The following is a 56,412-nucleotide window of genomic DNA, read 5'->3' on the forward strand; positions in this document are numbered from 1 at the left end:
TGTGCCAACTTGATGCGTTTTAGCTGCCTGGCGCTCCGCTCGTTGTTGTGAGCGTCGCTCCTCCGCCCTCCGTTGTTGTTGGAGGGCGACTGCCTCCAACTGTCCAGTAGCAGCGTCCTTCACGAGCCTCACGACCGCCACTGGGATTACAGTATAGCTAGCAATCATCGATTTTGGTTTGGCCATGTTTGTTTGTTGTAGTACAGAGTTGGACTGATGGCCTTAATCTAAGTTGTCTTGTGGTTGTTGTTGTTTGACTTGCATCCCACTGGGATTTGTGCACACAGCGTTGGTGTACGGTGCTTTTTCTGCAATATTTTGCTGTCTTTTCTTGGATTTTCTGTTTGCACTCAGTCACATATTCACTTTATAAGATGTTTTTTGTTCATGCTTTTGTTTTTGGTTTGTTGCGGTTGCACCCGATTCAAGAGCCGAATGGCTCACAGGGCTACACCTAATAAATTAACTTGAAACTTGATTATACATAGCGATCGTTGCTCCGTTACTGGCGGACTAATGCCCGTTTTCAGGCCAGATGTGGAGTCATCCTTGTACCCCAACAGAGACAGCTGCCGCTGGGGGTGCTCTTTCAAATGCGTTTCAGATGACACGTTATAGAAAAAGTCGCAATAATTAGCCATCATTGTTACCGTGATCAATTCACCCAATCTCGTCAGCTGTCGGAAGGAGAGGCCAAGGGATTTTTTGTGATGCTGGCCCAGCATCACAGGATAAGGCAGCACTAGCAGGTGGCCTCGTCTCCCCATCTGTTTCAATCTGTACGGGGATCGAGCGTTGCGTGGGGCCATTCAGACCCAATAAGGTGGTACTTTTTTTTTTGGGGGGGTAGACAACTTTATACGTTACGATTTCGCGACAGAACTTTGTCGAACGCCGTGAGAATTCGTTATCATTGAACTTTGGTGAACTAAAACCATCTGCAATTCACACCATTTGAACCTCATTTGCCAGTAAAAAATATGATAATTGGTTTTTTACCCTTCTATCTGGCAACAAAACTGACACCTTTTTTACAAGGAGTCATGTTTGCATAGACCACAATACCTGCAGCCATAATGCAAACAAAAAACATAACTCTGATAATATTGTTTGCATTATGGCTGCAGGTATTGTGGTCTATGCAAACATGACTCCTTGTAAAAAAGGTGTCAGTTTTGTTGCCAGATAGAAGGGTAAAAAACCAATTATCATCTGCAATTCGTTGTACGCATGGCCTGTAGGGTCGCCCGTATGCTTCTGATCCTCATCATCAGGCACGATATATCCACCGCTGGATGAAGGCAATGCCCGTTAGCGAGCACCTATTAAGGCCGTCACGTGGGTGGTGTGGCCAGCTCCACTGCCAGCCGTCTTTGCCGTTCCAGATGTGATGTCGCACCCACAACAGACACGAACATTTAAGGCTTAGGGGGGAAGCCCAGAACGGGGACCGATTTAGAAAATAACCCGCTAATGTTGGTCGTCTGGTGGAGCGCTAACCACTCCGCAAAACACAACAAAAACTCTCAATGACTCAAGAAAACATCTAAAGATCACACACACACAGGGCAAGGCTCGTTGTTCGCGAGCACCTATCAAAGAGCCCCGCCACGTGTGTTTGGATCTGAGCAGAAGCATTCCCAGCCACCTTCGTCTCCCTCCCCCCCTCCCTCCCCCCCAAGTTCCAACACCGCGACTCATCCATCACTCACCTTGACGATGGACCTCACGGTGTCTCTTCCCAGCACCATCTCAGCGCCGTCCCAGACTCCCTGCGCCGCCTGTCTGAACACGTTGGGTCTCTCCTGCTCGCCCCAGTCATCGTGCCTGGCCGCGTGGGCGACGGTCACCACCGCCACCACCACCACCAGCAGCAGTAGACATAGCACGGCCGCAGATCGAGACATCTTTCACTTCACCCGAGCTCTTCCCGCTTGACACACACTGCTTGGGGCAAGTGCTGGGGGGGTGGTGACCAGCACCACGCCTGGCCGCCTTTGTCTCCCTCGTGGCGAGGTTTACATCAAAGTGGCTCTCACACAGCGCGTCTCAGCAGCAGCAGCAGAAGAAGCAGCAGCAGCAGTAGCTAATTTCACGGAAGCAGTCGACACCCACCGTCACCGTCGTCACCGGACGCACAGAAAACTACCGACTCGGACAGCAGCGACTTCCTGCTCGAGCGCGCACCCTGCAGGGCAAGGCGAGAGGGCACGTGGAGATTTCATTCATTATTCATTCATTAATTCTTCATTCATTCATTCATCATTCATTCATCGACACGAGAGCATCAATAAGCCCGCGTCGTTGAGCTCATCGTGTGTGTCCAGCTCGCCTCTGGAGGAGAGAGCTGTTACAGCTCGGTCGGCCTTTCCTGGTTAGAAACTAAAAGCTAAAATAGTCGGGAGAGTTCGGGTGAGGTGAGACGTGGGAGAGTGAGTGAGTGCGTGAGTGAGTGGGTGGATGAGTGGGTCAGTGTGTGAGTGTGTGAGTGTGTGAATGCGTGTGTGAATGCGTGCGTGTGTGAGTGTGTGAGTGCGTGTGTGAGTGAGTGGATGAGTGGGTGAGTGCGTGAGTCAGTGAGTGTGTGCATGAGTGAGTGTGTGAGTGAGTGTGTGAGCGTGCGTGAGTGAGTGAGTGTGTGAGTGAGTGTGTGAGTGAGTTAGTGTGTGCGTGTGTGAGTGCGTGTGGGAGTGAGTGTGTGAGTGGGTGAGTGAGTGAGTGTGTGAGTGAGTGTGTGTGTGTGTGAGTGTGTGAGTGCGTGAGTGAGTGTGTAAGTGTGTGAGTGAGTGAGTGTGCGATTCAGTGAGTGGAGTGAGTGTGTGGAGTGCGTGAGTGAGTGTGTGAGTGTGTGTGAGTGTGTGAGTGCGTGAGTGAGTGTGTGAGTGAGTGTGTGAGTGCGTGAGTGTGTGCGTGAGTGTGTGAGTGAGTGTGTGAGTGTGTGAGTGAGTACGTGAGTGTGTGTGAGTGAGTGTGTGTGTGAGTGAGTGAGTTAGTGCGTGAGTGTGAATGAGTGTGTGAGTGAGTGGGTGAGTGTGTGAGTCAGTGAGTGTGTGCATGAGTGAGTGTGTGAGTGAGTGTGTGAGCGTGCGTGAGTGAGTGAGTGTGTGAGTGAGTGTGTGAGTGAGTTAGTGTGTGCGTGTGTGTGTGTGAGTGGGTGAGTGAGTGAGTGAGTGTGTGAGTGAGTGTGTGTGTGAGTGTGTGAGTGCGTGAGTGAGTGTGTAAGTGTGTGAGTGAGTGAGTGTGCGATTCAGTGAGTGGAGTGAGTGTGTGAGTGAGTGTGTGAGTGTGTGTGAGTGTGTGAGTGCGTGAGTGAGTGTGTGAGTGAGTGTGTGAGTGCGTGAGTGTGTGCGTGAGTGTGTGAGTGAGTGTGTGAGTGTGTGAGTGAGTACGTGAGTGTGAGTGTGTGAGTGAGTGTGTGTGTGAGTGAGTGAGTTAGTGCGTGAGTGTGAGTGAGTGTGTGAGTGAGTGGGTGAGTGTGTGAGTGAGTGAGTGTGTGAGTGAGTGAGTGTGTGAGTGCATGAGTTAGTGCGTGTGTGAGTGAGAGAGTGTGTGAGTAAGTGTGTGAGTGCGCGTGTGAGTGCGTGATTGAGTGCGTGTGTGAGTGAGTGCGTGAGTGAGTGTAGCGGTTAGCGCGCTGCGCTATGAACCTGGCGTCCCGGGTTCCATTCCCGCTCACGGCCAACATCAGTGACGATTACCTGAACCGGTCCTGGGCCTTCCCTAGTTCGACTCAGCCTCAAATGAGTACCTGGTGCGGTGTGTAAACATCGCCACTGGGGAGACAAAGGCGGTCGGGCGTGGTGCTGTCCACCCACCTCCTCGTGTACCGTTCCGGCCTTCACAGGTGCTCGCTAACAGCACTTGCCCCAACAGCCTGTTACAGGCTACACGGGGCAATCTCTGTCTGGTGTGATCCCAATGAAGTCATTTTCCAGCATCGGGGTGTCTGTGCGCTCCCGGAGAACGCGGATGAAGCCCGTGGCTAAGCAGGGGGCAGGGCAGAACAAGCTCCCACACAGGGAGAAGGCGCCCCGGGTCGGGAATCGAACCCAGCAGAGCGTAAACCGCTGCAACCACCCCCATCATCGACGCATACTTGAGGTTAATTCTTCTGCTCGTCTTTGTTATGAAGGAATCATTGCCCGAAACGTCGCCTACCACGCACTCTCCTACCTCTCCCCTCTCATCTCACTCTACTCCCCCCACGCACTCTCCTACCTCTCCCCTCTCACCCTACCATCTCCCACACACTCTCCTACCTCTCCCCTCTCATCTCACTCCCCCCCCACGCACTCTCCTGCCTCTCCCCTCTCATCTCACTCTACTCCCCTTCACGCACTCTCCTACCTCTCCCCTCTCATCTCACTCTACTCCCCTTCACGCACTCTCCTACCTCTCCCCTCTCATCTCACTCTACTCCCCTCCACGCACTCTCCTGCCTCTCCCCTCTCATCTCACTCTACTCCCCCGACGCACTCTCCTACCTCTCATCCAACCATCTCCCACCCACTCTCCTACCTCTCCCCTCTCATCTGACGCTACTCCACGCACTCACCTACCTCTCGTCTCACTCTACTCCACGATATATGTTTATGTTTTACTTTATAATGATAGTAAATCACTCTCCTGTGGTTTGGTGGGTGTCGTCAGTGGAGTGTAGTACGAGAAATCGAACGGCAGATGGCGTCAATGACCAATTCACTCCGCAGTTTCCCTTTAAAGTTTTTGTTTTACAGGACTGTTAAATATTTTACTCTTTGTGGAAGCAAGTATTGTAAAGAGTCGTAGTGTCTATTTATTTATTGTGTTGCTCTTATTCTCAGTAACGACGCTTGTTACTATTACGCGTTATGTAGCGGAGAGTTTTATGTCAAACTAGGACCACTTTTTATTACAGAAGAGGGGGCTTTACCGTTCAACATCTGGCAGTTCATTGGATCCAGCAAGCCTGACTGCTGATGAGATCCTGAATGCTGAAACCGGTCTCGAGGTTGCCTTTATTAAGCCCAAAATTGCTGAAACAAAAATCCACCCCAAGGCGAACGTGTGGCACATGGGATGTGAATAAAATACCTTTATTTGTATATGTGGAGGGACACATTTGGGAAGGAGGGTGTACAGTCTTGTCTTATTTATTGCTTTGCTAAAAGGATAATGGGTGAGCGATGAGCGTGTTTTGTGAGCGGTGCCAGGTGTTAGTTCGGCGAGTAATGTGGGTCGGGTTAGCTTCGAGTGAATTGTGTTCAGTGACAGGTGACGACCAGGTGAGCGCTGAGTGAATTGTGTTCAGTGATAGGTAAACACCAGGTGAGCGTTGAGTGAATTGTGTTCAGTGATAGGTGAATACCAGGTGAGCGGTGAGTGAATTGTGTTCAGTGATAGGTAAACACCAGGTGAGCGGTGAGTGAATTGTGTTCGGGACAGGTGAAGACGAGGTGAGTGTTGAGTGAATTGTGTTCGGTGACAGGTAAAGACCAGGTGAGTGTTGAGTGAATTGTGTTTGGTGATAGGTAAACACCAGGTGAGCGTTGAGTGAATTGTGTTAGATGATAGGTGAAGACCAGGTGAGTGTTGAGTGAATTGTGTTTGGTGATAGGTAAACACCAGGTGAGCGTTGAGTGTATTGTGTTCGGTGATAGGTGAAGACCAGGTGAGCGTTGAGTGAATTGTGTTCAGTGACAGGTAAAGACCAGGTGAGTGTTGAGTGAATTGTGTTCAGTGATAGGTGAATACCAGGTGAGTGTTGAGTGAATTGTGTTTGGTGATAGGTAAACACCAGGTGAGCGTTGAGTGAATTGTGTGTGGTGATAGGTGAAGACCAGGTGAGCGTTGAGTGAATAGTGTTTGGTGATAGGTGAAGACCAGGTGAGTGTTGAGTGAATTGTGATCAGTGATAGATGAAGACCAGGTGAGCGTTGAGTGAATTGTGTTCAGTGATAGGTAAAGACCAGGTGAGCATTGAGTGAATTGTGTTCAGTGATAGGTAAAGACCAGGTGAGCGTTGAGTGAATTGTGTTCAGTGACAGGTAAAGACCAGGTGAGTGTTGAGTGAATTGTGTTCAGTGATAGGTGAATACCAGGTGAGTGTTGAGTGAATTGTGTTTGGTGATAGGTAAACACCAGGTAAGCGTTGAGTGAATTGTGTTAGGTGATAGGTGAAGACCAGGTGAGTGTTGAGTGAATTGTGATCAGTGATAGATGAAGACCAGGTGAGCGTTGAGTGAATTGTGTTCAGTGATAGGTGAAGACCAGGTGAGCGTTGAGTGAATTGTGTTCAGTGACAGGTAAAGACCAGGTGAGCGTTGAGTGAATTGTGTTCGGTGATAGGTAAAGACCAGGTGAGTGTTGACTGCTCTGGTGACTGTGGCCAATTGGGGGGTGGGGTGGTAACGGAGGAGGGATCAAAGCTGACGGAACAGGGGGGCTGGCCGATGTTGAATATTCACCCCGCCCATACCACGGGCTTCCTTCTAGCTGTTTTTTTTACGAGGATTATAAAACCGCATTTCGTCTATAAAGGTGTGTACTGTACTGCATTGCGTGGTTTATTCTGGGATTGTATTAAACGCATCGAACATGCTGACCGGTTATGCCTTCCACACGTGATGGTGCGTATCATCTGGTACTCACCTTGCTGCAATGTCGTCTTGCTGCACGTTCTCTAAACGTTACAATGACGTACAATGCGATGACTTGCTCCGGTCTTTCTGCTTCCAAAAAAATCGATCTTAATACTTCACGTCTCGTGCTATTTGCATCATGCAAAATCATTGCAACCTACTGCAAAAGTCAGTGAGGCTTTCGTGGCTAAACAAACGTAAGCACAATGTAAACGTAACTTCCCCGAATCTTCTTCTTATCCGGGTCGTGCATCAAGCAAAATTACATACTGCAAAATGCATGAGACTCAGCGAGGCTATTGCGGCTAAACAAACGTAATAAATGTTTAAACATAACTTCCCCGTGACGTCTTCTCATCCGGGTGAATATACCATTATCTAAATTAAAAAATAACGCCAAATAACTGCACGTGGGTAAGGAAGGAAAGTAAGACAGCGGCCAGTGCTACTTCTGCTGATGCGTAGTAGGAGTAGTAGGAGTGGTTAGACAACCTCTGCTGTCAAGGCGTGCAGTGCCAAATGTTGTGACACTGCGAATCATGGCGATGTTGACACCTTCCCCACGCGATGACCCCTCCGACGTGGGAGATCGATTCCGTCTCAGCGGCGTCACGATCTCTGTCGTTCTACCACCGCTGGAGTTGTTTTTGTTTTGTGTGTCTATCTCGCGAATTAAATTTCGTCACGAGATCGGTAAGAGAGAGAGAGAAAACAAAACCGAAACTTCGGCGCGGTTCGCGACCGCGTCCCAAAATTCAATGAACTGGCAAAGCCACTCGTGGGGGAGGGAGGGAGATCAGGATGAGGATGCCTCACCGCTGCTTCTCGACAGTCGAGGAGGAACAGAGACGAGACGACGCACTGACGACGGCTGCCCGGCAGCGCCGGATTAAGCTAGTGCAGGGCCTGTAGCATATGTTATAAAGGGGCCCAAAATTTTTAAAATATATATACATATTAAAACACAATTTGTTTTACTTGCATAATAAAGTAATTGTATTTTTTCATTTGACATGAAGCCAGATAATACGACAAATCGCTAACCTTAAACAGCCAGTCGTTCATGAAAGTTGAAGGCGGTATAGTACTACAGTAATTGAGAAAGTGCAGAATCACTGAACCGGAATTGATAGCTTGAAAGCATTTAACGCGGGGCCCTTGATAGTGCGGGGCCCGTAGCACGTGCAGCTACTACATGTGTAGTAGCTACTACATGTGTAGTAGCTACATGTGTAGTAGCTACACGTGTAGTAGCTACATATGTAGTAGCTACTACATGTGTAGCTACTTGTGCTACGAGGATAATCCGGCACTGATGCCCGGTGCTGATGAGCGGGTGTCGCTGTGCGCACAGCGCGAGCGTGCTGCTTGAAGGGGAGGGCGGAGAGTGGGGGGTGTACAGGGGGGGGGGGGGCTGAGGAGGCGGGGTGGGGGGGGCAGGCAAAATATCAGGGGAGGGGCTGGGGGGGCACGACAACATTCAGTGAGAAAATAAACTTCGAGCGCATGTTAAACGTCGCGGTGGCTAAGAGATGTTAACTACCTCGCCTGGTGTACAGGGGGTCGTGGGTTCGATCCCAACCCTGACGCCTGCTGCTGTATATTTGGAGTTTGCGTGTCTCTCTCTCATCATCATCACGGTGGCTAGGAGATGTTAACTACCTCGCGTGGTTTGGAGGAGTTCGTGGGTTCGATCCCGACCCTGACGCCTGCCGCAGTTTATTTGGAGTTTGCGTGTCTCTCTCTCATCATCACGGTGGCTAAGAGATGATAACGACCTCGCCTGGTGTACAGGGGGCCGTGGGTTCGATCCCAACCCTGACGCCTGCTGCTGTATATTTGGAGTTTACGTGTCTCTCTCTCATCATCATCACGGTGGCTAGGGGAAGTTAATTACCTCGCCTGGTATGCAGGAGGTCGTGGGTTCGATCCCGACCCTGACGCCTGCTGCAGTATATTTGGAGTTTGCGTGTTTCTCTCTCATCATCATCACGGTGGCTAAGAGATGATAACGACCTCGCCTGGTGTACAGGGGGCCGTGGGTTCGATCCCAACCCTGACGCCTGCTGCTGTATATTTGGAGTTTACGTGTCTCTCTCTCATCATCATCACGGTGGCTAGGGGAAGTTAATTACCTCGCCTGGTATGCAGGAGGTCGTGGGTTCGATCCCGACCCTGACGCCTGCTGCAGTATATTTGGAGTTTGCGTGTCTCTCTCTCATCATCACGGTGGCTAAGAGATGATAACGACCTCGCCTGGTGTACAGGGGGCCGTGGGTTCGATCCTAACCCTGACGCCTGCTGCTGTATATTTGGAGTCTGCGTGTTTTTCTTCCCGTGGTCGCATTGAGTTTGTTTCTCCGAGTCCTTTCTTTTCCTTCTACATTTAGAAACATGCGTTCAGACAATTTGTCTGCAACACATTTCCACATGGCGAGTCTCCTCCTTGAGTTATCATTGGTGGCCAGGTCTCTTCTGAAAAACAGAGCTGTTATAGCCCAGTTGGCCTTATCTGGTGAATGAAGAAAAACTCTCTGACGCAGGGGCGGTTTCTTCATTAGGGCGATTGGGCGACGCACCACCAATGTTTCGCGAGCCGTTACTGTGCCTCTGGATATAGTCCAATCAGCGTCATGCTACGTTCTGTGGAGTACCGCCTCTTTTTGGGCGATTTCCCTCCAGCTGAGAATCGCCCCGAGTGGTCCCATAGACTTACATTCAAAGATGTTTTTTTTCGAACGGGGGCGCTGCAATGCATTATCTATGGCTTCCGGGAGGGCTCGCCCTAACGTGCTTACGTCATCATACGTAAGCACGTTTCATCCAACAATATTATTTGTCGCCCACTAGTGGAATCTTTAATAAAATAAACTGAGTGGATTGTAATAATAGTGAGTATAGAAACAAACAAGATGTATTGTAAGAGTCACTTTATTTTGCATTAATATTAAAGAAGTGAAGTTGCCTTTACATGCTTAAGCTGTTAATTTATCCATTGCATGGGTGGACCTTATCCTTATCAATCATCCAGACATTTGCCCCGCCTGAGAGATTTTGCAGGAGCCGCCACTGCTCTGACGTTGTCTTTCATACGTCGTGCGATCTTCTCTGGCCCATCACCACCAACCCACGTGCATGAAAAGAAGGCGGCCTAAAGAAGGAGATGGAAGACATCGCGGCTGGTGTGAAATATCGTGTACACGAGGAATGATAGCGGCGGCCTCTCGTGGTGGCATACCTCGCACGGACTGGTGACATACAACACGCAGGAAAGGATTCACGTCAATTCTTACGCAGGCAATTTTCGAAACGCGTACAGCAGCAGTCGTCACTTGATTAACACCGCGTCGCGACTCGCGTCGCCTGAACCCCACCACGACCACCACCACCACCGCCTACCCTGTACATCGCTTTGATTTCACGTCGTTTCGATATACGTCGTCGCGCCTTTCAGGAACGCATCCCCGACGTATACCGCCGGGGTATCACTGTACCACACGTTTTTTTTATTGAGCAATAAAAAGTAACAGAACCAACTTCACCCACAACTCTGACTTTGGCTCGTGAGCCGCGTGCTCTATGCACGCTGTGTGACGTCACACACCGTGCACAGAGCACGCTGTGTGACGTCACACAGTGCACAGAACACGAGGTGTGACGTCACACAGTGCACAGAGCACGCGGTGTGACGACACACAGCGCACAGAGCACGCGGTGTGACGTCACAGTATACAGAGCACGTGGTGTGACGTCACACAGCGCACAGAGCACGCGGTGTGACGTCACAGTGCACAGAGCACGCTGTGATGCGACCTTGCAGCGTTATGTTGTGTAAAGGCGGGGGAGGGGGGGGATACAAAGACGTAGGAGGGAATGAGGCGGGGGGGGGGACAAGATACAATCAATGTTCAACAAACTCGAAGCAAATGTTAAACACCAAACAGAATGGGGAGCAGCAACTTCAGCAGCAGCTGCAGTTCTCTCCGAGTGTGTCTCTAACGCATTGTTCTCTAGCCTCCACCCCCTACCCAAGAGGAGAGGCATCACCACCTGCCCGGGCAGGTCTCCTAATTTCGGCAGCGTCAAATACCCTCCCCTGCCCCCCCCGTCTGCTCGCCGAAGAGTGTCTGTGTCGTGTCTGTGTCGTCCAGGGATGCTCCCAGCCGTGGACGCGTTTCGTCGGCGGATCGTTTCCAAGCGGCGGCGGTGGGCCTCGAGTCGCGTGAAAAGATGTAGATTGGTGAAACTTTAGTGCAGAAGCTGGGTTCGTGGACCCGTCTGTGCGGACTTTGACGGTGTTGATCCCCTGTATGCAGAGATTTGGGGGGGGTGGTGGAGGGGGGGGGTTTCCGGGCATCGCTGTTATATTCTCCACGAAGTGAAACGGCTAATTAATGTTTATATGTATGTAATTGGGCGAAGATTCACGTGCAGCAGGAGCCTTCTAAAAAAAAGTATTTAGAGAAGATTTTTATGAACATGTCAATTGCGGATGTAAATAGTTCAGTATTTGTATTACTGCCGAGCTTATTGGTCTGAATGTGCCTTTCATGTGTGCCTTGTAAAATGAGATGCTTATGCATTTAGTCGACGCTTTATTAATCCCAATTATCATTATTATGATCACCAGTGGTGCGTTAACCACTGGGCCATCCCTATGTAAACATAACTGGATGGTAAGGCATACATCGATTATATATGTGAAAATTAGTTACTAGCAATTACAAACTGATGAAGCTAGTTGTGATTACTGGCGAAATGTCGTACTCAGATTGTAAATGTTGTGGCTTGGCTCTCCAACACACCGGTTAGTGCTGTACTAGTACACTACACTATACACATATACACTACTATACACTACACTATACACTACACTATACACTACACTACTATACACTACACTATACACTACACTATACACTACACTATACACTACATACTAGTGCTGTACTAGTGACGAATTGGCCACGTTCTGTTCACGTGACAGCCCTTACTAGTTGGCTGTGTCGGGTGGTGGCGGGTTCAACGACACATTTATATATTAACGCGATCTAACCTAAATAAAAAAAACTTGTATTGTGGATGATATTGGTATAACACTACATGTTAATCTGATCAATGGAAATACACCGTCTTTACGTTTTTACGACTCGTATTGAGAAACACCGCGAGTGTCTTCTGTCGCATCCGGCTTCACCCAAGGGCTTCATTTCAGCCGGAGCTGTCCGGGGCTGAACGCCGGAAAATACCCCCCTCCCCCTGTCCACAACCTCCCGGGAATTCTTGGCTGGCCTTCGCGTCCCGGATAAAATAAAAAAAAATAACCAAATAAATACGACTTTAAATTTATATCGCGTCACTCACTCTCACAGCCACTCGTATTAAGCCCTCGTGGTTTCCATCGTTGATGTGAACACCCGCCTCTGCATGGGCCACAATGGGCGTATAGTAGTGGGGAGCGGTGGTGCAGCGGTTAGCGCTACGCTGCGCTAGAGACCTGGCAAATCCGGGTTCGATTCCCGCTCACGGCCAACACCAGTGACGATTATCTGAACCGGTGCCGGGCCTCCCCTAGGTCGAATCAGCCTCAAATGAGTACCCCGGTGCGGTGTGTAAACATCGCCACTGGGGAGACAAAGGCGGCCGGGCGTGGTGCTGGCCCTAACACCCGCCTCGTGTTCCGTCCCGGCCTTCATAGTTGCTCGCTAACAGCACTTGCCCCTACAGTCTGTTACAGGCTATACGGGGGATCTTTGTTTTTGTCTGTGTATAGTAACCACCAGCACATGTGTTGTGTGGGTGCTTACAGAGCCACGATGCAGCATCCCGTGCAGACGCGTGCGGTGTTGTGTGGAGCAAAGTGCGCGCACATCAATGGGTCCACGCGTACGGATGTCCGACTCTCACACAGACACACAGCGGCAAACGCCCGCCGGTGTAGCCTTGGCAATGCCTTTCCACAGGTAAGCGCTGTTAGCGAGCACCTGTGAAGGCCGGCACGGCACTCGAGGGGGGTGTTAGGGCCAGCAACCACGCCCGGCCGCCTTTGTCTCCCGAGTGGCGATGTTTACGCGCCGCACAATGTACGGTGCTCATTTGAGGCTGAGTCCACCTAGGGGAGGTCCAGGACCGGTTCAGATAATCGTTGCTGGTGTTGGCCGTGAGCGGGAATCACAAGCGCTCCCCCCACACACATGCACACACACACAGCGTCACACATGCACACTCACACACACAGCGTCACACATGCACACTCACACACACAGCGTGACACATGCACACACACACAGCGTCACACATGCACCCTCACACACACAGCGTGACACATGCACACTCACACACACAGCGTGACACATGCACACACACACAGCGTCACACATGCACACTCACACACACAGCGTCACACATGCACACTCACACACACAGCGTGACACATGCACACACACACAGCGTCACACATGCACCCTCACACACACAGCGTGACACATGCACACTCACACACACAGCGTGACACACTCACACACACAGCGTGACACATGCACACTCACACACAGCGTGACACATGCACACACACACAGCGTCACACATGCACCCTCACACACACAGCGTGACACATGCACACTCACACACACAGCGTGACACACTCACACACACAGCGTGACACATGCACACTCACACACAGCGTGACACATGCACACACACGCACAGCGTGACACATGCACACACACACAGCGTGACACATGCACACACACACAGCGTGACACATGCACACACACACACAGCGTGACACATGCACACACACACACAGCGTGACACATGCACACACACACAGCGTGACACACGCACACACAGCGTGACACATGCACACTCACACACACAGCGTGACACACACACACACACAGCGTGACACACACACACACAGCGTGACACATGCACACTCACACACACAGCGTGACACATGCACACTCACACACACAGCGTGACACATGCACACTCACACACAGCGTGACACATGCACACTCACACACACAGCGTGACACATGCACACACACACACAGCGTGACACACTCACACACACAGCGTGACACATGCACACTCACACACAGCGTGACACATGCACACACACGCACAGCGTGACACATGCACACACACACAGCGTGACACATGCACACACACACAGCGTGACACATGCACACACACACACAGCGTGACACATGCACACACACACACAGCGTGACACATGCACACACACACAGCGTGACACACGCACACACAGCGTGACACATGCACACTCACACACACAGCGTGACACACACACACACACAGCGTGACACACACACACACACAGCGTGACACACACACACACACAGCGTGACACACACACACACAGCGTGACACATGCACACTCACACACACAGCGTGACACATGCACACACACACACAGCGTGACACATGCACACACACACAGCGTGACACATGCACACTCGCACACACAGCGTGACACATGCACACTCACACACAGCGTGACACATGCACACACACACACAGCGTGACACATGCACACACACACACACAGCGTGACACATGCACACACACACAGCGTGACACATGCACACTCACACACAGCGTGACACATGCACACACACACACACAGCGTGACACATGCACACACACACAGCGTGACACATGCACACTCACACACAGCGTGACACATGCACACACACACACAGCGTGACACATGCACACTCACACACAGCGTGACACATGCACACACACACACAGCGTGACACATGCACACACACACAGCGTGACACATGCACACTCACACACAGCGTGACACATGCACACACACACACAGCGTGACACATGCACACTCACACACAGCGTGACACATGCACACACACACACAGCGTGACACATGCACACACACACAGCGTGACACATGCACACTCACACACAGCGTGACACATGCACACTCACACACAGCGTGACACATGCACACACACACAGCGTGACACATGCACACTCACACACAGCGTGACACATGCACACACACACACAGCGTGACACATGCACACTCACACACAGCGTGACACATGCACACACACACACAGCGTGACACATGCACACACACACAGCGTGACACATGCACACACACACACAGCGTGACACATGCACACTCACACACAGCGTGACACATGCACACACACACAGCGTGACACATGCACACACACACAGCGTGACACATGCACACACACACACAGCGTGACACATGCACACTCACACACAGCGTGACACATGCACACACACACAGCGTGACACATGCACACACACACAGCGTGACACATGCACACTCACACACAGCGTGACACATGCACACACACACACAGCGTGACACATGCACACACACACAGCGTGACACATGCACACACACACACAGCGTGACACATGCACACACACACACAGCGTCACACATGCAAACACACACAGCGTGACACACACACACTCACACACACAGCGTGACACATGCACCCTCACACACAGCGTGACACATGCACACTCACACAGCGTGACACACGCACACACACACACAGCGTGACACATGCACACACACACAGCGTGACACATGCACACACACACAGCGTGACACATGCACACACACACAGCGTGACACACACACACTCACACACACAGCGTGACACATGCACACACACACACAGCGTGACACATGCACACACACACAGCGTGACACATGCACACACACACAGCGTGACACACGCACACACACACACACAGCGTGACACATGCACACACACACAGCGTGACACACTCACACACACACACAGCGTCACACATGCAAACACACACAGCGTGACACATGCACACACACACAGCGTGACACACTCACACACACACACAGCGTCACACACGCACACACACACAGCGTGACACACGCACACACACACAGCGTGACACACGCACACACACACAGCGTGACACACTCACACACACAGCGTGACACACGCACACACACACAGCGTGACACACGCACACACACACAGCGTGACACATGCACACACACAGCGTGACACACGCACACACACACAGCGTGACACACGCACACACACACAGCGTGACACACGCACACACACACACAGCGTCACACACGCACACACACACAGCGTGACACACGCACACACACACAGCGTGACACACGCACACACACACAGCGTGACACACTCACACACACAGCGTGACACACGCACACACACACAGCGTGACACACGCACACACACACAGCGTGACACACTCACACACACAGCGTGACACACGCACACACACACAGCGTGACACACGCACACACACACAGCGTGACACATGCACACACACAGCGTGACACATGCACACACACACAGCGTGACACACGCACACACACACAGCGTGACACATGCACACACACACAGCGTGACACACTCACACACACACAGCGTGACACACGCACACACACACAGCGTGACACATGCACACACACACAGCGTGACACATGCACACACACAGCGTGACACACACACACAGCGTGACACACACACACAGCGTGACACACACACACAGCGTGACACACACACACACACAGCGTGACACACACACACAGCGTGACACACACACACAGCGTGACACACGCACACACACACACACAGCGTGACACATGCACACACACACAGCGTGACACACGCACACACACACACACAGCGTGACACATGCACACACACACAGCGTGACACACGCACACACACACACACAGCGTGACACATGCACACACACACAGCGTGACACACGCACACACACACACACAGCGTGACACATGCACACACACACAGCGTGACACATGCACACACACACAGCGTGACACACGCACACACACACACACAGCGTGACACATGCACACACACACAGCGTGACACACGCACACACACACACACAGCGTGACACATGCACACACACACAGCGTGACACATGCACACACACACAGCGTGACACATGCACACACACACAGCGTGACACATGCACACACACACACAGCGTGACACACACACACACACACAGCGTGACACATGCACACACACACAGCGTGACACATGCACACACACACAGCGTGACACACACACACACACACAGCGTGACACATGCACACACACACAGCGTGACACATGCACACACACACAGCGTGACACACACACACACACACAGCGTGACACATGCACACTCACACAGCGTGACACACGCACACACACACAGCGTGACACACACACACACACACAGCGTGACACACACACACACACACAGCGTGACACACACACACAGCGTGACACATGCACACAGCGTGACACACACACACACACAGCGTGACACATGCACGCACACACACACACAGCGTCTCACACACACACACAGCGTGACACACTCACAGACAGCGTGACACATGCACGCACGGCTAAGAGAGAGAATAGAGCGAGAGAGAGAGTAGCACCAACACTCACACAATGCTGGGCAGCACGCGGGCGTGGCGGACCCACGCAAGGCGCCTTTCGCTCCCTTATCTCGCCCGTGCATCCTTTTCCGTGGGCAGCCTGGCCCAGTCCAACAGCACCACCAGCAGCACCACCACCACTAACGCCGCAGAGAGAGAGAGAGCGCGCGTGCGAGCGACGTTATAATAGAACGAGCGAGAAGGCGCAAAGGGAGAGAGAGAGCGCGAGATGCGACGAGGCGACACGACCAGAGAGGGCGAGAGCGATAGAGAGAAGGGGGGGGGTGGGGGGGGTGGCAGATCGGTGGCGTCGTTTTGTATTCGTGGAGCGAGCGAGCGAGCGGTGTCGGTAGGCAAAACCCCCGGACAGGCGCGGCGCGCGCGCGCGAGACGATGAGAATCGCTGGACAAAGAGCTTCGCGTTAAAGGAGAGGGGGTGGGAGTGTAAGGGGGGGGGGGTCAGCTGCAGCGCTATCAGTGGGGGGGGGGGCTAGAGTCGCTGTCAGTGCGGCACGCGGCAGCGTCATCCGTGTCACGCGCGTGGTGTCGTACGGCACCCGCGAGCTATCGCCTCTTGCTCGTCTCACGTTCTTCTTCCTCTGCTTCTGCTTCCCCGCCGTGAGAGAGGGACTACGTCTTCATAATTAGCCGGCGTCTCTGCGAAGTGGTATAGGCATCATCGCCACTACCACCGCCACCGCCGCTGCTGCTGCTACCGCTCCATCAGCACTCCTCACACACCGTGCCCCACCAAACCTCACGGTGCATCTCATCGCATCGGCTCAACCTTCAACTGCACGGTCGCGTCGTGGTCGTGGTGGATGGTGGTGGTGGTGGTTGTTGTTGTTGGTGGTGGTGGTTCGAGGGGTCATCTCCATTCCGCGGCTTAGACGCATCATCGGCGTCGCTGCTCCACTCCGGCTCGCCAAATGGACAAATCACTTCGCACGTTTGCAACTTTCCAACGCGGCCGCCGAAGTGGCACGTAAAATATACCGACGGTGCGATCTTCCGACTCCACGGTGGAAACCCCGTACGGACGATAGGACAATCGTTGCTGGAGTCGGCTGGAGCTGTGGTGGAATTCACGGCTTTTGCAACGATGACACCTTGATCTCAATCAAGTCGAGAAGAGGAGGTGGGTGTGTGGGTGGGTGAGTTTGGTGGGCAGGAGCGGTCCCAAACATCGAGGCGCGCGTCTCGTCTCTGGTCAAACCTCTGGTCCCGTGACACCGACCGACCGCCACCATGGGCTGCATCCAGAGCCTCATCTGCAAGCCGCGGCGCCTCCGCCGAGAAAACATCGTGGTGGAGGAGTTCTCGGCCACGATCGACTCCACGCCGACAGTAGTTGAGGAGTCGTCGCCCATCGTGCTGCGCTACAAGACGCCCTACTTCCGTGCGTCGGCTCGACTCGTCGTACCCCCGATCCCGCCGGGACAGACGTGGGTCGTGGGCTTCGTGCAGGCGTGCGACCACATGGAGTTCCACAACGTCTACGGAGAGCTGGGAATGTACGTCGCGAATTCACTTAGCGCGCGTGCAATTAACGCGATCCTGGGATGTGGAAGGGTGGGCTGGGGAGTGAGATCCATCATCGTGCGTGCCCCATTCTTCCCCGCACACCCACACACCCATCCCCTCACCCCCCCTCCTCTCCTCCCCCCCAAAGGTATGTTGCTGAGGTTCAATCGTTCACCGATGGACAGTCGCCTACTTATCACTCTCACATCGCGCTTACCATCACTCTCTCTTCGATCGCCATTACCGTGGTTACTGTTCCCGTGAACGTAATCATTGCTCGAGTCACTCGCTTACCGGCGGACAATCGCCTCCTTATCACTCTACTATCGCTATTAGCCTGGCGACTGTTCACCATACACAGTGAATATTATTTTGATTCCACCACCAATGTTCAGGGATCAGTCGACCAGACTTTTTTCGTCTCATCCACCACGCCGTGTTCAACCACCACACAGCAGGTCACAACAACTCACTCACTCACTCACCCAATCACTCACCCACACTCTCACTCACTCACTCACTCACCCACACTCACTCACTCACCAAATCACTCACCCACACTCTCACTCACTCAATCACTCACCCACACACTCACTCACCCACACTCTCACTCACCCACACTCTCACTCACTCAATCACTCACGCACACTCTCACTCACTCACCCAATCACTCGCCCACACTCTCACTCTCTCACGCACCTAATCACTCACCCACACTCTCACTCACTCACCCAATCACTCACCCACACTCTCACTCTCTCACTCACACACTCACTCACTCACCACACTGCTTCTCTCTCGGTTTCTTCCCGCACACTGCTCCTCTTTGAAATCCCCTCCGCACATAATCGTCTCTATCCTCCCCCCACCGAGTTCTTATAGAAGAATAATAACCTAGCGCAATTCAAGAAGCGCATTTAATCTCTCTCTCTCTCTGCTATTACAACTTCAACAGTGCTGATTGTTACTGGCCGATTGTCGTTGTGGACCTTTGGGCAGTGTGCCCAGCGACCGTGATTCATATTTTTGTTTTGTTCAGTGACAATATTCACCGTGACTCGTGCGCTCTTGGTCCACCCGCAATGGTCAAATGCCCACCCGGATGTGTGGGTGCGTGTTGTGAGATAAATCCCATTGACAATTTAGGCGATACCAGCGTTCGCGATAGTAACACATGTACTGTGGCGAGATGTTAACTACCTCGCCTGGTGTACAGGAGGTCGTGAGTTCGATCCAGACCCTGACGCCTGCTATATATTTGGAGTTTGCGTGTCTATCTCTCGTCATCATCACGGTGGCTATGAGATGTTAACTACCTCGCCTGGTGTACAGAAGGTCGTGAGTTTGATCCCCGACCCTGACGCCTGCTGTTTATTTGAAGTTTGCGTGTCTCTCTCTCTCTCATCATCATCGCGGTGGCTAGGAGATGGTAACTATCTCGATTGATATACAGGAGGTGGTGGGTTCGATCCCGACCCTGACGCCTGCTGTTTAATTTGGAGTTTGCGTGTCTCTCTCTCATCATCATCATCACGGTAGCTATGAGATGTTAACTCCCTCGCCTGGTGTACACAGGAGGTCATGAGTTGGATCCCGACCCTGACGCCTGCTACTGGTCGCGTGGCTTTGTCTCCGGGTCCTTCGGTTTTTCCCCTCCACATTTAGAATCGTCGTCACGCGCTTAGAGGATTTGGCTGCTTTACATTTCCACGTGATAAGCCACTTCGTTGAGCTATCAGTGAGCCTTAGCTGGTAAAATAAAAATAAAATGTTTTTACTTTATAAGTGGTGTGAGCAAGCCGTTGCGGGGGCTGAACATGTATCCTTAATACTGAGCACTTTACTTGTTTAGGAGATGGTGCGGTGGAAATTATCGGGTTTTACTTTGCAAAATGAGAGATCATTCTCACTCAGGCCTCCCGTGACAAAGAGAGCCCGTGGTCTCACTGGGTTGCCAGCTGGTCAATGTGGTGCATGGTATCATGAAGGAAGAGAAACATGATTCTAGATTTGAAGTTTGTTGTGACTGCAAGGATTCATACTCTTTGGTTCTTTCGGTAAAGTCACGTAGGTAAAAAAATAAATGAAAACAACTCAATTAAATCACAAGTAAGAGAAGCATGGTCAGCATGTTCAACTATTATTTTCTGTTGTTGTTGTTATTTTTATTCCGATTGTTTACCCAGCAAAGCCTCACCGAGTCTCAAGACACTTATCAAGGAGATTCCTGCCTAGTTTGCATAGTATGGGGGTGGGCGATTGATCGCTGTGCATAATTCCCATTTTAGTGATTGGCAGGAATGTTTGTGTAAGCACGGGGATATATGACCAATAGCAGTTACATTACACGGGTCGTTGTTTTTTGTTAGCTATGCGACGACACCAGCGCATCCCAAAGGTAACCTATGCTGAAAATGGAGAGAGAGAAACACATCAACTCCAAGGAGAAAGCCAACCGAGTCGGGGATCGAACCCAGTCCCTTCTGTCTGTGAGGCACCAGTGTCACCACTGCACCGTCAACCCTGTCGCCCTCTGTGTATATAGACGGACTTTCACTGTTGTGTAACCCAACGCTCGAGTCTTCATACACACGCCCACTTGACTTCAGGCCACACTATTGAAGCTACACGATCTATTCCGTGCGAGTAATCAGAAGCGGAATTAGCTTGCTACCCACCAGCTTTAACGGCACTCTGCCCGCTCGAGGTGAATTACTCGATACAATGAAGATTAGGGTTTGTATGTATTTGTAAGCGGTTACCACGAAACTTAAATCAATGAATGACGTTTTGCTGACTCGGTCATGTAGGTGACGACGATCCAGCTCCAAGCCATATATTTTGGGGGCTAAAATTAGAACGCTTTTCGTTTTAGAATGTATCTTAGTTATAAGCGTGGCGTTAGCCATATTCGCGTCAATTAGTTTGCTTCGTAGACATGCTAGGACATCACTAGAATGTTGCATTGGTCACTCAATTCATGGTTGTCCGTAAGTAGTGAATGTGAAATACGAAAACATTGTCATACCTCAATAATTTACCCACAGAAGTCTGAGCAAGTGCTGAAGACACTTTTGTTTCCACTACGAATGCCATGTTTGAGATATCGGGCCAATTCCTTTTTGAGATGTTTATTCATAGCATCATCGTGTGGGTGAATTATGGCAGCAATATAATTATTATTTTAAATACCACACCAACAAGCGACGTGACGTCTTGGTCAAATCACTCCCTCATGGACCAAATATTGTGGAAAAGGCCTTCATCCAGCAGTGGACTAACATAAAGCTGTACATTGTAAAAGGCGAGGCATCTTGACAATTCCATATCAAGTAGCCAGCAGCACAGAGTTAAGGAACGGATATCTTTAAATTGCCAAGAACAAAAAAAAGGTCTTTCCGCTTGAAAAATATGACTCGGGGCCACGGTGGCTATGAGATGTTAACTACCTCGCCTGGTATACGGGTGGTCGTGGGTTCAATTCCGACTGACGCTGGTGTATTTGGAGTTTGCGTGTTCTCCACGTGGTCGCGTAGATTTTTCTCCGCGTCCTCAGGGTTTTCTCTTCCACGTTTAGAATCGACACGTATTTAGAGTGTTTGGCTGCTATAAAATTCCACGTGATGAGCCACTTCGTTGAGCTATGAATTGCAGCCAGGTCGCTTCTGAAAAAGAGCTGTACAGCTCAGTGGTTCTTACCTGGTAAAACAAATAAATGAAATCGTTTTAATTCGTTTATATGAAGCAGGGTTTCTGACTCGCGTTTTCGGAGCACCTGGATTACACTTCAAGCGACGAGCTTTTGACTTAGACGACAATAAACGCGCAGGTGGACTTCTTGTTCGATGACAGCATCGCCGTTTTCTCAAAACTCCACTTCACAGGAGTGGTGGCGCTGGACATGAAGCGGACTTGAGCAAAAGCTTGGGGCTCCAAGCGGTCATCTTAAAAGCCGAGAAATAATATTCTTGGTTCTTTACCGAAAGAAACAAAAATATGACTCCCTGCAGTCACGAAAGCTTTAAATCGAAATTTAGCCGAGTAATTATTTACAATCCACTGTGAGTCCCTCGCTGGGTGACGGCCTCTCCGCACAGTGCCGATTATGGGGGCTCGTTTGGCCATACTTCACCACTCCGCGAGCTGGTGAATTGTGTGGGGGTGGATCGGGGTGAGTGGGGCGGTGCTCGAAAGAAGCACTTGCCCCAAAAGTCTGTTAAAGGCTGCACGGGGGATCTTTGTCTTTATGGCGGTGGTGGGGTGGGGGGAAGTGCACAGGAGTCGATTTAGATCATATATCACTCACACATCAACAAAAAAGTGCACACATGTTCTTTACAAGTGCAATTCTGTTGACACCGAGCGCCACGTTTTGGGTGCGTCTTGCAACCAGAGAATACGGCAACATTTAGATTGCCACATAGGCTAATTCAGCTGCGATAGACGCTTGCATCACCTTTGCATATACAGTACTTGGCTGTGTTGGTAGAGAAGAGGCGGACACGCTCCGGCATGCTCGCGAGAGCGCACAGCGCAAAACCGTACGGCGCGTTAAAGAACGCACATCGCTAATGCAGATCAATCAATAGGGCAGAGAGGGATCAATGCTGCTTGGCAGCTGATCCACCAACGAGGCTTGACCTCCACTCTCGATTGACCGATCAGATTTGCCGGAACGTTGTCGCGCCGGGGCAAAAGGCGATGATGCATTTCAGCACCGCGGAAAGTTACCCCCGAAGTAGTCGCTACCCCTTTGAATCTAAGCTACATGCACTCTGGTATCACAAGTGCCACGTGGGCTATAATTAATCATTCTAGATTTGAAGCTTTCGTGACTGTAAGGATTCATACTCTTAGTTTTTTCGGTAAAGTCACGTAGGTAAAAAATGAAATTAAAATTAATTTAAAAAATGAAATTAAAATACATTTTAAAAAATTATTATTTTATTTTTTATTAATTTTTATTTCATTTTATAATTAATAATACAAATATTGTTCGGCACTTTGTCAATCCACCCCTGGATGAAGACCTCCCCTCCCCCCCGCCCCAAACGCCGTATCGTCCATGGGAGTTGTTGGACCATACTTCACCAAGCGGGTTGATGAAGGAGGGGGGGGGACCCCTTGACGGATAAAGATTTCACCCGCTACTGGTGCGTCACCGTGGTCAGGAATCGAACTCAGGTGAACACCGCTCCCCCATCCCCGAGTATAAACAACAACGCGATCCATGTGTCCCACCCACGTCGTTGGTGTCTCCTTTGTATTGTCTCGTTGTCTCCAGCCTGTGTTGCACGTGCGTCTGCTCTGTCAGTGCAAACACAACACGACAACATCATTCGAATGTGATGTTTCTTAATTCTTCGATCAATAATCATCAATTCTTACGCACAGGATTCCGTTTTGCTGTATCGTGTCAGAATCTTTTTAAGCAATGTGAACATAATAATTGGCATGCTTGGCCAACTCCTTCAATGAGCGGTTGGCTTCACGTGCAAGGAAATTGGAGACACCGGAGGGATGCCCACGCATGCGAAGGGGGGTAATAACTCGTACTGAATGTGCCGCGCAGTTAGATTCAATTAATCATAATCAACGTTTTTTGGTTTAGATCGCGTTATTTATAAATGTGTCGTAACCCTCCACCACCCGACACGGCAAATTAGTCAAAAGTGTCACGTTGACAAAAGACAAATAGTTCACTGCTTTAGCCCACCGGTGTGTTGAAGCGTGAAACCACAACATTTACAATTGGTGGAGGGTTACGACACATTTATAAATAACGCGATCTAAACCCAAAAACGTTGATTATGAATAATATTGGTTGCGAAAGCCTACGTGTTAAAGATGCAATTATTTGCTGTCCTGCCATATCCTGGACTACCTCGCAGTCGCACTGCTTTAGAAATCCTGGCAAAACCCCGAGTGGTCACCCAATCCAAGCACGACCCGCGCTCAAAAGGCCGCTTTAGCTTTCGAGGTCTGACATGCGTGTTATTTTAAAGGGGATGCTAACCATGGTGTTATTGCGTGATTTGAAGCTTTCGTGACTGCAGGAATCCATACTCTTTGGTTCTTTCGGTAAAGTCACGTAGGTAGAAAAATAGAATAAAAAATAAATCACGAAGAACTTTCTGGTGCAGCAGCAGTTCTACTGCTGGATTATTATATTATTTCTGTCTGAAGACGATCGCTTGTGTTGCGATCGAAACGTCGTGATTTATGTTTTTTATTTTATCTTTCTACCTACGTGACTTTACCGAAAGAACACAAAGAGCGTGGTGTCATTTGTTCGTACGTCGGACTTCCAAATCCGAAAGGGTCGGGGTGTTCGATATCGCGTTTATTTTTTTAAAATACTCTTGCGTATCTGTCCATCCTAGGTAGAATACCCTCCTGAGGGGCTCGCTAGATCTGCCCTCTGCTCTAGCGGAGGCCCTTCACAATAACATTTGCCTGGCATTATTATTTTATGAACAACAGCAAAAACAACCCCCCCACACACACGAACGCGGCGTCTATAGCTCCGGCCGGTGTGAAGCGAACGAAACTCTTATAATTAGGCCTAATTTTAGCACGTGTGGCGGCGTGGTGGTGCAACTGAACACGTCTAGAGCAGCCAGCCAGATGATGACAGAGCCAGGCTGAGCAATTATGACAGTCGGAGGCTTGAGCGATTCACTGGAGGAGGAGGAGAGAGAAAGAGAGAGAGAGGCGGGCTCGCTGCGGAGGTTGGCACGCGTGGGGTACAGCCACTCCTGCGGACAAGGGCACTGTACTCGGAATGCCCGATGCCACGTGCGTGGGTGATGCGCGTGGTGAGGTGCGCGGGTGATGTGCGTGGATGATGTGCGTGGTTGAGGTGTGTGGGTGTTGTGCGTGGATGATTCGAGTGGGAGAGGTGCGCGGGTGATGTGCGTGGGTGATGTTCGTGGGTGATGTGCGTGGTTGAGGTGTGTGGGTGTTGTGCGTGGATGATGCGAGTGGGAGAGGTGCGCGGGTGATGTGCGTGGGTGATGTGCGTGGATGATGTGCGTGGTTGAGGTGTGTGGGTGTTGTGCGTGGATGATTCGAGTGGGAGAGGTGCGCGGGTGATGTGCGTGGGTGATGTTCGTGGGTGATGTGCGTGGTTGAGGTGTGTGGGTGTTGTGCGTGGATGATGCGAGTGGGAGAGGTGCGCGGGTGATGTGCGTGGGTGATGTGCGTGGATGATGTGCGTGGTTGAGGTGTGTGGGTGTTGTGCGTGGGTGATGTGCGTGGATGATGTGCGTGGTTGAGGTGTGTGGGTGTTGTGCGTGGATGATGCGAGTGGGAGAGGTGCGCGGGTGATGTGCGTGGGTGATGTGCGTGGATGATGTGTGTGGGTGTTGTGCGTGGGTGATGTGCGCGGGTGATGTGCGTGGGTGAGTTCGATTCCCGCTCACGGCCAACATCAGCGACGAATATCTGACTCATCCCTTAAATTAATGTCTAGTGCGGCGTGTAAGCGTCAGCACTGGGGGAGACAAAGGCGGCCGGGCGTGGTGATTGCCACCCACCCCCTCGTGTGTCCTTCCGTCTTTAGTAACATCACTTACCCCAACAGTCTGTTCATTCTTTACGGGGGATCTTTGTCTTCGTGATAATATAATTCAATCACCTATAATGTAACAATCATTCGTTAATCCGTTGCTAGATTAAAGCCTCACCCATGCTGCGTCGGTCATGGGGTGGTTGATTTAACAATACTCAACCAACGCTGACCAGTTCGGGTTAGAGCAAGGCTTGAGGAGGCCGTCATCAATAAGTGTATTGATCGGGCTGTAAATAATTGATTCCTTTTTTTTGCTGGAGTGACCAGCTGGTTGATGAAGGCGTGGGGTCGGACGCGACTCGGTTGGAGACGCGGGGCCCAAACCCCCGGTTCAAATATGAATATCGCCACTGATTTTAACCACGGACTACGTATCATATTTATCGTCATATATAGCGCGCTAACCGCTGCGCCACCGCTCCGCACCGGGGGGGGGGGGGGGGCTTTCATTTTTAATGCTGTCGGTGTTTGTTCGCAAGGACTTTAACATATCACAGGCAGCAGAATTTGTCGCATCGATTCCGCGGCTAGCAAGGTCACCTCGTCTATCGATCCTGGCCCTAATGGGAAACTACCCGGGCGATTTCGCTTATGCGTTATGCATCTGCGATCGCATGAGCGGCGTATAAATGCCCCCCCCCCCGCAATAGCCCGGTGCCGGCCGCACATGATCATCATGCCGTGAGTACGTCTCGTCAGACGCACGCCCTCGCGCGCCAGCAAACAAAGACATTGGGGTCTGTGGTGGTGGGGGGGTGTCAGGACTGGTTCTACTATATAAGCTCGCTAACCAATGCGCTCACAGACAGAACATCACTAATTCACGAAATGCTGCCAATGGATAACTTCAGCCAACACCGCTCCCACCACGCCATATCAGCGCTGAGGTTTTGCAGATCGGATTAGATACCGATTTAAGGCTGAGTCGACACAATAGAACCAATTATTTTTGCCGTGGCCTGGGTTCGAACTTGGGTCGGCGGCTTCGGAATGCAGTGCGCTAACGACTGCGCCAACGCTCCCTGGCTGCTTCTGCTGCTGCTACTGACTTTGCGTTTATTTAACACGCAAGAAGTTACGAACGCGGTGGTCACCTGAGTTCGATCCCCAGCCACGGCCTAGCGTCAGTGGCGAGTAACAACCGAGACAGTTTCGCGGGCCCTCTGCCGTTCGCCAAACCCGCTTCGACCAGCGTGGTGAAGTTTGGTCTTCGAGCGAACAACCCCAATGACCGACACGGCAGGGGCGGTGGTGGAGGAAGGGGGCGGAGGTGCCCTTCATCCAGCAGTGGATTGACCGAGGGGCTGCAGTTGAACGGCTTAAATGCGCAACGCAATTGCCCGGAACGAAAGCGATATTGAAGACGAACTCTCGCGATGTGAGCCTACGGGTGGGTGAATGAATGGAGGAATGCAACTTGCTGTGCACGGCACTGTGAGCGGCGCGAGCAGGCGTAGAGATCACAAATAACTGCGATGACTGCGAAACGAATTAAAAGTCAGGCAGCGTCCTGACCCAAATATGCACTTCGCGTTAACTCTGCATTCTCACCTTCACAGTGTGGTGGTCGTACCAAGAGAGTGCTTGATTGCATTTCTCTTTAGCCTTCTGACAAGCAGCAGATATATTCTGTTGCACAAGCACCAGCTAATATACTTCGAACGGCAAATCCCTTTGGCCCACGATGGCCTTATCATAGAGAGTCTCAGGGACTTTCGGCACGAGGGTCCTGTATCAAGATGTGTGCCCAATTCCCTTTGTAAGTTTTTCCGATGCTTTTTTTGTGGGCGGGGGGGGGGGTGGGCGGCAGGGTTCGTTCGTCTTGTTCGGCCACGATGTCCGACGTTTCGTTTATTCCAGCACGTGAAGTTCAAGTTCATTTATTAGGTGTAGCCCTGTGAGCCATTCGGCTCTTGAATCGGGTGCAACCGCAACAAACAAAAAACATGAACAAAAAGCATCTTAAAGTGACTTTGTGACTAAGTGCAAACAGAAAATCCAAGAAAAAACAGCAAAATATTGCAGAAAAAGCACCGTACACCAACACTGTGTGCAAAAATCCCAGTGGGATGAAAGTCAAACAACAACAACCACAAGACAACTTAGATTAAGGCCATCAGTCTAACTCTGTACTACAACAAACAAACATGGCCAAACCAAAAAACTTTTCGAAAATCACCAAAATAAAGCCATAAAAGCAATGAAACAGTGGTCATAGGAACTGTGACCGAATTTTTACAATCAACGACGTAAACAACATGTACTACCAAACTCTGCAGCCATAATCCTGGTGTTGACTCAGACCGTCATCCCTCTGGGGCCAATAACATGATAGCGCTTCGTGTGGGAAGTCAACAGTGGGTTGTCGTCTGGAGTAACTCAACCCCGCCATAGGAATGTGGAGATTTCATCCCTGGCTGAGCTCTGTAAACAGGAGTTATGAGCACCAATGCCTCAATGTTCCTTGAAAGCAGTGAATAACTTTGATTTTCATCCCAGGAACCAATCCATTGAGAATACAAGTATATTTTACAAGGGAGACCTGCAATGCTTGCTTGTATTGGAGGCTGATACAACCCGTGCCTTCATCTGCATGATTGGTGGGGTGGACGCTTTCACAAATACGTGGCATTTTGAAACTATAGCACATTAAAGAACGGAGGGGTACTGAATGTTGGCCAGTTAATTCAACTCTCTGCTTACCATTTCCTGGAAATCACTTGCGGTGCATGCCAGTAGAAAAACAAATACCCATCGATATTTTACTCGGAATATTTCAAAGCAAATAAATTCACGGAAACGTGGAAAAAGAACACACGGCCGTTGGTAAATGTTGAATAAATACTGCTTAGGGTTCAACCCCGACCATTATTGCCACCATAACTACAGCATAAGCATTTAATGAACTATCATCAACATCGATCAAGATCAACCCACTGCTGGATGAAGACCTCCCCAATCCAACTCCCGCATCTCACTAGCTAACATACTAAAACAGATAAAAAAATAAATATATATACAGTGTACTGTACAGTAAAAGGTGGTGACGTTGCGGGCAATGGACCTTCTTCAGAACAGAGAGGGGGATGATGGGATATTGCCCAAAATTGTCGCCTGTCTATATTTTCATTTGAAGACCACAGTCTTATTGACGACTGCATTCAGTTGTGTTATTTGTGCTTGTCGCACCACTGCCAACGCAGTATCACAAGATTATTTTAAAAATATATATATTATAAATAAGGGACAAATTACTGCAGCGAACCAACAGAGACGCACGGTAGCTATATATGACTTTTGATAGTGAAAACGTTGGGAATTTTGATATTTGTATTTTATCGCAACTGCCCTTTAATGACATTTTTTTTTATCAGGAAACAGTCCGTTTGCGATCACAGTTCCTGTTTAAGAAGGTCTCAGGATATGCATTAGTGTAAACTAAGGGTTAAATATTTTTTCTTGGTTCTTTCGGTAAAGTCACGTAGAATGGAAATAATAAATGAATGTCTCCTCGACAGACCTGTTCTCCACCTGAGGACGGCTGCTTGCGTTGTGGCCGAAACGTCGTGAGAATTATTTTATTATGTTTTATTTGTATTATTTTATCATTTCCATTCTACGTGACTTTACCGAAAGAACCAAGAAGATGAATCCCTGCAGTCACGAAAGCTTTAAATCGAAAGGTTAAATCTTTGTTGAGATTTCCCTGTGTGTGCGTGTGTGCGTTCAATCCCCGCTCACGGCCAACACCAGTGACGATATCGGAACCGGTCCTGGGGCTCTCCTAGGTCGACTCAGCCTCGAACGAGTACCTGTTGCGGTGTGTTAAAGCATTGCCACTAGGGAGACAAACGCGGTCGGGCGTCGTTCTGTCTTCATAATCCCTCACGTACCGCGCCTTCATCGGTGTTCGCTAACAGCAACGCGCCCCAAGAGTCTGTCAAGACAATACGCAGGATCTTTATCTCTCTATGATTGTGGATACATCGATGTATGCTGTAGCCTATGAAGCCTATACGACCAAATCACGTGGAATGCGCCCGATCTCGATAGATCTCGGACGCTAGGCAGAATTGAGCCCTGCACGAGGCTTGGATGGACGTCCACCGTGAGGATAACAGGTGTTATAGGCTGCAGCGGAGGACAATCAATTGTACTGTATACCGCGCTTCAAGGCATCCCTTCTCACCTCCGCTAATCCCGCACTGACGAGCAATGGCAAAGTTTGGTGAAATACATCCACGCGACCCACAACAGAAGCCCCCGTCCAGCGGCGGATCTACAAAGGGCTACACGCGTACATTGAGTCGATGGAAATAGGCCCACTGCGTTATTAACGTAATGGTCGGGCGTGCCGTGGTCTCTACGTGGAGATTAAGGACTTTATTTATATTATAATTGGTTGTTTACCCTTTTATCTGGCAACAAAACTGACACCTTTTTTTAAAAAGAGTCATGTTTGCATGGACCACAATACCTGCAGTCGGAATGCAAACAAAAAGCACAACTCTGATAATGTATGCACTGTCCTTGAAGTTGATTGGTCCACACCCGAGACAGCTTTCCTTAGAGCCTAGTCTCACATGGTGTTGGACCAGATGACGCCAAAAGAGGTATCACGTAATCTTGTAATTTACTATCGTGAACGAACCCCATTTCGTTTTTTTGCATGGCGCTGATGAATGCAATGCAGTCTGTGCGGCTTGGTTGGGCTGGACGCCTCTGATCGAGTTTATCACGGCCTAAACGGCACATGTTGAATTTGAGCTGACTTTTGAAACTCCCAACTCGTGGCTTGATAATGCTACAGCCGATTTCTGTCGAGTGAGGGTAGAACACTCTGGAATGCTGGCAGGTGTAGGCTATCTCAACCTATCATCAAGCTTTCTTCATGATCATGATCATCACTTTGTCATGGCCTATCCACTGCTGAACGAAGACCTCACCCCACAATTAATTTCGCTCCTGTTCATGAATGTTTTTTTTTTCAAACCAAATTTCTGCGGTGGTCGTTCTCTCCTTTGGCTGCCGTTACATCCCCAGTCTCGTCCATTGGTCCTGCCCAGGCCTCACTCATTTTCATTCAGAGTCAGCCATTTCACAAGTAGTACTAATTGCATATCTGCATTTCCCATAAATATGCTAAATTCCTCTTGACATGCAAATTCTTTTGTCAAGGCGCTCTTCCCCCCTACATCCCAGCTTAAATAGCCGCTCCAAGCCTGGGGTGTGTCATTCAGACTCTGTCTTCTCGACAGACCTGCGTTGTGGCCGAAACGTCGTGAGAATTATTTTATTATGTTTTATTTTTATTATTTTATTATTTCCATTCTACGTGACTTTACCGAAAGAACCAAGATGATGAGTCAGCGTGATGCTTCGAGCACGGTCGGCTACGTACGCTGCTGAAGAAGTTCAACATGCACAGTGTGTTTGTTTTCAAAAATGCGCGTGTTCCTCTTTCTGACTCGATATAATTCCGAGCACGCATCTCTCCATGCTTCATTGTGCGCTTTTACTTACCCAATGCGAGTCTATATACAACATCTCTTGTGCTCATCTTCTTGGTTCTTTCGGTAAAGTCACGTAGAAGGGAAGTAATAAAATAATAAAAATAAAACATAATAAAATTATTTTATTACTTCCCTTCTACGTGACTTTACCGAAAGAACCAAGAAGATGAATCCCTGCAGTCACGAAAGCTTTAAATCGAAATCTCTTGTGCTGTCTCTTCGCGAAAGTTTGGTGGCAGCCTGAGATATCCATCAGCTCACGTCCTCCGAAGCGTCTGCCCGGAGGTCACTCCGTTGCTTGAAGGTTGATACTGATAATAATTTAAAATCCTTGGTTAACCCACTGCTGGGGTGAAAGCCTATCCACATCGTGCCAGTCATAGGGGCTTTCTTCGCCATACTTCACCACGCCGGCCAGTGCGTGTTGGAGAAGTTGAGTGTCCCGGGATAGGTTCAGACATCACTCAGCAGCTGACGTTCGCTGTGACCTGAGATTACACCCGGAACGCTGGCTTCATACGCACGGCGCGCTAACCACCTACGCCACCGCTGCATCCTTCCTTGATGTTATCAGTCGATCCCCTTCTTCATCACCCTCCTCCTTCTACGCTGACCAATATATCATTGGTTGGCTACACGGTTAGAACAGTTCCCAATGGTTTGGTCAACGGTCGTTCGTCATAATCACGGTTTCTCGCGAACAATACAACGGTGGATCTTCGGTGATACTGGAATTTATAAAGCAATCGGAGAGCAGCTGCCCAGAAGGTAAGCGCGCTGCGCCGTGAACCGGGCGACCTGGGTGCCATTCCACGGCTGACATCGGTGCCCGGCGAAGCCTAAACCGCTACGGGGGCCCTCTGCAACTTATCCAGCCGGCGCTGACGAGCACGGCGAAGAATGGTCAAAGGATCCTCTCGCTGACAGAGCGATGGGAGGCATTCTCCCAGCCACTGTCAGTTGCGAACAAATCATCATCGAGCAATACCGAAGCACGGTGATACGTTTCCCCCAAGGACTAAATTTTGCTTAAGAAACAGGTGAAATGTTTCGAATGGAAACTTGCAAAATGCCACTGCCTCACTTGCACCATTCACGTTTTTTACCACATAATCATCACCATCATCACGATCCATCTGGGCAGACACCCCGTAGGTTTGTTTCCACTTTCCTCTCTTGTCCTGTGCCAACATGCTCAAGCAGTGACACATCTTTCTAGCACAAATCTCTTGCGTCGTTAAGCCATTCTCCATTGTCGACTCAGTCTCAAATGAGCACCTGGTGATGTGTGTGTAAACATCGCCACTGGGGAGACAAAGGCGGCCGGGCGAGGTGTTGGCCACCCTCCCACCCCGGCATGCCGTGCCGGCACCCTTCATAGGTGCTCGCAAACAGCACTTGCACCAACAGTTGCTTTAAGGCTATGACGGGGATCTCTGCCACTGCCCTGTCCGGCAGCGCAGCAAATCGCTCTGGCTCGGTCACAACTTCTGTCACGTCCGGCTGAAGCAGGTCCTGCAGCAGTGCTGGAGGCAGGGAGGGAGAGAGGAGGTGGTTTTAGCCACCACCACTATCACCTTTACATTCTTATCGCGTAAAAAGGTGCAACTATTTGTCATCAGTAGCCATCAACCTTTCCGTATAGACTGTACGTGAAGTTGATTTCCTGCCCCGGCTAGGGTCAGCAAGCGGCGAGTGACGCCTGATACGGTCCTGGGTAACCGCTCTCCCCCCACACCTCCCCCGCCCCTACCGCCCTTCACCAATCCCCAATGACCAGCGTGGTTAGGTTTGGTCACATAACCTCACACGACCCCGGTATCAGATCTGAAACCAGTGCCGGATTATCCTCGGAGCAAAAGTAGCTGCATGTGCAGTAGCTACGGGCCCGGCAATTTCAAGGGCCCCGCGCTAAATGCTTTCAAGCTATCAATTCCGTTTGAGTGATTCTGCACTTGCTCTATTACTATAGTACTATAACGCCTTCAACTTTTACGAACGACTGGGTGTTTAAGTTTAGCGATTTGTCGTATTATCTGGCTGTATAGCAAAAGGAAAAATAAAATTATTTTACTATGCAAGTAAAAAATGTGGGTTTTAATATTCTTATTTAATTTATTTAATTTACCAAAGAGTAATTCCTGCAGTCACGAAAGCTTCGAATCTAGTTTTAATATTCTCTTTATTTTGGGACCCTTTATAACATATGCTACAGCCCCGCACTCGCTTCATCCGGCACTGTTTGAACCCCTATATACACAAACACACCGGCTATAACCATCATAACCCACACGGCGTGGGGCGGCGATCAACATTTGGAAACGAGTATTTCTTATCCTATTTCATCCACCATCATAAACGAATCATCATAGACTATTCCTTATGCTCATATGACCCTTCATACAGGAATGCTTACACGGATAAAGTGTGTAATATTAGCATCAACCGTTTGCAAGATAGATGTGTGCTGTACGTGCGAAATTGAAATAGCTGGAAGGTGTCACCTTTTTTTCTGTATTTCTCACACACACGACAAAAACGATATAAATACAATGTTGATTTGAAGCTTTCGTGACTGCAGGAATCCATACTCTTTGGTTGTTTCGTTCTGCGTGACTTTACCGAAAGCACCAAAGAGTAATATAAATATATATCATATTCATGTCGCTTACAATTACAAAGAATTACAACCACCGCGATGCCTAAGCGATTGGCGGTCCTCGGCAGGATGCAGGGAGATCTCGCCACTGATTGACGAGCAGTGTCTGCGTGCGCCCTTGACGGCCAATCATCTCGACTGTGGCATGCCGCTCTTTTAAAGCCGCCTTCGGCTATCGGCGGAGCGTACAACATCACAGCTGTCGACCCGTAACGGTTTGACCCTGTATACTTGTACAGGGGAATTGAGTTTGCAGGTCCGTACAGGGTACAGTCGTTTCAATACTGGCAACAAACATTGCGTGGTTTTGTCTACTTGTTTGTGTTTCTCCCTTGTGATGGGACTTTTGTAGGGTGAACGTTGAGATTTAAAAGGGCACGGGGTGACCGATAAGGTCTGAATTGGTCTGTAATAAGGTAGCGCACTGATAAGGGGGTTGACAGGTATGTAATGGTGAGCGTAGTGGTGAGTGTAGTAGTGGCGATTGTCTATTTGTTCGTGTTTCTCCCTTGTGATGGGACTTTTGTAGGGTGAACGTTGAGATTTATATGCGGCACGGCGGTGACCAACACGGTCTGAATTGGCCTGTAATAAGGCAGGGCACTGATAACGGGGTTGACAGGCATGCGGAGTCACATTACAATCAGGCGCAGGTTCGTCGCCAACTTGAGGGCCCGCGTCAATCACCCCGCACGCGCTGAGCACGTGGCCGCACGGCTCGCATGCCGCGCCAATTACAGAGCAGCCGAGGGGGGGGGGGTGAGCTCAGCCTCTCTCTCCTCTCTCTCCACCACCACCACCCCCACCCACCGCCCTTGGAGCACAGTGGCGATTCCGTGGGTCACTCGCAGATGCCGCAAATTATTTTTTAGGCTCCGCTGTGCGGGTTACAAAACGTGGGCCCGGTTAAACTGCCCCGATGCCAGTTAAAGCCTGTGGGCTTGGCATCGCGGGCGAAAGGGAAATTCGTCGATGTGGAAAAGAGAAGAAGAGAAGCGAGACTCTGTGGGTTAGGACCAATTACGGACGGCCGATGAACGGACGACGCGGGCATTGCCTCAGGTTCAACGATGTCGATGTTCAATCTTGATTTGAAGATGTTGATGTTGCATTGAACAGGGTGGCCCAGATGTCTTGTGACCCATCCAACTAATTGACCCCTCACATTTGCTATCCCCCCCCCCCTTTACATATAAATTTCTGTTTAAAATAAACCTTCCTCTAAAAAAATATATATTACACTTTAGAGAATTAAATGGGAGTCACAAGACATCTGGGTTGTCGCCTTGTCGTGTTGGAGAAGCTCACGTGACTCCATGACGAAGAGAGCAAAGCCGGCGGGAGCCTTCGGCTCCCAGCAGGTCCAAACAGTGCCGGATTAGGGACCCTAAATAAATAAAACAAATATTAAACCACTAATTTTTTACTTGCATTGTAAAGTAATTGTATTTCTTCATTTGCTCTACGGCCAGACAATCCGACAAATCGCTAATCTTAAACACCCAGTCGTTCATAAAAGTTGAAGACGGTATAGTACTATAGTAATCGAGCAAGTGCAGAATCACCAAACGGGAATTGATAGCTTGAAAGCATTTAGCACGGGGCCCTTGAAAGTGCGGGGCCCGTAGCACGTATAGCTACTTTTGCGACAAGAATAATCCGGCACTGGGTCCAACCATGCCGGACTGGTCAAAGGTTAGAAGACAGACGAAATGGGCAAGCCCTGGTCCTCCAGGTTGGGGGTTGGGCAGGGAGCTAACAAACCCACCCCGTGGAAAAACAAACCCCATAATTTTTATGGAAACTGCAAAAAGAACACATTCAATGAAGCAGAGAGAGCTGCTCAAGACAGTCCAGCATGGCGTGGGCTTGTTGCGGCCTTACGCTCCACAGGGAGCGAAGAGGACTTAGTGAGTGAGAAGACATCTGGACCACCTTGTACATTAAACTCGAGGCAAGCATCGGATGAATGGTATAATTTAAAATGCATTGCTCCCCCGATAGCCGATTGCAATACGTGTGAATTGTCGAATGCATTTCGTGGCCTGGAGAGTGAATAATTGCACGGGACGATGATGATGATGCTGCTGCGTGTGGGTTGTGTCCTTATCCCCCAGACCGAAACCAGATCCCCCGTCGTGCTCACCACTGGGGGGGGGGGCGGGGGGGGGGTGCCATCTGTTGTCCGCGTTAAGTTCCGCGCACGCCACTCCGCGCCACGTTGATACCAACCAAATCAACCCGGAATTGCGCCGCCCGATCACATTTTCGATTTCGGAAGCTCGGCGTGCAGGGTCGAGCCCGCATTGGGCTCGCGTGGGTGGCCGTGGGCTCTGGGGCATGCGCTCCCAGGTTGATATCGGCGGCCGCGGAAACTGAGCTTCGTTGCGGGCAGCAGAGGGCACTGCCGCAAATTCCATTGTTGGCCTGTGCTATTGTCTCTCAAATAAGCTCCCCCACCCCTCCCTTCCCAATTACGGACCGACAGACAGATCTAAAGGATATCAAAGCTTTCAACCTCCTTCGGAATTGCGAACGAAAAAGAGTCAGTAATTCTAGATTTGAAGCTTTCGTGACTGCAAGGATTCATACTCTTAGGTTTTTTTCGGTAAAGTCACGTAGGTAAAAAATAAAACTAAAATTAATAAAAGTAATAATAGAAATAAAATAAAATAATAAATCACGACGTTTCGGAGGCAACACAAGCTTCCGTCTTCAGGTGGAACCGTCACAGCACAATTGCTCTATCAAGTAAAGAGAGAAGTCCCAAGAGACCCGACCTTATATATACTGGTTAAGTAAGAGTCGGTGAGTGGGATGGGGGGACGTTAACCGGACATTCCCTCCCAGCAGATCGAGCTGGGAGCTGCCGGCGCTGCGGGACGGGCACGTCTCGGCCATCTCCGACTCGGACGGCGTGAGCTACCCGTGGTACGGCAACACCACCGAGACCGCAAGCATGTCGGCTTCCCCAAGGGGCGGCGGCAACGGCGGCGGCGGCAGCAACAACAACAACAACGGCAGCAGGAAGCCGATCCGCGTGCACGTCAGCATGAACGACAACTTCTACCCCAGCGTCACGTGGGCCGTGCCGGTTAACGCCGGCGGCGGCGGCGACGCGGGCACGGCGCCGCCGACGCCGTGGCTCAGCCGCGTGACCCGCGACCAGACGTTCACCACGTGGCTGGTGGCGCTGAACCCCGACACGCGCGAGCGCCTGGTGCTGCGCACCGTGCGCTGGCGGGTGCGGCTGCGCATCGACGTGGAGCCCTGGCGGCCACTGGGGCAGCGCGCGCGCCTCGTGGGCCCCGCGCGGCAGGAGCAGCCGCTGATTCTGCCGCGCAACGAGCCCATCCCGACCAACGCGCTCGAGAGGCCGAGCGCCAACGACGCGCAGGTGCTCATGTGGCGACCCAAGTGCGGGCCCTGCGTCGTGGTCATCCCGCCCAAGCAGTAGGAGTCACCCAACTGTCCGGCTGTGTAGCTGCCCGGCTGTTCAGCTGTCTGGCTGTTCGGCTGTCATGCTGTATAGCTGCCTGGCTGTCTGGCTGCCTGTCTGTTCAGCTGCCCGGCTGGTCGGTTGTCTGGCTGTATAGCTGCCCGGCTGTTCAGCTCTCCGGCTGTTCAGCTGCCCGGCTGGTCGGTTGTCTGGCTGTCTAGCTGCCCGGCTGTCTGGCTGCCTGTCTGTTCAGCTGCCTGGCTGTCCAGCTCTGTAGCTGTTTGGCTCTCTGGCTCTCCGAATGTCCAGCTCCCTGGGTGTCGGGATGTCTGGCTATCCGGCTGTCTATCGTCTTTCCATAGCCATCTTCAGTGCCATTTGTCTTCAACGCCATTTGCGCACTGCGCCAGCATTCAGTGCACAAAGCAGCAGAAACTCCAGCGTGCCTCCGAAGCATTCCGATATGCCACAGGTATCAGGGTGCTGCGAATGTGAAACTCATATGAGACTAAAATGCCGACGCGGGAATATTATTGGGAAGGAATATGCCTGGCGTCTGTGAGATTGTGAGGCGGTCTTGCCTTACGATGCCACTACCATTAGAGTGTTAGAGCGATGTTTGACTTGCGAGTTGATAATTTAATTTAAAAATAGACGAAGGACGTTCTCTCTCTCTCTCGGATGGAAGCTACTTGAGCACAAAGTACTGTACAGGAGAAAATAGTGGAGAAAATAATCTTCAAGACAATCATGGACTGCAATGTGACAAGGCAAAACATGTCCCGATATAAAATGACATTTTAATGGACGTCAATGCTGAACTATTTGTGGAGTTATTTTTATTCGCAATTATATTTTGAGAGAAAAAAAAACATAAGCAGTAAACGCAATTTAACGGACGATCTGAACACTGAAATGTGAACACGGGTTAAATGTGATTGATGAGATTGTTGATTTTTAACAGCACCCGGAATTACAATCACTGCCATCCTCAAATGTGTATTTGACACACACACAAACACAGTATGGCACAACAACTCAACTGTGATTGCAGAGCGAGCTGTTTCAAAATTACACTCACAAAGAGGAAGATTCAACAATTTACAACCGCGCACTTATGCGGAGGAAAGCAGGATGTAAATCATCCGCAAAAAAATTCGACAAGGTAGCATCGCGATTTTGAAAGCCTCCTTTTTGCTGGGCATCTGTGAAAGGGCAAGTCCACAAACATGGCTTAATAATGTATTGTCTCTCAACCGCAATGAACAGGATTATATGTGGCATTCGTTACATTGCTTTTGCCCAAGGCCAGATGCAATTTGCATAGGTCACTGCGAGCCAAGATTAGTGGTTCTTTTACAGCATGATCTAATGTGTCAAGAGCTTCTCTCTCTCTCTCACACACACACACAAATGCTTCCGTTCTGCTGACAAACCTGAGCAAGCCACGGAGGTCAGGGGAAATTATCGCGTGCAAAAACTGCTGACTTATTTTTGGTGCGTGCGCGCGCGTGTTTGTGTGTGTGAAATTCAATCACTGTGACCAACTTTCTTCCCCGTTCTTTTTTTAATTTCCGGCCCGTGAAATGATGCTTTAAGGCCGTACCCACCGTACTCATTGTACCCGCAGGGCCGGCGGCCCTAGCCGTGAACGGCTTTCGCACCTGACAGCCGGGGAGTGGCTCATTCGCAGAGAGCGGTAGGGGGTGGTGGTGGGGGAGGAGTGGGAAGAGACAGGGGCCCAATTTTTTCCGAGGCGCCACGATCCACACCGCGGCGGCACCGCCGCTACACGCGGACGTAGTCAAACTCCACCACCCCCCCCCCCCCCAAATTCATTTCTTCGAGATAAATGAACGCGCTTTGTCCTCTGGTGAGAACTGATTAAATATGAATGTAGCCGCTTACGCTCCCTCGTCGACGGCACGCCACGAACCCCGCAAGTGGTGTCCCCCCCCTCCCTTCGTGGAACTGGAGCCATACTGACAGATGCGTGTGGGGGGGGGGGGAGGGGGGCTTAGTTAAATTGCCAAAGTTTCCCTTTGCCCACGTGGGGTGGAGCGGTGGTGGCAGTGGCCCACGTGCTGCGCTGTGAACCGAAGCGACTTGCCGAGTTCGATTCCCAGCCAACGGTTAACGGCGGAGGCGACGATGTCTGAAATGGTCTCGCGCGTGCCACGGATTTAATCACCAACCGCGCACTAACTGGCCTGGTGAAGTGCAGTCAAACAATTCCCATTATATCGACGTGGAGTGGGGGAGGCCTTCGTCCATGGGCGGATTGGCAGAGGGCTGTGAATCGTCCAAATGTTGATTGTTCCTTTTTTAAGGGGGGGGGGGGCGGGGGGGGACGTGACTTAGCCTCGAGACTTGGCCCAGTGTGTTAATGTTGTCACACTGTGCAATTCACGAGGAACAAGCCAGCGGATTTTTTTTTCTTCTTGAATCTGATGTCGAGGCGAACGAAATACGACGCACGTAACGATCACTCGCAATCGCTCGCAGGCTTCACGTTCGATTCCTGGGTTAAATTCAACGAAAAATTCGGCTAATTTTAATCGAACTCAAAGGTTACAATCGTTCACCTGGAATGACTGTACTGAAGAAGCGTTTTTCCGATGTATTTATTTATGCCATTACTAATGTTAACTGTGATTTTAGTTATTTAAATAATGCGTACCATTGCATGTTTACGCATTCTAATTATAAGGAGGTGGGTAGGTGTACAAGATCACGTCACTTACGCGAGCAATAACTGCATAACAACAAATCCTGGCCTGCATTTCGTATTCAGAGTCCGTGTAGTTCCAAGCCTAAACTAAAAAATGCACCATATTTTTACTCAAACTATTTTTTATTTTACCAGATAAGGCCCACTGAGCTATGTATTTTTTTTCAGAAGCGATCTTGCCACAAATAATATCTCAACGAAGTGGCTTATCACGTGGAAATTTATAGCAGCCAAAAACACTTTAACCGCATGGCGATGTTAATTCTAAATGTGGAGGAAAACCCCGGAGGACCCGGGAAAAAAAAAACCACGCGACCAGGGGGAGAGAGAGACACCGCAAACTCCAAATACACAACAGGCGTCAGGGTCGGGATCAAACCTACGACCTCCTGCATACCAGGCGAGGGAATTAACATCTCTCATTGTCCAGCGACGATGCTATGCATGCTGCCGTGGGTTTTTTGTAATAAATTGTTTTGTATATAATTTAATTGTGACCGAGAGGGCTATTGTCTCATGTTAACAGTAGAAAAAATATGTACAATACCGTAACTATAAACAATAATAAACATGAATTTGCAGTACTCTTGTTCAATCCACTTCTGGATGATGTGTCACTCAGGAGGAAAGGACCGGGGTGGGTTTATTTGACCATACTTCACCGCGCTGTGCAGGGCCGGTGAATGGGGATACCCAAGACCAGTTGAGATATTCCCCACCGATGTTAGCCGTGACCGGGCATCAAACTCAGGTAAGCTGAGTTCATAGCGCAGCGTGCTAATCACTGCGCCACCACTCCTCCTTCTCTACACCCCCGTATCAGCATGGCGTCACGTGATTAAACAACTATCGTGAGTAACTTGTGTTCGGACTTGTCCTTCATCCAGCAGTGGATTGAAAAAGGGACTGTAGAACTTATCCCACTTTAATTGACGCATATTCATCACGTACATACTATATATATACAAATGTGAAAAATAGCTATATGGCTCCCGAAAAAGAGCTATTTGGCTCAGTGAGCCTACCTTGTAAAAATATATACTGTATTTTTTTATAGATTAATCGACGTCGCTGGTTGTATTGTTTCAATGCCCGCACGGCGGTAATGCATCTGGAAGGTGTTGTGAGTAGGTCCGCGATGCATGTGAGTGGGCAAGTGAATCGATGAGCCACACCAAACCATGCCGGTGGCCGGTGTCGTACACGTTTTGAGTGTCCAGCGCACCATCCGCAATATTATTGTTGTTGTTATTCTTCTTGGTTCTTTCGGTAAAGTCACGTAGAAGGGAAATAATAAAATAATACAAATTAAACATAATAAAATCATTCTCACGACGTTTCGGCCACAACGCAAGCAGCCGTCCTCAGGTGAAGAACAGGTCTGTCGGAAAGACAGCGTCTGAATGACAGCCCTGTTCTTCACCTGAGGACGGCTGCTTGCGTTGTGGCCGAAACGTCGTGAGAATTATTTTATTGTTTTATTATTATTATTTTATTATTTCCCTTATACGTGACTTTACCGAAAGAACCAAGAAGATGAATCCCTGCAGTCACGAAAGCTTTAAATCGAAGTTGTTGTTGTTATTAGACGTAGCAAAGGGCTTCATCCGAACTGGAGCCTGGAGCCGGTCCGGAGCTGAGCTGCAGAAAATATTTAACGAGAAAATTAATGCCCCTGGACATATATATATTTATATACTGTATATTTAAGAGACAAAACACACAGTCACCACTTTATCTCCCTTCAGCAAGGCGACGTAAGTGCTGATCGTGATAACGGAGGGAAGTTTTTTGTAAGTGGACACCAGCTCACGAACAGCGGGTGCTCGAGTTCTGAGCAAGTGGCCAATTTTGTGGTAGATTTTTCAATATGCGTAACCGTATTCTCCGTATTAGAAGACGCTCCGTAAAGTCAAGACGCGACGCGACACTCGTCTTGCTCGCACGCACGCACGCCTACCCCCAACGTTTGCTTTAAAACACAGGGAGGGTGGGGGGGGGTGTATAATCCACACAATACGGTAATTATACACATTCCTGCGGAGGGCGCTGGTAGGAACGTTGGGTTGCTCGTTCAATGGCCAGGGTCAACGGCGGCGTGGTGTATTCCGCAAATATGCCCGACTGTGAGGGCGGGCACAAGCCGGCGTGAGTAGGTTAAACGTTGAGTTTGATAAGGGCACCACGGGGTGACCAGCACCACCCCTCCCACCCCCCACCCAGCCCCACCCTCCCCACGCAGCCCCTCCCCACCCTCCCCACACAGCCCCTCCCTCCCCACCCAGCCCCTCCCCACCCTCCCCACCCAGCCCCTCCCCACCCTCCCCACCTAGCCCCACCCTCCCCTCCCCACACAGCCCCTCCCTCCCCACCCAGCCCCTCCCTTCACGACGGACGGACGGACACAATAATCCCCTGTGGGCTGGTGTAACCAGGAGGTTCCTACCAGTATTATGGGACAACAGAACTCCACTTATCAGCGGTACTACTGCCCACGACTCATATTATCCGTGGCACCGTTGATCGAACCAAGTACCATCGGGGACACGTCGGGCAAAGGGCGAGGACTCCACGCCTCGGATGAGCGCGGTTGGCTACGTGACGGTGCGAAAGAAGTTCAACATACACACACACACATAGCTCTCCCATCCCAGCTTGTTAGTGTGGCTGTACCTCTGCACCTAACCCCCCCACACCCTCTCTTGCAATGTGTGCTGGTGTCTGGACTTTTCTCTCTCTCAAAAAATAAAAAAGAACAAAAATTGAACAACCTGCAAAAAAAACAATAATGTCCACACACAAAAAAAACCCAAAACATGAAAACATTACGAGGACTCTTACGTTTAAACAAAACTGCGCTCAGCTCACTCGGGAGCGCCACCTCAAGAATGGTGAAGCGTTGTGTTGTTGTTGTTGTTGTCGAATAAAAGAGCACAGCTCTGTATTATATTAAAACGATGCTGCGCTCTCTGACTTTGCGACTAACACAGAACTCGATCGGGTTCCTCTTCTCAGCTGCTGCTGTGAACCGTGATTGTCAGTGACTCTTTTTAAACTTTAAAAAATATATTCATATTAGGTAAGGCCCACTCAGCTAAGTGTATCTCTTGTTCAGAAGCGACTTGGCCACAGATGATAGCTCAACGAAGTGACTTATCACACGCACATTTATCGCAGCCAAATGCAGTACTCGAAACGCGTGATGTTGATTCGAAATGTGGAGGGGGAAACCGGAGTAGGCCAACGTGGCATTTGGAGAGGCTCTGTCGAGCTCAGTGCAGTGAAGGCCGTCCCGCCAGCAGTAACACGAGCGAGCAATTGCAGGGCTGCACCTCTGCCTTTACATATGTTATAATAATAATTATTTACATTCCTTTAACAAATCCACTGCTGGACGAAGTCCTCCTCACACCGTCGTGTGTCAGGCAAAGGGGATTGTTTGACGGTAGTCATTCAAGCACACGTCCGCAAGTGCGGGTTTGTGGTTACGGTCGCGAGAGTGAAGTGTGTTCGTGGGCCAGGCTCAGAGTGGTGTCTCGCCCGTGCTGTTGGGCAAGCGACGTTACGATGAAGACAGCGGAGGGTGATACATTCGATGATGGGGTTATTTTGTTTGTTGCTTAAATGTGCCCATGACGTAGGCCACGACAAAGGCGCGAAGCGAGACAGCCTTTGTTGACCGAGTGACTAAAGGCGACAAACATTTGGCATCGTTAGGGGTGGCGCGCGCGCGCGTGCTCGATTAATAATTCACGGGCCCGTTAGGGGAAAATATCACGGCCAACAAACATCTGGCTCGAGATAACAAACAGTTCGGGTTCCCTCCAAGCCAAGCGGATGAACTCAACTGGCGTTTGGAGCGCTCCGTTGAATTGCGCAACGCGTTCCTGGTCCCTTCGCTGGAGGCGAGGTCCACGACGGTGCGGAGATGCATGCGATGCTCTCCTCTTCATCACCGTCTTCACCAAGCAGCCACGCTCGGTGAGCTTGCTGGACGGATCCGTCACCGTCTCCAACGGCCCCGCGAGGCCACAGTCTACCCGGCGCCTTCGCGCGAGCTCGATTCGCGGCTCCATCTCCACGGCGGTCGTCTTCTCCGTGCCATTCCACTCCCTCGTTTGGCTGCCGCTCTGTTCTTAACCTCGACCAAGCAATGCACGGTCCGCCCACACCACCCACACTTTTTTTATCTCGAATCCAAGCCTTCCTCTCTCTCTCTCTGCGTCTCGGTGCAAGTCCAAGCATGGCCCTGCCCGCGCTTCCCGGCGCGGAACTTTTTCAGCGCTGTCCCCTTCTATTTAATTTACAATGTATCCACGTGTGTTTGATCCGTATGTCCGAGCAGCTAATCAATCAATAAGTATTGGAACCTCATTTGCCAGTAAAAAATATGATAATTGTTTGTTTACCCTTCTATCTGGCAACAAAACTGACACCTTTTTTTACAAGAGTCATGTTTGCATAGACCACAATACCTGCAGTCATAATGCAAGCAAAAAATATAACTCTGTATGCACTGTCCTTGAAGTTGATTGGTCCACACCCGAGACAGCTTTCCTGAGAACCTAGTCTCACATGCGTTGGACTAGATGACGCCAAAATGCGCACCTAGTCTCACACCCATGTGAGACTAGGCTCTAAGGAAAGCTGTCTCGTGTGTGGACCAATCAACTTCAAGGACAGTGCCTATATTATCAGAGTTTTGTTTTTTGTTTGCATTATGGCTGCAGGTATTGTGGTCTATGCAAACATGACTCTTGTAAAAAAAAGGTGTCAGTTTTGTTGCCAGATAGAAGGGTAAAAAACCAATTATCAATCAATCAGTCTTTATTTTTACGTGCCAATTATCGCCCACCCCCCCCTTCCCCAATAAAGTAGGCAGCAGTAAGATAGAGGGAGCACTCGAGAGCCCCTCCAGAGGGTATTTGGCCTACTCTTCCACGCCGGTCACGCGTCTGGCAAAGAGGTGAGAGTACCCACACTTCACCCCACGACTGCCGATCAACTAAAGGCGGTGTACCCATTTACATTGTTGGGTGGACATAGTGTTGAGGGGGGGGGAGGGTTGGTGACGGGCTGGATTTAAGAAAACTTGACCCATTATTTCATGGAAATCGAACCGTGGACCCCCCCACCCCCCCCCCCCTGGAATCAAAGTCGATTGTTCCAACCAACATTACGCGTTGGCAGTGTCCCTAACGCGGCTACTGAGCTGCAATAAACGACCGTGGGCCAATGGGGATGAGCTGCACGCAGACCCTGGCAAGCTGTTTACAATTCCATGCACTCTTTGCTCTTTGTTTTTTGCCTTCACCCGACTGTTCATTGCCGCGAAGCAGAACCGAAAATACCACAAACACCAAGAGCTATTAGATTGGGGTTTTTTGGGGTTTTTCTCTATCGAGGGCAAGGTTGAAAATCGAGGCTTCCCGATTCAACACTTCGCGGACGGATATTTCGACCGGACCCGATGGCCACTTCGCATGGGTGAGAACATTAAATAACGTGCAACGTTCCAAGTGAGAATGCGGCCTCGGTGTGACGACGCCTCAAAAAACACCGCACGAAAATAGCAAGGGTCGTGCGTCACCGGGACCATGGGGGAGATGGCGATGATGTTGTTTTCGTGGTGGTGGTGGTGGTGAAGTGGATGACTAATGCATAGAGAGAGAGTGAATCACGTGTAGAATTCAAATCTGCAAAATGACGAAAAAACCCATCGCATGCAGTTCTACTGAGCTGGTGGTCTGGATTAGGCTGATAGCATTTGTACATGCAACGCTGCATACCGCTGTGAGCTGCTATATCTATCCAGGTGCAGTGGGCGCTGTGATGTATGCAACTGCCTATTTTATAGTGGAGGTGGGGCGTCAGTGTCCTGGTGAAGAGCACTGCGCTATGAGACCTGCAAGCTGAGCTTGATTCCCGGCCATGGCTGACATTAGTGGCGGGTGACGCCTGAACCGGTCCGAGGCCTCAACTTCATCAAACCCCGCATGTGACCAGCGCGGTGAAGTATGATCGACCAATTCCCGTGGCCGACACGGCGTATGGACGCCTTCATCCAGCAGTGCATTGACAAGGGGCTGTAAGTTTAACACGTAGCAGGCTTTCGCGACCAATGTTATTCATAATCAACGTTTTGGGGTTTAGATCGCGTTAATTATAATATGAGTTAATTTATTAATGATGACGTCACCCTGCTGCTGCTCTATATAAGAACGGGAGACAGAGCAGAGTCTCACCATTCTGGCGAATTGCCCGATGATGCTGGATGCAATTACCAGCGAAACGTCGTACTCAAATTGTAAATGTTGTGGTTTCACGCTTCAACACACCGGTGGGCTAAAGCAGTGAACTATTTGTCGTTTGTCAACGTGACACTTTTTTACTGATTGGCCGTGTCGGGTGGTGGAGGGTTACGACACATTTATAAATAACGCGATCTAAACCCAAAAACGTTGATTATGAAGGGGCTGTAAATAAGTATTGTTATTATAATTATTGCACAATCCGCACTGTGCGTGTCGTGGATGCTATTCGACCATACTTCACCGCATAAGTCAGTGCATGTTGGTTAAGACGGGGAACATAGAAGTACTGTACAGTAGAATACGCAATTATTTTTTGCAACTAACCACTGGGTGGTGTTGCCTCGCTGCTACCTATAGCACCTGTTATGCATGGTGGTCACGCAGGCAAGTGCTGCGCAGGCTCTACCCTAGCTTAGCTTTGGACACGTGACGAGATCGGGTGTATTCCGGGTTCATTGATCATAGGCAATGGGATGTATAGCGTGTGCGTGGTAGGATGATGTTTTCGTTTAGCTGTCTTTTCTCAAGAATACAGATTAGGATGTAGGCTGACGCATACATGGCTCTCTTTGCTCTGAGGAAGGGTCATCGCATGAAATATAAATTCCATGCACTGTTTTTTTTGTTACATTATAAGGCAGCGGTAATGATGAATGTTCTGAGTAAATGTTTAATATATATACTGTACACGTGTATGGCTATTTTTATTTAAAATATATATATTAAAGCAATAAATTAATGATGTGGCACACATTCACGTGAACTTTGCAGAGATCATTTGTGTCGGATTTTTACATTCTGATTAAAGAGAGAAAGAGAGAGAAAAACGTTGCAACCAAAAAAATATTACATTGCAAGCAATGAAACTCATTACATATTGAATGTAATTTTCAAATTGGCGTACGTTGACTCTGCGTAAGGCGTGCACGTGGGGGGAGGGGGGTGGAGAGCACGAATTGAAATATTTCATTATCGCGCTCCGCTCCCTATCGCCGCTGCGCGATCCTCATGCAAGCGCCGTGGGTCGCTGCAATACCGCGCCGCGCTAGAGCCTGCATACGCAGCTAAAGGCGCAGCCCTGCAATTGCTCACGCTACGCCACTGCCGTCGGACGAGCCTCTGCTTAGAACAAACTCTGCAGAGCCCCCGTGGAGATTGAGGAGATGTATTTTTTTGGTTGTCCTTCGTGCGAAAGAAGTTCAACGTACACACAGACATGCATAACCTCGTGACCTCGAACACGCTGCTTCGGACGTCTTGGAAGTATGTGTGGAGTAAGCCACACTTTACCCCGGCGCACGCGAACCTGCCCGCCGGAGATCGTTTCTGGTCGAATCGTTTCACGCTGCGAGGTTTGGGACGCGAGGGATACGAGAAACTTGGGCGCGTTGTTTCCACGACCTCGCTGCGGAGGATCGAATCGAACTGTGGCGGAGTGTGACGATTGGACCGCGGCAGCGTCACTCTGAGCACGGCGACATCCGAGGGGAATGGCAGCAGCGGCGTGGGCGTCAAAGATCACCCCCCCCGTGTAGCCTGTAACAGGCTGTAGGGGCAAGTGCTGTTAGCGAGCACCTACGAAGGCCGGCACGGCACACGAGGGGGTGGGTGGGTGGCCAGCAACCACGCCCGGCTGCCTTTGCTTCCCCAGTGGCGATGTTGACACACCGCACCGGGTACTCGTTTAAGGCTGAGTCGACCTAGGTGAGGCTCAGGACCGGTTCAGATAATGGTCACTGGTGTTGGCCGTGAGTGCGAATCGAACTCGGATCGCCGGGTTTGTAGTGTAGAGCGTAGCACGCACTCTGTCACACACACACATTCTTGACGTCTAAGATTAAACACTTATTTGGCGATACTGCGTTTTGCAAGGGGTAGCACAATCACACGCAACAATAAAGCTGCGACATTCGTCAGTAAGAAATGAAATGTACACAATTGGCGACGTTTGTGGCAAACGTTTCGGGCCTGTGGCATCTCTCCATGCTGAGAAGAAGGGACATTGGCCGAAACGTCGACTGTTTACATTTTTTCTTATTAATGCAACAGTGATTTATTGACGAATATGGTAACGTTCATAATCAGTTTCGAATTCTAAAACTATTAAACCAAACTATTTTTTTACCAGGTAAGGTCCACTGAGTTATATAGTTTTTTTCAGAAGCGACCTGGCCACAAATAATAGCTTCAACGAAGTGGCTTATCATATATAACTGTATAGCAGCCAAATACTCTAAACGCGTGTTTCTAAATGTGGAGGGGAAACCCGGAGGAACCGGAGAAAATTCCACGTGACCACGGGGAGAGAAACACCGCAAACTCCAAATACAGCAGCAGGCGTCAGGGTCTGGATCGAACCCACGACCCCCTGTATACCGGGCGAGGTAGTTAACATCCCGCCGCCGATATACGCCGACATTGTATGCCTTCCCGGCAACTTCCTCGGTACTACTCCAAACACGTGTGGACCATTCATTCTTCACAGCAGTTCCCATTCTCTGTCCCACGATGTCTCCGCAGAGGGTGGTGTGGTGTGGTGGTGGGGTGGGGGGGACGGACGGCAGTGAACCTGGGCCTGCTGCTGCAGGACGAACAGCTTTCATTACCGTGCATTTCCATTCCAGCCACCGATCATAATTACGGCCCGCACCGGCGCACGGACACCCACCACGACGCACTTTCACGCTCGCAAGGTTGGGAGGATTTTGGCCTCGCCTCGCTCATCATCGGTGACGGGGTTTTTTTTTCTTTTCACCAAATCAGCGATTTTCAGCTGGAGCGGAGCGGTAACCTTCACAGGACACCACTTACAAAGCAGAGAATTGCAGGGCACACGAGTAATTTGCCAACTGCTGGACGGAGCAACCCTTTGCGTGGGAAAGGTTATCGCTATTTCCCATTCGCGGTGCGTAAATTGGCACCACTTTTTTTGTTTGCTGGAGACATTGCCGCACAAAAAAATGTGTGGGGCTGGGGGCTTTCACAACAGATCTGTCTAGTTTAAGCAAGGCTATCTCTGCTGATGAATCACTGAATGTCGAAACCCCTTCCGAAGTTTTGAGTGCATTGTATTTATGAATGTTTCTTGATGATACTAGGCTTTTGCCCGTCCAAGGACGGGTGTATTGCAGTAAATCTGAAACTTGCAAGCGAAAATCAGACTGCGACGTGATATATTCATTGGATCAATTCGTGTGCAATTGGTAATGCCACGGTGACACAGACTTTATTTCATTTAAAGGTTATAATCCCTTGTTCATCATGACGTCCTTTTTACTTTGACGTCTCAATAGCGTCACGGAGATCACGTGACGTCAGGGTTCTTCCTTTGTAGTGAGGGTTGTGAGTTGACGCCGAGGAGAGGGGGGGAGGCGCCTCGGCCCCCCATGTGGAGTGACGTCACCCGCTAATTAATATTAATGAAAGGGGTGTCCATTTGGAGGACGTCACTTGTTCATGATTATTAATGAGGGGCGCTCCATGTGGAGCAGAGGTCGCAAACGGGTTTTGATTCCTTACCCGAACCCGTACCCGGCCGCACCAGGGTCGCAAATGGGTACCCGTACCCTACCCGATACCCGGCTACCCGTACCCGGCCGGGTATCGGGTAGGGTACGGGTACCCGATTGCGACCTCTGGGATGAAGCCATGTTGCAGGCGCGGGTGGGTTGATTCTGGGAACTTGAATTGTGACAAGAGACAAGACGTTGGGAAATGAGTGACAAACGGTGACTCACCAGTGACTTACGGCCTACCCTTACCCGTACCCGGCCGCACCAGGGTCGCAAACGGGTACCCGTACCCGGCCGGGTACGGGTAGCCGGGTATCGGGTAGGGTACGGGTATCGGGTACCCGGTTGCGACCTCTGTTGTGGAGTGACATCACCCACTCATGATTATTAATGAGGGGGGGTCTATGTGGAGGACGTCACCTGCTCATGATTATTAATGAGGGGGTCTGGCCGACGTGGAGTGACGTCACGCGCGGGACACACAGACATTCTTGGCTCATTATCGTAGTAAATTACATGTTCTTGCGTATGATGGCAGCAATATGTTCAGGAGCCGCATACCAATGTCGAGGGCTACTGGCCACCACGAGAGGGCTTTGGGAGAGAGTTGATGAGTTGCACTCCCAGAAAGTCCTCGTGCCCGATGATGTAGCAAAATAATGCTGTGCAGAAAGACAAATGCGTGTAGGTGAAAGTAGGCGATTATGCAAATGGGCCTGGACGTATTGTGTGGGGGAAGACGAGACCCGCGATGCTGTCCTGGAAGAGTGAAGAACGATGCGTAAATGCATCGCCTTGAATGGTGACCCCCTACACAAGTGACACAAACCAGCACCCGAAATGTAACCCGGTGATGCTTCAAGATCTCCTTCGACAGCAAAGAGAACCATCCTGGTAAACAAAAAAAAAGCGGGACGGGGTGATAACCCCAAACGTGTAGTGCGACTGTGGCATTAAGGGGCCGTCCATAAATGACGTCACGCGATTTTTGACGATTTTGGACCCCCGCCCCCCCTCGTCAAAAGTCAGACCCCCCCGCAAAAAAATAAAACATGCTTGAAATCGCTTTAAACTATTGTCATTGTAGTGCGTATTTAATGTGGCGCTGCACTCCGATGTTGTAGGAGAAAACATTTATTAAAAAGTCTATTTAATTAAGTAGAACGTGTTGTTTATATTTATTTAAAGTTGCGCATTTTGATGTGACGTCACATTTTTCAACCCCCCCCCCCCCCCCTCGTCACACATCGTCACAAATGTCTGACCCCCCCTAGGTGCGTGACGTCATTTATGGACGGCCCCTAACGTGCAGGCGGTGTCATGGTCGTGATGTCACGTGCAATTTCTCTGTCGGCTTTTATCTATAGGACACCTCACAAAGGGATGATAATAGCGCTAACAATGCTGTAGAATCATTTGAAACTTGTAACACAGTTTGCTGTCCTTCCCCCCGCACCTCCGATTAGCACGGCTGGCTACGTGCGATGCCGAAAGAATCCAACGTTCCTACCAGCTCCCTCCGCAGGAATGTGTTTTGAACCACCCTGCATTATACTGGAAGTAAGGGCATGATGGATGGGGTGGCATTGGTGCGTTCTTTTTCCGTTGCTCTTGAGAGTTCGAGTCAATTTGAGTCAGAGGTCCTGCGACATTGCATTCATGGGCACATCGTCGCTTTGTGGATTCCCAGACGAAGTCGCTTCGGTGGTACCCCTGCCCGGGCATGCTGCAACAACCGCCTCCAATGTAAATCCTCCTGCCCACTCGAATTGTGACATCGTTCGGCGTTCAGATTTTGACTCCACGACGAGGCGGTGACGCCACTCGTGACATGAGGCAATGATGGCACCAGTGCATTATAACGCTCAATTGCGCACTGTACTCATCCTCACAGCAGCGGCTTTGGGCTGACGATCGAACAAAGACGGCGGTGACCACATCGCGCGCCTTCAGATGCGCTTCTGCGGCCATCTGGAACGCTCTTGCTTGCGAAACTCGAAAGCCCACCGGAGCTCTCTATCACTTATACATCATCTAAGTTGAAAACTCATTGCTTTAGAACTGCTTTTTTGTGTTTAGTTGGGTTGTCCTTCGCCCCCCCCCGCACCTCCGATGAACACGGTTGGCTACGTACGGTGCGAAAAAAGTTCCGCATGCGTACATAGCCTCGTAGCCTCGACCACGCCGGCCGCATGTCTTGGAAGGGGGTGGCAGTGCCCACACTTTACCCCACCGCCACACGTGACCTGCCTGCCGATCGGCTGTGGCTGAATCTCGACTTAAAGCGTTCGTGACTGCAGGAATTCATTACTCTTTGGGTCTTTCGGTAAAGTCACGTAGGTAGAAAAAGAATAGATGACGACGTTTCGATCGCAACACAGGCAATCGTCTTCAGGTGAATACCTGAAGAGTGTGTGGTTGTGTCTGTTTACGCTGCTGGGTGCACACACACACTTCACGTGCCCTCGGAGTGCACCTAGCCTGGCACAAGAGCCGCGCCGACGTCACCGCCACTCAGTGGCGAAGGGCGGTGGTTGTTGTTGTTGTGCGTGTGAGTTGTGGTTGTTGTTGTGCGTGTGAGTTGTGGTTGTTGTTGTGCATGTAAGTGGTGGTGGTTGTTGTTGTGCGTGTAAGTGGTGGTTATTGTTGTGCGTATGAGTTGTGGTTGTTGTTGTTGTGCGTGTGAGTTGTGGTTGTTGTTGTGCGTGTAAGTGGTGGTTGTTGTGCATGTAAGTGGTGGTTGTTGTGCATGTAAGTGGTGGTTGTTGTTGTTGCGTGTAAGTGGTTGTTGTTGTTGTTGTTGTGCATGTAAGTGGTGGTTGTTGTTGTTGTGCGTGTGAGTTGTGGTTGTTGTTGTTGTGCGTGTGAGTTGTGGTTGTTGTTGTTGTGCGTGTGAGTTGTGGTTGTTGTTGTGCGTGTAAGTGGTGGTTGTTGTGCATGTAAGTGGTGGTTGTTGTTGTTGCGTGTAAGTGGTTGTTGTTGTTGTTGTTGTGCATGTAAGTGGTGGTTGTTGTTGTTGTGCGTGTGAGTTGTGGTTGTTGTTGTTGTTGTGCATGTAAGTGGTGGTTGTTGTTGTGCGTGTAAGTGGTGGTTATTGTTGTGCGTATGAGTTGTGGTTGCTGTTGTGCGTGTGAGTTGTGGTTGTTGTTGTTGTGCGTGTGAGTTGTGGTTGTTGTTGTGCGTGTAAGTGGTGGTTGTTGTTGTTGCGTGTAAGTGGTGGTTGTTGTTGTTGCGTGTAAGTGGTGGTTGTTGTTGTTGTTGTGCATGTAAGTGGTGGTTGTTGTTGTTGTGCGTGTGAGTTGTGGTTGTTGTTGTTGTTGTGCATGTAAGTGGTGGTTGTTGTTGTTGTGCGTGTAAGTGGTGGTTGTTGTTGCTGTTGTCGTTGACACGCATCACGAATCGTGGACGGGCGTCTTCGTCTGCACGTGCGCGTTGCTCCTCAATGACTCCGCAGAGCGACGTGGCGCCCCCGGTGACGAATTCGCCCTCCGTGCGCGACGAAGCCTCCCGCGAGAAGAACGCCGCCCACGTTCACGCCGCCTCGAGAAGCGAGTTGAATTCTACATCGCGACCACAAATGCGACCGCATCTCGCGACCGCCTCCTCCCCCCCACCCCCCGTGTGCAAACATCGGCACGTGCGGCAAGGCGATGAATGAATGAACGAGGGAACGAAATGAGCGAATGGAGTGCGCCGACGGCCGAGTGATTGAGTCCAAGAACGAAGGGGACGTTTCAGCGGTAGAGGGGGGGGGGACAGAGCGAGCGGCCCGCGATCGGAATGCCGTGAGCTCAAATCCATCATCGCTCGAGGGGAGATAAAAGAGGTACCACATTGTGAAGGAGTCACGAGTGCACGGTTGTACTTTGGATAGCCTCGCAAGGGGCCGTCCATAAATGACGTCACGCACCTGGGGGGGGTGGGGGTCAAACATTTGCGACGATGTGTGACGAGGGGGGGGGGTTTGAAAAATGTGACGTCACATCAAAATGCGCAACTTTAAATAAATATAGACAACACGTTCTACTTAATTCAATATACTTTTTAATGCATGTTTTCTCCTACAACATCAGAGTGCAGCGCCACATTAAATACGCACTACAATGATAATAGTTTAAAGCGATTTGAAGCATGTTTTTTTTGGGAGGGGGGGGCAGAGCTTTGTGACGTCATATTTGTGGGGGGATCTGACTTTTTGTGACGCCGTGTGACGAGGGGGGGGGGTGTAAAAAATCGTCCAAAATCGCGTGACGTCATTTATGGACGGCCCCCAAAACTCGCAACCTCGGTGGCTGTGAATAGGGCGATCAGCCCCGCCTCGATGCTTTAATTTGTGTGGTTGGAAATCACTTTTTGCATTTGACGTTTTAATTAGCGAGCGCGAGGGAGGTAATGCATTAATTAGTCCAATACGCGAATGAGTGAGTGAGAGAGTGAGAGACTAAATTAATGGGATCCTCACCCAGCGTAGGATGAACAAAACAACCAGGTGAGCATTCAAATCTAAGTATTGACATCAAAAGTGTTTGACCAGGAGACACGAGAGGGTCTGCTGTTTGCAGGCTGCCAGGCAAGATCACACGAATTAATAATGTATCCCTTTATTATTGATCTATTTATAGGCTGCTCTGCCTGGAATGCAGAGAATACTTGCCCACACACAGGGCTGTGTGTTTGTGCGAAACAGCTGCATCTTTGTACGCGAAAGCTCCGTTACGCAGAGACACATTTCGTGCGCATGAGAAGGAGGAGGCCGAGGAGAGATGCCGGGGGGGGGCGGTGGACGCTTTTTCACTTTGTGAACGAGCCTCAGTGAGGACGACGATTAATTTAAAAACGTACCCATTTTGCTGTTCGTGGCTGCAGGGATTCATCTTCTTGGTTCTTTCTGAATGACTCTGTCTTTCCCACAGACCTGTTCTTCGCCTGAGGACGGCTGCTTGCGTTGTGGCCGAAACGTCGTGAGAATTATTTTATTATGTTTTATTTTTATTATTTTATTATTTCCCTTCTACGTGACTTTACCGAAAGAACCAAGAAGATGACATTTTGTTATTGTTGTTATTTTATTATGTTTTATTATTAATATTGTATTATTTCCCTTTTACGTGACTTTACCGAAAGAACCAAGAAGATGACATTTTGTTGTTGTTATTTTATTATGTTTTATTTTTTATATTTATTATTTCCCTTCTACGTGACTTTACCGAAAGAACAAAGAAGATGACATTTTGTTGTTGTTGTTCCCGCAAAGGGCCCAACCATTAAGAGGCCAGCATAAAGGGACATGCGGGGGGGGGGGGAGACTGCCTGCGACGTGTCAATATTGTGAAGTGGGATGCTGGGAAGGCTTGTGTCTTGGCAGAAATCCCAAAAAAAAACACTCCCTCCTATGGGAAAGAGTGGCTAAGGATCCATATTCTTTGGTTCTTTCGGTACAGTCACGTTGATAGAAATATAATAATAAAAAATTAAGTGAATAAAAATAAAATATAATATAAGGATCGTTCTTCTCTCTCACTGCTTCGGCTGCTGCTGCTGCTGCTGCAGCCACTGATGACAGTGCAGACCAGGAGGCTTCGGAGTAAACCGCAGCGAGCGCCAAGCACCTTGAGCAATACAGTAAGACGTGCTGTACCCACGTGCGCATGCACGTGACATTTCTGGCAACAACAAACATATTGAAATGCTATAAATTCGACCACCTTCTTGTCGGCTTTCTCCTCCCACGCATCCCGACTCCCACTGCCAGTGAATCCCAAACCAGTGAATCCCACTGACAGTGAATCCCACTCCAGTGAATCCACGCCAGCGAATCCCACTGCACTGAATCCCACTGCCAGTGAATCCCACTCCACTGAATCCCACTGACAGTGAATCCCACTCCACTGAATCCCACTGACAGTGAATCCCACTCCACTGAATCCCACTGACAGTGAATCCCACTCCAGTGAATCCACGCCAGCGAATCCCACTCCACTGAATCCCACTGACAGTGA

The 56,412-nt window shown here is 50.1% G+C and overlaps 2 protein-coding genes and 1 long non-coding RNA gene across 3 annotated transcripts in view; 1 reads left to right on the forward strand and 2 right to left on the reverse strand.

Moving 5' to 3' along the window:
* Window positions 1-2,145, reverse strand: part of LOC144937862 (uncharacterized) — an 11,245-nt gene extending 9,100 nt beyond the window's left edge. The window contains exon 1 of the mRNA XM_078865387.1: window positions 1,713-2,145. Coding sequence (XP_078721513.1) covers window positions 1,713-1,907 — 195 coding nt within the window. The 5' untranslated portion in view covers window positions 1,908-2,145. The remainder of the gene's footprint in view (window positions 1-1,712) is intronic.
* Window positions 2,146-9,778: 7,633 nt separating this feature from the next.
* On the reverse strand, window positions 9,779-17,764 carry LOC144937864 (uncharacterized). Its single transcript, XR_013637786.1, has 3 exons — window positions 17,736-17,764; window positions 17,159-17,288; window positions 9,779-10,926 (listed from the first exon to the last, which is right to left on the reverse strand). It is a non-coding gene; the product is annotated as an uncharacterized LOC144937864 (long non-coding RNA).
* Window positions 17,716-40,171, forward strand: LOC144937863 (protein FAM78B-like). Its single transcript, XM_078865388.1, has 2 exons — window positions 17,716-18,662; window positions 37,271-40,171. Exons 1-2 carry the CDS (start codon window positions 18,397-18,399, stop codon window positions 37,872-37,874), a joined length of 870 nt encoding a protein of 289 aa, XP_078721514.1. The 5' UTR covers window positions 17,716-18,396; the 3' UTR covers window positions 37,875-40,171.
* The last annotated feature ends 16,241 nt before the right edge of the window (window positions 40,172-56,412 follow it).

The sequence above is a fragment of the Lampetra fluviatilis genome, chromosome 20, assembly GCF_964198595.1.
Source record: "Lampetra fluviatilis chromosome 20, kcLamFluv1.1, whole genome shotgun sequence".
Classification (NCBI taxonomy): domain Eukaryota; kingdom Metazoa; phylum Chordata; class Hyperoartia; order Petromyzontiformes; family Petromyzontidae; genus Lampetra; species Lampetra fluviatilis.

Coding starts and splice junctions, on each gene's coding strand:
- LOC144937863 (XM_078865388.1), top strand. CDS start 18,397: ATGGGCTGCATCCAGAGCCTCATCTGCAAGCCGCGGCGCCTCCGCCGA. Junction 18,663..37,270: donor GTCTACGGAGAGCTGGGAAT/GTACGTCGCGAA, acceptor CCCTCCCAGCAG/ATCGAGCTGGGAGCTGCCGG.